General features: G+C 31.9%; 4 protein-coding genes and 1 non-coding gene across 6 annotated transcripts in view; 2 read left to right on the forward strand and 3 right to left on the reverse strand.

The window, feature by feature from the left end:
• The first annotated feature begins 29293 nt into the window (after positions 1-29293).
• On the forward strand, positions 29294-33099 carry LOC139867041 (glycerol-3-phosphate dehydrogenase [NAD(+)]). 2 transcript variants are annotated; one of them, XM_071855359.1, is made up of 12 exons: positions 29294-29535; positions 29653-29729; positions 29827-29899; positions 30430-30647; positions 30716-30823; positions 31448-31511; positions 31601-31638; positions 31733-31853; positions 31957-32011; positions 32083-32131; positions 32364-32516; positions 33034-33099. In XM_071855359.1, exons 1-12 carry the CDS (start codon positions 29376-29378, stop codon positions 33034-33036), a joined length of 1119 nt encoding a protein of 372 aa, XP_071711460.1. In that variant the 5' UTR covers positions 29294-29375; the 3' UTR covers positions 33037-33099. The 2 variants fall into 2 exon arrangements, with proteins under 2 accessions (XP_071711460.1, XP_071711459.1); XM_071855358.1 differs by lacking the exon at positions 33034-33099 and having other exon boundaries at positions 32364-32752.
• Positions 33100-33207: 108 nt separating this feature from the next.
• TRNAT-UGU (transfer RNA threonine (anticodon UGU)) lies at positions 33208-33279 on the reverse strand. The gene has a single exon. It is a non-coding gene; the product is annotated as a tRNA-Thr (tRNA).
• A 770-nt stretch (positions 33280-34049) lies between these two features.
• On the reverse strand, positions 34050-35034 carry LOC139867077 (uncharacterized). The gene has a single exon (XM_071855405.1). The coding sequence runs from the start codon at positions 34975-34977 to the stop codon at positions 34150-34152; it is 828 nt and encodes a 275-aa protein (XP_071711506.1). The 5' UTR covers positions 34978-35034; the 3' UTR covers positions 34050-34149.
• A 31263-nt stretch (positions 35035-66297) lies between these two features.
• LOC139866511 (ras-related protein RABB1b) lies at positions 66298-69158 on the forward strand. Its single transcript, XM_071854764.1, has 6 exons — positions 66298-66601; positions 66751-66890; positions 67919-68001; positions 68158-68362; positions 68620-68688; positions 68804-69158. The coding sequence occupies exons 1-6, from the start codon at positions 66556-66558 to the stop codon at positions 68891-68893; spliced, it is 633 nt and encodes a 210-aa protein (XP_071710865.1). The 5' UTR covers positions 66298-66555; the 3' UTR covers positions 68894-69158.
• A 925-nt stretch (positions 69159-70083) lies between these two features.
• Positions 70084-72089, reverse strand: part of LOC139866845 (pentatricopeptide repeat-containing protein At4g35850, mitochondrial) — an 8891-nt gene continuing 6885 nt past the window's right edge. The window contains exons 10-13 of the mRNA XM_071855137.1: positions 71411-71476; positions 71236-71313; positions 70521-70622; positions 70084-70316 (exon numbers count right to left, since the gene is read on the reverse strand). Coding sequence (XP_071711238.1) covers positions 70206-70316; positions 70521-70622; positions 71236-71313; positions 71411-71476 — 357 coding nt within the window. The 3' untranslated portion in view covers positions 70084-70205. The remainder of the gene's footprint in view (positions 70317-70520; positions 70623-71235; positions 71314-71410; positions 71477-72089) is intronic.

The following is a 72089-nucleotide window of genomic DNA, read 5'->3' on the forward strand; positions in this document are numbered from 1 at the left end:
CACATTGGTTTAGAAAAACCTGGTGGTTTAGAGGTTCCCGGGTTATTGTCACAACTTAAGAAATACGGGTGTTGACGATACATATAAAGTTCATCGGGTTTGGAATCAAATTTCTCTATTTTTATGCCCTTTCCCTTATTGTTCTCTTTTGCCTTATTAAATTGTGTTGGGGTAATTTCTATAACATCATCGGAATCCTTGTCGGGATCCGATTCATCGGAGAATTGGTAATCCTCCCAATACTTTGCTTCCTTGGCGGAAACACCATTGACCATAATTAACTTTGGTCGGTTGGTTGAGGATTTTCTTCTACTTAACCGTTTTATTATTTTCCCCACTGGTTCTATTTCTTCTTCCGGTTCCGATTCTTCTTCCGGTTCTGATTCTTCTTTCGGTTCCGACTCTTCTTCCGGTTCCTCTTCGGGAACTTGTGAATCAGTCCACGAATCATTCCAATTTACATTTGACTCTTCATTATTATTAGGTGAGTCAATGGGACTTGTTCTAGAGGTAGACATCTATCACATAATATCAAACACGTTAAGAGATTAATATATCACATAATATTCACATGTTAAAAATATATAGTTTCCAACAAAATTTGTTAAACAATCATTTTTCAAGTAAACACGGTCGAAGTCCAGACTCACTAATGCATCCTAATAAACTCGATAAGACACACTAATGCAAAATTCTGGTTCTCTAATACCAACGCTCGGATACCAACTGAAATGTCCCGTTCTTATTGATTAAAAACGTTCCATATTAATTGATTTCGTTGCGAGGTTTTGACCTCTATATGAGACGTTTTTCAAAGACTGCATTCATTTTAAAACAAACCATAACCTTTATTTCATCAATAAAGGTTTAAAAAGCTTTACGTAGATTATCAAATAATGATAATCTAAAATATCCTGTTTACACGCGACCATTACATAATGGTTTACAATACAAATATGTTACAACGAAATAAGTTTCTTGAATGCAGTTTTTACACAATATCATACAAGCATGGACTCCAAATCTCGTCCTTATTTAAGTATGCGACAGCGGAAGCTCTTAATAATCACCTGAGAATAAACATGCTTAAAACGTCAACAAAAATGTTGGTGAGTTATAGGTTTAACCTATATATTATCAAATCATAATAATAGACCACAAGATTTCATATTTCAATACACATCCCATACATAGAGATAAAAATCATTCATATGGTGAACACCTGGTAACCGACATTAACAAGATGCATATTTAAGAATATCCCCATCATTCCGGGACACCCTTCGGATATGATATAAATTTCGAAGTACTAAAGCATCCGGTACTTTGGATGGGATTTGTTAGGCCCAATAGATCTATCTTTAGGATTCGCGTCAATTAGGGTGTCTGTTCCCTAATTCTTAGATTACCAGACTTAATAAAAAGGGGCATATTCGATTTTGATAATTCAACCATAGAATGTAGTTTCACGTACTTGTGTCTATTTTGTAAATCATTTATAAAACCTGCATGTATTCTCATCCCAAAAATATTAGATATTAAAAGTGGGACTATAACTCACTTTCACAGATTTTTTACTTCGTCGGGAAGTAAGACTTGGCCACTGGTCGATTCACGAACCTATAACAAATATGTACATATATATCAAAGTATGTTCAAAATATATTTACAACACTTTTAATACATTTTGATGTTTTAAGTTTATTAAGTCAGCTGTCCTCGTTAGTAACCTACAACTAGTTGTCCACAGTTAGATGTACAGAAATAAATCGATATATATTATCTTGAATCAATCCACGACCCAGTGTATACATATCTCAGTATTGATCACAACTCAAACTATATATATTTTGGAATCAACCTCAACCCTGTATAGCTAACTCCAACATTCACATATAGAGTGTCTATGGTTGTTCCGAAATATATATAGATGTGTCAACATGATAGGTCGAAACATTGTATATGTGTCTATGGTATCTCAAGATTACATAATATACAATACAAGTTGATTAAGTTATGATTGGAATAGATTTGTTACCAATTTTCACGTAGCTAAAATGAGTAGTTTTTACCAATTTTGTTTTGCTCGCCATTTCTTCGTTTCTAATCCGTTTTGAGTGATTTAAGCGGCCACGGTTTCGTATTGAAATTTACTTTATGAAACTAAATATAAAAGGTATAGTTTTATAGTTGGAAATACAAGTTACAAGTCGTTTTTGAAAGAGGTAGTCATTTCCGTCGAAAGAACGACATCTTGATGACTGTTTTGAAAAACATACTTTCACTTTGAGTTTAACCATGATTTTTGGATATGGTTTCATGTTCATAAGAAAAATCATTTTCCCAGAAGTATAGCTTTTAAATCAAAGTTTTTCATAGTTTTTAATTATCCAAACCAAAACAGCCCCCGGTTGTAACTACGACGGCGTAAATCCGGTTTTATGGTGTTTATCGTGTTTCCGGGTTTTAAATCATTAAGTTAGCATATCATATAGATATAGATCATGGGTATAGTTGATTTTAAAAGTGTAGTTAGAAGGATTAACTTTATTTGCGAACAAGTTTAGAATTAACTAAACTATGTTCTAGTGATTACTAGTTTACCACTTCGAATAAGATAGCTTTTTATGTATGAATCGAATGATGTTATGAACATCATTACTACCTTAAGTTCCTTGGATAAAACTACTGGAAAAGAGAAAAATGGATCTAGCTTCAACGGATCCTTGGATGGCTCGAAGTTCTTGAAGCAGAATCATGACACGAAAACAAGTTCAAGTAAGATCATCATTTGAAATAAGATTGTTATGGTTATAGAAATTGAACCAAAGTTTGAATATGATTATTATCTTGTATTTGAATGATAACCTACTATAAGAAATAAAGATTTATTGAGGTTGGATGATCACCTTACAAGATTGGAAGTGAGCTAGCAAACTTGAAAGTATTCTTGATTTTATGTAACTAGAACTTGTAGAATTTATGAAGAACACTTAGAACTTGAAGTTAGAACTTAAGAGAGATCAATTAGATGAAGAAAATTGAAGAATGAAAGTGTTTGTAGGTGTTTTTGGTCGTTGGTGTATGGATTAGATATAAAGGATATGTAATTTTGTTTTCATGTAAATAAGTCATGAATGATTACTCATATTTTTGTAATTTTATGAGATATTTCATGCTAGTTGCCAAATGATGGTTCCCACATGTGTTAGGTGACTCACATGGGATGCTAAGAGCTGATAATTGGAGTGTATATACCAATAGTACATACATCTAAAAGTTGTGTATTGTACGAGTACGAATACGGGTGCATACGAGTAGAATTGTTGATGAAACTGAACGAGGATGTAATTTTAAGCATTTTTATTAAGTAGAAGTATTTTGATAAGTGTCTTGAAGTCTTTCAAAAGTGTATGAATAAATATTGAAACACTACATGTATATACATTTTAACTGAGTCGTTAAGTCATAGTTAGTCGTTACATGTAAGTGTTGTTTTGAGACTTTTAGGTTAACGATCTTGTTAAATGTTGTTAACCCAAAGTTTATAATATCAAATGAGATTTTAAATTATTATATTATCATGATATTATGATATATTAATATATCTTAATATGATATATACATTTAAATGTCGTTACAACGATAATCGTTACATATATGTCTCGTTTCGAAATCCTTAAGTTAGTAGTCTTGTTTTTACTTATCTAGTTCATTGTTAATACACTTAATGATATATTTAATTATCATATTATCATGTTATATATAATATAACAATGTATTAATATGCTTCATATATATTTAGTAAGACGTGGTTATAACGATAATCGTTATATGTATCGTTTCGAGTTTCATACGTCAATAGTCTCCTTTTTAAGTATATAACTTATTGTTACTATTTTTAATGAGATACTTGATGATCATTACATCATGTTAAACATATATATTTATTCATTTATGTATCATCATGTCATATACAACTTACAGCGTTCGTGAATCATTGGTTAAACTGGGTAATCAGACGTTTACAAAATTTCCGTTTCAATTAACCAAGTCTTAACAAGTTTGATTGCTTAACATGTTGGAAACATTTAATCATGTAAATATAGTTTTCATTAAACATATAATCATAGAAAGGTTCGGAAAAGTTCGGGTCACTACACTCTGTCCGTGTAACGCTACGCGATTATTCACCACTGTAAGCTATGTTCTTCCTTTTTAAATTAATGTCTCGTAACTAAGTTATTATTATGCTTATTTGAGCCGAAGTAATCATGAGGTTGGACTAAATATTAAAGATTGGGTTATTGGATTTTGTACCATAATTAGGGTATGGACAAAAGACCGACACTTGTGGACATTGGACCATGGACCATTAATAGATGGGGGGTATTATCTAATCGAATGACAACTCTTTGGAGTCTGTCGAACCTATATTCAAATTAGTTAATCTAATAATTATTAAATGATTATGCATGTCCTATTTAGTGACGTTTATACGACATCTTTTACAATCATTTAATTAATCAATTGGGTTGGGTAATTTATTATTCATTCTGGCCAAGTGGGTAAATTAATAATCATGGACTAATTAAAACAGGGGTGGATTACATACAAGGGTAATTAGTGTAATTGTTAACAAAGTATTAAGACCTTGGATTACACACAGTCGATAACCTGGTGTAATTATTAACAAAGTATTAAAACCTTGTTACAGTTCGAATCCCCAATTAGTTGGAATATTTGACTTCGGGTATAAGGTTAATTTGACGATCATTTTATAATTATGACCGATGAACTATTATGGGCAAAAACCAGATAGGTATCAAATAAATCCAGGACAAAGGACAATTAACTCAGCATAATAAATTAAAATCAAAACGTCAAACATCATGATTACGGAAGTTTAAATAAGCATAATTCTTTTATTGTATTTCTCATCGTACTTTCATTTACTCGCAATTTTATTTATTGTCATTTTAATATTGTTATTTATTTTACGCACTTTAATTATCGTCATTTATCTGTACGCTTAAAATATAAAATCGACAAACCGGTCATTAAACGGTGAATCCCCCCAAAGTTACCTATAATTACTATATCTAGTTTAACTACTTAATTAACTAATTTGACCTAGTAAGACACCCAATAATAGTGTCCACTGATCGACCTCCCAGACTTTACCTTAGCTATATTATTACACGATAGGTATACTTGGCTTTTATTTTTTAGTTTAATTTAGGTGATTTCCTGTAGTAAATAAATATAAAACTGATAGCCGTTTTATACACACCCTCTAGAACACATCAACCTCTATATGATACATTTTACAAACATTGCATTCGTTTTTAAAAGATAAACTTTCATTACATCGAAAGTTCACGGCATGCATACCATTTCATAATATATCCAACGGTAATTGACTTAATAATAATCTTGATGAACTCAACGACTCGAATGCAACGTCTTTTGAAATATGTCATGAATGACTCCAAATAATATCTCTAAGATGAGCAAATGCACAGCAGAAGATTTCTTTCGTACCTGAGAATAAACATGCTTTCAAGTGTCAACCAAAAGGTTGGTGAGTTCATTAGTTTATCATAAATAATCATTTCATAATTTTAATAGACCACAAGATTTTCATTACCATTTCTCATAAACATCATGCATAAAAATCATTCATATGGATTGAACACCTGGTAACCGACATTAACAAGATGCATATAAGAATATCCCCTATCATTCCGGGACATCCATCGGACATGATAAAACAACATCGAAGTACTAAAGCATCCGCTACAACGGATGGGGTTTGTTAGGCCCAATAGATCTATCTTTAGGATTCGCGTCAATTAGTAGACTGGTTTACTAATTCTTAGGTTACCAAGAAAAAGGGGCATATTCGGCTTCGATCATTCAATCATAGAGTGTAGTTTCGATTACTTGTGTCTATTTCGTAAAGCATTTATAAAACAGCGCATGTATTCTCAGTCCCAAAAATATATATTGCAAAAGCATTTAAAAAGGGAGTAATGAAACTCACATTACTGTATTTTGTAGTAAAAATACATATGATGATATTGAACAATGTAGGGTTGACCTCGGATTCACAAACCTATATCATTTATATATATATTAACACACATAATTGTAATCGAACAAAATTTTATATATATAAATTTATTAGTTATATCATTTTTATATTAATAACCTATATGTTTCATATATTCATTTTATATATTTAAAATATTAATTTTGTTATGTTATAAGTATTATATATATATATATATATATATATATATATATATATATATATATATATATATATATATATATATATATATATATATATATATATATATATATATATATATATATATATATCGTTGGTTTGTTAAAATTATAATAATACTAGAATAAATTAGTAATGAAATAATAATAATAATAATGATAATGATAATAGAGTTAAAAATGATACTTTCAATAAAAATGTTAATTTTAATGATAATGAATACTAATAATAATAACTTTAAAAATAATGATTTTACTAATAATAATGATACTAATATTTATATTATTAACTATAATGATAATAATACTACTAATTATAATACTAATACTTATGATAATAATAATAATAATAATAATAATAATAATAATAATAATAATAATAATAATAATAATAATAATAATAATAATAATAAAAATGATAGTAATATAAGTAATAAAAGTGTATACCCTTAGGATCTTTTTCTAAAAAGAAATGCCCGAGACAGGGCTCGAACCCAAGACCTCTCGCTCCCTTAACACCCTGCCTAACCATTCCTCCGTTTAAACCTTTCCGTTTTAAATCGTGGATTAAAATCATATAACCTTTATGATCATTTCACCTCTTCTCCAACATAAAAGTTAATCGGCCAATGCCCAAGGATCATATCAGGAACTCGGCCCAAGCATGCAACCAAACTTCACGGCCCAACTAGAAAAGAAAGAAGCTCGGCCCACTCAAACTTACTAATCCATTTCGTTTTTTTAAAAAAAAATTAGGGAAGTGTCGGCTGGAGAATTGAAGTCGATGTAGTGAATTAATAAATTAAGTCAAGTGGACTACTTGTCCATTCCTGGTCGGCTTAGGATTCCTTTTCCATTTGTTTAATTACTTTCATCATCCACTTGCATTGCCTTTCATTATTATTCTGTTAAATCACGACCCCATAATCATATTTAACCTTTATTTGCTTTTTATATACTTCCAGTAGTCCAATTGGGTTTCAAAGGAGCCCAGCCGATGGATAAATATAATGGGTGTCAGCCAAAATAATTCGTCCCACGTGCTCCACTAATGTCACGTAATTTAATATGCTTTTCCTAAAGTAAATTTGCTACACTCATATTGTCAACATTGAGATATAAATATAAGACCCATATTGTCTTTTTAAAAGATTCAATTCGAAACAGAAAAAATGTAGGTAAAGGGTGTGTAGTGGCGGCATACGATGGTTAAAAAGGTGATGTTTCAAGGGTGATCAAGGATGGTGGTTGTAGGGATATCACGATGGAGAAGAAAAGAAAGAAGAAAAGAATATATATATATATATATATATATATATATATATATATATATATATATATATATATACATATATATATATATATATGTATATGTACATATATATATGTATACATGTACATATATATATGTATACATGTACATATATATATGTATACATGTACATATATATATGTATATATGTATATATATGCAGCACGTCTGATGGTGTTTCAAATGGGTGGTTTTGAGTGGCTATTTGGAACGAAGAAAAGAAACGTAATAGCAGTGGTAAGCAATAAACTCCAGTCATAACAGAAACAATAGTAACGACTTATGTGGTGGTTTTTGGGTTTCGTACAGCAATACCAACACGAATGATTTTTGGTCTTATTATTATTCGAACAACATACAGAAGAGTTCGATGGTGATTTGATATGACGGTTGTGATGGGTTGTTAACGAGGAAGAAAATAAAAATATATGGTGATCGTGGTCGACTGTAATCAAAAGTAATAGCATCCATATAGCTGCAGTAATAGAAACAGGAGAGAACAAGTAACAAGATTCAATGGTGGTTGTTTTCGGTTTGTTGAGGTTCTCAGTTAGAAACAGAAAGAAATCGAATATTTGTTGGAGATGAGTCTCGATGGTGTTGGTTGTGGCTCGTCGAGTTGAAAACATCTGGAAAAAAAATGGTGGTTTGTAAGTGGTTCAAGTATGATGGTTGTTGTTGTAGTGGTTGCTAAATGATAATGTGAGTTTGTATGATATCATTCACAGCTAGTATCGTTTGTTTTACATCCCAATTTGGTGACAGTCAAACAAGAATAATAAATAAAAAAAATTAAATCAAACAATTGTTGTACTGAATTTTGTTTGATAATGTTAATGTGATATGGACTTGTAACAAACTCGTACTTCTTGTTTTCTATAAAAGTCTAATGAATCAGATGGAAATCAAAACAAAATCGTCCTTTAATAGATTTTGCATATATATAATTAATACTAATAATTAATAATTATATTAATAATAATAATAATAACAATAATAATAATAATAATAATAATAAATAATAATACTAATTGCCTAATATAAATATGTATATATATATATATATATATATATATATATATATATATATATATATATATATATATATATATATATATATATATATATATATATATATATATATATATATATATTTGTATTTTTATATGTATATCTCTTATATTTATATATCTATTTTTATAGATTATAATTAATATTATTAGTAAATATAACTATAATAATAAGAATGATTTTTAATGATAACGGTAATAATGATAATGCTAGAAATGATACTAGTAATAATATCTAATAATAATATAACAATTTACATGTATCTATATACAATTAATTGTTCGTGAATCGTCGGGGATTGTCGAAGGTCAATTGAATTTATGACAACAGTTCAAACTTTTGAGATTCAGTTTAACAGACTTTGCTTATTGTGTCAAAAACATATAAAGATTAAGTTTAAATTTGGTCAAAAATTTTTGGGTCGTCTCATAATGTCTTCTATCATTATGTTCTGTGATGTGTTGCCATGATTAGCGAGTAGTTATCTTTAGTGTATGCTATGATACAAGCAGTTATAATGCCAAAATAATTTTATGGTTTGTGTATGTTGTTGAAATGCTTTTCGATTATGCTTTAAACTCAATCGCTTTTCTAACTAATATAATGTAGTTATTGGCTCTGTTATTGGGAAGTCGTGAACCCCGATTCAGAGTACACTATCTGTGTCACCCCTTGGTAAGAGAAGTCTATTGGATACAACGTAAGATCGACTGAGGCACACCGGTTGTAGTAAGTCTATCAAGCTTTGGATTCCGACTGAGGACTTTTTTGTAGTAAAACATCTGACTAGACCCTTAGTACATTGTCGGTCCCAGACCATGCTAGTGTAGTCACCAAGCATATAAACTTCATACGTGCATGCTGAAGCACAGCAATTGTTATAAGCTGTACCTCTGCTAAGTAAGGCCATGGAACACGGTCAGTGTTGATTAGTACACTGCACCATAACACGGTCTCAAGCATTGCACCTCGCTTGAGGGATTCTTAGTTAAATAAAGAACTGTTTGTTTAAACACATAAAGGATTGGACCGTTAGGATAACCGAACGTGTTCATGGAAGTCAATCTGACTTGGCCATGGTGTTCTTTATGGTTGAACTCTTTTTAAGGGCCTAACTATCTTTTAAACCCAATCATTAATGAAAGCATTGAAACACATCACATCTCTCAGATATGGTAAACCCTGTATTCTATTATGCTTAAGAAAGTTTAGACCTTTGTGGAATGTTAATACATCACCCAACCGAGTCGCTCAATTGGATGAGCCGTCTGAACGTATATGCCTGTAGTCAGACTGCACGGGCGTCGGGGGTAAGGGATGTTGCTGTCTATTCAGAATCTTCAAGCCTATCGCATTACCTAGTGACATGTCTTACGATAGGGGCATTTAGGACCAGTGTAATGAATATAAGGTCTCTGCTTATTCATGAGCCAACATTCCATAATCTCGGCAGAATAACTGATGAAATCATAGTATGCACTTGTTTTAACATTATATGAATTACGAATTTTATCGCATTTACTTAATCTGTCTTATAAACTAGAAAAACCCAAAATTAGGTAACCACTACTCCTTCTTAACTATCTTAAGCTTTAATATAGGTTCGATTCTACTGATATCTTAAAAATACGACTCTAGGTCATACTTCCCTTACTCATAATAAGGAGTAGTACAATTTAGGCCCCGCTAAATATAAATTTAAAACAGTACCCCCTCTTGGTGGTTGATTCTGACGTGTTGCGACCTAACGACACCGCACAAATAAAACCGTCCGTTTCGGCCATATCACTAGCCGAAGTATCGTACCGTTTGTTTTTTTATTTATTAAGTTCTGAATCGGAATATTGTCTGTCTGGATATTTAACGTCTGTGATAAATAAGTCATCTTTAAATAATTATTATTTGTTTTATGTGCTGAACGTATTGGCTGAATAAATATAATTACTAATTTAACCTTATGAGAAAAATTTAAAAAGATATGCACATGTTATTAAAGACCTAATATTTATACAATATAAAATTAATGTCTCTTACAAAATCAATTTACTTAAAAAAATCTTTTTATACACATAAAAATGTACTACTAAATACTAAATTAAATTAGACTGAAATATAATTTTATGTAATGTAATATGTTAACATTACAAAAGTCACAATCGTTCTTAAATATTCATGCAAATATAATACTTAATAATCGCATAGAAACCTAATACAGTAATAGACAATTGCGAATAGAAAAACTAGATGAAGCATGATGTAGATAAGGAGGATAGCAGCAATACGATACAATTGTAAAAGAAAAAATAAATGAATTATTGACTTTAAATTAAACATGTCTACATGAGAAATGTCTACATGAGAAATAAGACGAAATCCATTTTTTCATTGGCGCCAAACATAAAAACGTGGGATGGTGGGGACATGGAGGGGTAAAGCTGGAAAAACTATTAACTATAACCTCCTGTATTAAGTGGTCTTATTTTATATGGTGAAAAAACAAACACTCACACATGACTTATTCTAGAACATTTATTCAGATTCAGTCCAATAAGCTCAAATCAAACAGGCCCATAGTGTGTGACTATTAGTCATATTAGTCATAGCTGATTAACATTATTGTATCATTGTTAACTATAGTATGTATATTGTATTATAGGATGTGACACACTAGCTTTGATTTGGTAGAATAATATTCATATTTCTCTCCATGTTAGTTACTATATGGGAGACTAGGTTTTGTATTAATATACGATCACAGAAGGAATGCAAATCACAATTGATATTACTTACATGGTATCAGAGCATATGATGGAAAATAATACTTGGGTACTTATACCTCGTACTAATGAGATGAAAATTATTCGTATTATGTGGATTTTTAGGCACAAATTCAAATCTGATGGGACGTTAGAGCGATACAAAGCACGTCTTGTTGGGGATGGGCGTTCTCAGACTGTTGGCATTGATTGTAACGAAACGTTTAGTCTGGTAGTAAAACCTGCTACAATTCGTTTGGTGTTATCTATTGCTTTATCGAAATCATGGTTAATAAATCAGCTTGATGTTAAAAATGCATTTTTACACGAAAGTTTAAATGAAACAGTTCATATGTATCAACCTTATGGTTTTTGTAACCCTTCTAAGCCAGAACATGTTTGTCTATTGAAACATTCACTCTATGGTTTAAAACAAGCAACGCGTGCTTGGTATCACAAATTTGCTACTTACGTATCCAGCATCGGTTTTGTTCACAGTCGATCCGATAACTCCTTGTTCATTTATAAATAAGGTAACGACATGGCTTATTTATTACTTTATGTCGATGACATAATTCTTATTACATTGTCTACATCTCTTCATACCTCTTTGATGGATTGTCTTTCCAAGGAAATTGCAATGAAAGATCTTAGTGCTCTTAGTTATTTTTTGGGTATTAAAGTGATACGCAACTCTCATGGATTGTTTTTAAGCCAACAACAATACGCAAACGAAATTATCCAACTAGCTGACTTAGCTAGTTGCAATCCAGTAAATACACCAGTCGACACCAACGAAAAACTAAGTACCTCGTCTAGAAAATCATACTCGAAACCCACGCTGTTTCGCAGTTTGGCAGGTGCTCTACAATACTTGACATTCACCCGACCAGACAACTCATACGCTGTTCAGCAGGTTTGCCTACATATGCATGATGGGAAAGAATGTCATATGAATGTCTTAAAGCGCATCATCTGATACATCCAGGGTACGTTATCTTACGGTATTCAACTGTCACCAACATCTCTTCATTCCTTAGTCTATTATACAGATGCCGAGTAGGGCGGTTGCCCCGACACGCGCCGATCCACTTCTGATTATTGTGTCTTTTTAGGTGACAACCTAATCTCTTGGTCCTCTAAACGACAACTAACTGTATCACGTTCTAGTGCGGAAGCAGAATATCAAGGGGTGGTGAATGTGGTTTCCGAATCTTGCTGTCTTCAAAATTTATTACTCGAGTTACATGTGCCTATTTCAAAAGCTACTTTAGTATTGTGTGACAATGTTAGTGCTATCTATTTACCAAGAAATCCGATACAACATCAACGTACTAAACACATTGAATTGGATATTCATATTGTACGAGAAAAAGCGGCTCGTGGTCAAGTTCGTATACTTCATGTTCCTACACATTTTTGGGTTGCTGACATCTTCACCAAAGGTCTACCAAGAATATTGTTTGAAGATTTTCGAGACAACCTAAGCATACGGCCTCCTCCCGCTTATACTGAGGGGGTATATTAGTCATATTAGTCACATCCGATTTTATTATTGTATCATTGTTAACTAGAGTATGTATATTGTATTATAGGATGTGATACAGTAGCTTTGATTTGGTAGAATAGTGAAACAACCCAACCCGTGTTTAAACCGGCCCATTTTTTTTTCTTTTACACATTAATATCGTTAACATTTAGGTCCCAACCATGTTTCCAAAAACATCTTTAATACAATAGTAAGTTTAATAAAGTTCAAAACATTTATTACATAAGTTGAAACACAAGCGGGCATACAACCCGAGACCCTTTGACATAACCAAAAGATACTAATAAGTTTTCCAACAAAAGACCGAGCATGGTGATTGGGAACGCTACCCAATCCTAATCAAAAGTCTAGAGCACAATCTTCTAAAGCAACCCGCAAAGCACTAATCTCCTTGCTTACCCATGCCGCCACCTTGTGAACCTATAAAAATGTAAACAACGAGAGGGTAAGCTAACGCTTAGTGAGTGAAAGTATACTACTTACATATATATGCATAAAATGAACACGCCACACGATAATAAACAAATAGCACATACCGGAGCATCCAAGTATAAAGGCAAGATATACTAAGCATACCGTACGATCGCTATACAACAATCCAAGGTCAACAATAAGTACACTAAAAACGATATGTACAACGCCATCAAGCTTTACCCGGAGGGTTAGCTACACCACAACAAGACGAAAATATATACAATAAAGTGTAAAACGCCTAAGGTTAACCCCTTAACCCAATACCAAAAGAAGATTGGCCAAACTACATGTTGGTGATTTGTGTCACCAATATGATTTAAGTGTAATGGGATTAATTTATTAACCAAAATAATCTTGATAAATATCGAACAAGTTTGGGAAAGTGTAGAATGCACACTTGTTTGAACTTATCTTGATTATGACGGGGGTTCGGGGGCAGCGCCCCCGATAGCGGGGTCCAAGGGGTGGCAACCCCTGGCGGGGTCCAAGGTTATGTCTTAAAATGTCTTAAGACATAAAATTCGATTTTGACCAGGTTTGACCCAAAATAAAAGCTTGGTTTTGAGCCCTTTTTAGCAGTTATAAAACTGCCTCAACAGTTATAGATTGAACTGCCATTCGGCAGTTATAAACCCCGTTTTTGGTTATTTAATTTCCTGGTACGTTTTTCAAATTTATATACACAAAAGACACAGATTCATTGTTCAATAATTCTGAGTTTTATCCGATTAGAGATTTCGATAGTACCATCGAAATACTTTGATCTGAAAGTGATTACACGACTCTCAGAAATCCGAATTCGAAACTCTAAATATACAACACTACACGAGCCTTAGTAAATCCGCATCCACATGAGACTACTATCTTCAATACCACAACAACATCGAGGTTGACCGAACTACACGAGCGTTAGTGAATCCGAATTACACGAGACCACTACCTCAATAAGATGACCGAAACTACACGCATCATCGTGAATCCGCATCCACACGTGATTCACTTCTCAAATCAAAACCCACATCATCGGGGTTACTCAACCGCAACTCAATACCAATTCCACGTCATCGAGATTATATAACTCCACATCACAAGTCCATGTGATAACGTACACACGAAGTGTGCACCTCGCCAAAGGCGGTCAACCAAAATGCACAACCGTGCCCATTAGACCTATACACAAGTCCATCAAATCCACCTATGTGTGAATTGAGCTCTATAGCCAAGAATCACTTCACTCGACCCGCACCCATCCTATACATACATATGCACATATTATATTAACACTCACCTTGAAATCTTGATGGATGCCAAACCAAAATCCGCAATCGCCAATGGAACGTACATATTCCCTTATCACATAACAAACAACACAATTAGGGTGGATTACAAACTAACCCATATTGACAACTAGTGCAAATTCGACCCAAAAGCACTTCCAAGCACAAACCGCGCCCAAACTAACCAATAATTACTAACACAAGTGAGAATGGTCCTAATATTCCAATTAAACCAAATCATAAGTGTTAGACACTTATCTTGCCCAAATTGACACCTAAACCCTAATTTTAACCCATTTCAAGATTAGTCAACCCAAATACACCCAAAGTGGTTCCAACACTTCTATAATCACTAACACTAGTGATTATACACCACTTCCAAGCCTTAAACATGGTTAAATCATCAACCAACCAAAAACCCGCCAAGTATCAAAAATAACAAGTTTTCATAAACCCTCTTCATCATCTAAATGGGTTTTACAACTAAAAATCTCAAAACCCTAACTTGAATATCAAATCACAAAGATGAAATTCGGAGTTGAGACTTACCAATACCACCAAAATGATGCCGTTGACGAGATGAACAACTTTAACACTAGAGTTTTAACCCGAAACACTCTTCTTCTCCTCCAAATGGAGCTCTCTCTCTAAACTCTCCCCTCTCTCTCTAGGGTTGAAGATGAGAGTGTTTGTGTGTGAAAATGAAGATAAGATAATGTTTGGAATTGATTTGGAGTATAAGACCCGTCTACAATGCAAAATTACCAAAACACCCCCAAAAAGACCCCATTAAAACGGGTTAAAAATATCAGTTCTGCGTAATTGTCGCATTTCGCGACGTCCAAGACGCGACACCACTCACCTAAACGCGATAACTTGATCAGGAGAGGGGTTTAGCCCATCACGTTTCGAGCCCTTCCATCGCGTATCGCGACCATCCAAAACGCGACAGAACCTCTTAAAACGCAGTAGCTGACCTGAAGCACCCAATTCCACTTTTAAGAACACCCAAAGTCAAACGTGGTCAAGTAAATACGCCCAAACGATGAAGTACATATTCTTGGACTCCGTATGACGCCCCTGTGACGACCCAGAAATTTTTGACCAAATTTAAATCTGAATCTTATATAGTTTCGACACGATAAGCAAAGTCTATAATGTTGAGTCTTGAAAATGTTGGCACTGTTTCATATATTCATTTGACCTTCGACCATTCCCGACGATTCACGAACAATTGTTTCAAATAAATATAAATATATATATATATATATAAATGTAGGTATTGGAAACAATAGAATTTAACCATTTGAATTAAAAATTACTATTATTAAGTATGGTCATTAAGAATTATTACTATCATTAATATTATTATTATATATATCATATAATAAATAACATGTAATATTAATATCTAATATAATAAAATTTAATTATAAGATAAATTATAATTGTTATAGTGATATTATTATTACTTTCAATATTAATATCTATATTAGAATTATTAATATTATTATGAAAATGGATATAAATATAAATTGTTATATTGTTATTACTAATATTGTCGTAAGTAGTATTATTATTAGTACCATTAATAATATTATTATTATCAACATTATTATTATAGTTATCAACATTATTATAATAAAAATAATACAATTTAATATAGTTATCATTAATAATATTATTATTATCATTCTTGTAATTACTTATATTAATATAATTTTGATAAGGTAATAGTAATATTATTTTTATTATTAATTCTATTATTATTATTATTATTATTAGTATCCTTATTAAAAATTAAAAATACTAACAGATTATATTAATAGATTTATATTATTAACTAATATTACAGAAATTAATATAATATATATATAAATAAATACAAATATAGATACAAAGATATATAAATACAGATATAAAGACATATACAGATATATATACGTACAGATATATACGTAAACATAAATATAGTGATATAAAGATATATATATATATATATATATATATATATATATATATATATATATATATATATACTTATACAATTATATATACGGTAAATTATATGTATATAAATACAGGAAATTAGTATTCTGTTTTCCATCGTTTTCAAAATTGTAGGTGAATTGATCTTTGTTTAATTGGTCGTACGAATCTGTGTTTAAACACAAGTGTAATTCCAAAATCTGTTAGCTATTGTTGTCACTTTTAATTTTTTTTTAAAAAGCCTGTACGATCGATTTATCTTGTTGATTTCCTTTTTGCTATAAACAGCTAAATTAACTCGTGTTATTGGGGAGAAGTCATTGAGTGTTTTCATTATCATTATCACATATCAATTAAAACCCTTTTTAACGATTAAATTTTAAACAGAAGAGGCAAGAACACCAGTCGTCCCCTGTTCTTGATTTCATTTTCAAAAGGATCGATTTCTAAATCAACTTCAAAATGTGTTAATGTTATGTTGTTAGGAATCATATAGGTAAACTTCCTGTAAAATATCAAGGTCCAATTCTTCTTAACAAAGTTTAATTTTTAGGTCAAAATTTCTTTCCAAAAAGTCAAATAATTTGTTCATCGTTAAATTCGAGTTTGTTGTGATGTTATAAGTCCAATTGGTGATCCAGATAGTTTCTAACAAAGATTTAGAACTTATTTCATTTAGAAATCTTGATCTAAAACATTCGAAAGTTTGAGTTTGATGTTTGAGTTTGTGTGTTCTTTGCAAGCCTGTTTCAATAAATTTTAAAAATTCGTTTCTGGTCTGTTAATCTGAATAAATCACTATTGGTTAGTTCCATCTCAGTTAAGGAAACTAAATAGTATAATTAATTAGAGGATATAAGAGATTTTGCTGTGATCGAATGTTTAATGAAGAAGAAGAAACAGAAACAGAAAAAGAAACGGGTTTTAGATAATTAAAAACGGTTATTAATCAGATAACGAGTGACAGAGGAATGGTTGGAAGTTTGGTCGAGGTGCGAGAGGTCGCGGGTTCGAGTCCCGGCAGTGGCATATTTTTGTATCCAATTATTTGAGGTAGTTTTTCATTTTATTTTTATTATTATTATTACTATTATTATTATTATTATTATTATTATTATTATTATTATTATTATTATTATTATTATTATTATTATAATATTATTGTTATTAGTATTATTATTGTTGTTATTGTTATGATTATTATTAGTAATTATAATTGTTATTAAATACACTGAGATTAATACTATAATTGTTATTATTATCACTAATATTATTATTATTATCATTACTAGTATTATCATTAATACTTTAATTATTATCATTATTATTAATTTTTATAAAAAAACTATTAATAATATAAGTATTACTATTATTATTATTATGATTAAGATTACGAATCAACGTTACAGAAACTTTAATTATTAGCTTAGAAATTAAACACGAAAATTATGATTATCATTATTATTAGTATATGTATTATAAATACAATTAGGATTATTGTTATTGTTATTATTAATATTATTATCTTTATCACTAATATCATTAAGTAGTATTATTATTGTATTATCACAAATATTATCATTATGTAATTACACAAAAATATGTATCATAACTATCATTAACAGTAAAATTAATATTTTTACAAATATAATTATTAATATCATTATTATTATCATTAATAGAATTATTAACATTATTATTTTATTAGTAATATTAAGTATTATAATTATTATTATTTTTACCACTATTAATATTATTTTAACTACTAATATTATTAATATACAAATGATATATATATATATATATATATATATATATATATATATATATATATATATATATATATATATATATATATATATATATATATATATATATATATATATATATATATATATATATATATATATATATATATATATATTTACACTAAAAATATATTTATTACATATAACCTAATGAAAATTAATATTTTTATATAACAAAAGGAACATAAGAAACATACACATATTATTAATATAAAAATGACATAATTAATAAATTTATATATATTTGTTCGATTACAATTATGTATATTAATAAATATACAAATGATATAGGTTCGTGAATCCAAGGCCAACCCTGCATTGTTCAATATCGTCATATGTATTTTTACTACAAAATACATTATAGTGAGTTTCATTTGCTCCCTTTTTAAATGCTTTTGCGATATATATTTTTGGGACTGAGAATACATGCGCTGCTTTATAAATGTTTGACGAAATAGACACAAGTACTTAAAACTACATTCTATGGCTGGATTATTAAACCGAATATGCCCCTTTTTAGTCTGGTAATCTAAGAATTAGGGAACAGACACCCTAATTGACGCGAATCCTAAAGATAGATCTGTTGGGCCCAACAAGCCCCATCTAAAGTACCGGATGCTTTAGTACTTCGAATTTATCATGTCCGAAGGGAGTCTCAGAATGACGGGGATATTCTATATGCATCTTGTTAAGGTCGGTTACTAGGTGTTCACCATATGAATGATTTTTATCTCTATGAAGTTTGCGAAATGCCTGATATGAGATGTATGTTTATGGAAAAATGAAATCTTGTGGTCTATTAAAATTATGGAAATGATTGATTACAATAAACTAATGAACTCACCAACCTTTTGGTTGACACTTGAAAGCATGTTTATTCTCAGGTATGAAAGAAATCTTCCGTTGTGCATTTGCTCATTTTAGAGATATTACTTGGAGTCATTCATGACATATTTCAAAAGATGTTGCATTCGAGTCGTTGAGTTCATCAAGATTATTATTAAGTCAATTATAGTTGGATATATTATGAAACGGTATGCATGTCATCAACTTTTGATGTAATGAAAGTTTGTCTTTTAAAAACGAATGCAATGTTTGTAAAATGTATCATATAGAGGTCAAGTACCTCGCAATGTAACCAAATGTAATGTATTCGTCCAGATAGATTAGGACGGGTCGTTAAAGCCCCGAGCATCATGTTTAGAAAAACGGGGTGTTACAACTCTCCCCCACTTAAATTCGATCACGTCCTCGTGATCCTAGTCACTTAACCATTCGAACCCACCCTCTATGGTCCTCAAACAAGCGTTACAATCCGACTTCCACCACATTACACATTAACCCAAAGATTATTCCATTAACTAAATGCACACTTGCACGTCTTATGTGACATGCAATGCACACAACATCCGAAGTCTATAACGATCACTTTGAATACGTGGAATCACCATGTATTTTTCTAACTCCTCTAGGAAATTCTTCTCAAAGAATCACCTTCAACCACAAAATCGTCACCGGCTATATATCGAATCCACAAACCTGAGCACTAAATCTTGCTCAATCCCTCGCATCGGGATAGCTCAACCAATTCTCGTACCGAGATATCAACTCCTAGCGTACCCATACCAAGTACATTGCTAGTAACAATCACATATCAAAATAAGGTCAACCATCTAACCGATGAAGACCGAATAAAAGCGAATCCTTACGGATAACACTCACCACTTAACATCCCTTGTAGTGCGCAACACGGCTAATACGCAACTACCGCAACACGTGAGCAAAATACGACTATTGCATCACTAATCTCATAACATGGTCCTCACGACCTTACCATCAACCAATGGTTCCCAAATCAACATGAAGGCTGGCTGAACTACACGCGCCTTAGTGAATCCGCACCACACACGACTCACCACCTCCACCGCACAACAATCGAGATTGGCCAAACTACACGCGCCCTAGTGAATCCGAACTACACGTGACCGCATCCACACGTGTCATTGTGAATCCGAACTACACGCGACTCACTTCCCAAATCACAACACAGGAATGGTACTCCCATTCCCCATCGGTACTCGCATTTCCCGATAACGTTATACCATACCGATATAACACTACTCCCAAGGTGAAGTTAGCGGACCGAGTCAATGGCCATAACCCACCAATCACACACGCTCTTTTGGCCTCAATCAACGAGTAGTGCAACATCGCACCCTGCTACGCCATAGTGAATTCTAACGGAATACACTAACCATCAACACACCCTCTTTTGGCCTCGATCACAACGAGTAGTGTAACATCGCGCTCTGCTACACCATAGTGAATCCTAACGAAATACACTAACCATCCACCTCAAACAACAAGTATATGCACATACTTAGAAACATTCCATTCGCTTGGAATCTTTGCACCCACATCATACGTACGCGTACACAACTCCATCACAATCGAGCAAGAACCACCTATATCGCACATAGACAGAAACAAAAATTCTCTAGAAGAGGATCTGACACGCACATCCCTTAGTCGAGGGATTTCACCTTGCTCGTCAAACACGTCTATTTATCTCCCAAAGAGATTTACCACATCACCACCTCGGTGATAATTTAAATCCAAAATCACAAGTACAATTTATTCCAAATCGTACTTTTACCACAATCGACCAACGTAGGTCTCAACGCTAGCTTCAAATCTATACGAGCATCGTCCTATCTCTACACACTAGAACATCTTCGTGCGAGAGTACAAAATCCCCCACTTAGAACTCTGTTTCGTAACCACATCATCGAGATAAAAGTATCTCACAACCACACACATCACAATACCTTGCTCCAACCTTGAGCATACGAAGGATTTCGGATTATCCTTCGCTACTTCAATCGAAGTACTTTCTAAACCATACAAGTATCACTCTAGCAATCACTGAGTTGCTATCACTTGTAACTTCCAGACTGTCACTCAAGCACATAAGGGTTTCTTACCGACACCCTAAGTACAAAGTTACCGCAATACCATCGGAGTCGAATACCACGCTAGTAGGTATGAAAGAGGCACCTAACATCGTGTCATGTAGACTCCATTACCAACATGTCTCGAGATCAAACACTCGATCTCTAGGGTTCCATTCACCCGATGAACCTCATGGTTCACCATCCCCAACACAAAAGCGAACACGCTCTTAACAATTGAACACCAAAGCCCATTCCCAGGGCTTGGTAGAAACATTTCCCAACACTAAGGAATGCTTGGTTGCACCAAGTCTTACGCCCTTCGTCCGTCAATCCAAACGTCACCGTAGGGTAATCCAATTAGGAATGTCACCCATAACAATAATATGCACAACACAATGCAATTAACAAACCCGAATGCATCGGCACATAAATAAATAATCAAATGACATATTTAATAAAACGAAAAGTACCTTGACATCTTCTCGCCACACCCGTCCCCGCTAACTCGGGACACTCCGACTTACGATGTCCTTCTTCTTGGCAATTGAAGCACATCGTGCCATCGCCCTTTGGCACCGAACATTCCCAAGACTTGTGACCCCTCACGCCACAATTTTAACATCTAGACGCACTAGAATCCGATATACTCGTCCGTATACCACCTGTGCTCACACCTGCACCCTTAGTTCTCTTACTTGGAGCACCATACGAAACAACCCTTCTCTTACCTGAAGGTTCACCCACTATCGATTACGAATGCGACTCGAAACCTCTAGCCACGGTGAATAACTCTGCGAACGAGTTTACTTGACCAAGGCTAATCTTGCTCCGCAAGTCATCATTCAAAGTTCGATAGAAATCTCCCATCAACAATTTATCTCTTCCGTTATACTCCGGGAAAAATGAGCCTTCGCCATAATGGTCGTCTTGAGAGTATTCAAATCCATAGAACCTTGTTGCAAATTTCGCAACTCATCACGCAAATCTGACAAATCGGCTGGCGTCCGAAACTCCTCGAAGAATTCCTTCTTAAAATCGTCCCATGATAACCCCATAAACGCTTCACCACCAACAATATCAATTTTACCATCCAACCAATCCTTCGCCCTACCCCGCAACAAGCTAGTAGCGAGTCTTGTCCTCTTCTCGGGAGGGCATTCAATAGTGCGAAAACACCCTTTGACATCCGAGATCCATGTTGTGCTTACCAAAGGATCCGGTTTCCCGTCATACATCGTAGGCTTAGTCCTCATGAAACTCTTAAGACAACACTCCATTTCACTACCACTTCGAAATTTAGAATACTTCCTATCCATTTCTTGTCGTAACGCATCCATTTGCTCCGCCACGGTGGCCGCAACTCTAGTGTTAAACTCTTCGTCGCTCGCCTCGATCCCGTTTCTCATCGTCATTCTAAAGAATGCAAAACGATTAGTCTACGAACGTAATAAAACCACACGCACAACACCGCACCATCTTGCTCAACACTCATCGTACATCACTTGTAGACACGATTTGCACCCGTAATAAGGTTTGCAAGTCCTTAGTACGCACACACTTCATACCAACTCATTAGTACAACGACCATCTTGCTCGATGATATAACTAACACAAACAAAAATTCTACGCGATAAAAACACACGCAAGAAGTAATATCATACACAAGTCATAATCCTAGTTAGTTTACCTACACGCTAAGGCACTAACCAAGTCCCCGTCCGACCCGTTCACCTACAAGTCCTCAACAAATAAGCAACACAAAAAGTCTAAGTCTAGGCACCTATCTCAAGTCGCCTAAATCCCTTAGACCATGCTTTGATACCACTTGAAACAACTCAACCCGTATTTAAACCGGCCCATTTTTTTTCTTTTATACATTAATATCGTTAACATTTAGGTCCCAACTATGTTTCCAAAAACATCTTTAATACAATAGTAAGTTTAATAAACTTCAAAACATTTATTACATAAGTTGAAACACAAGCGGGCATATAACCCGAGACCCGTTGACATAACCAAAAGATACTAATAAGTTTTCCAACAAAAGACCGAGCATGGTGATTGGGAACGCTACCCAATCCTAATCAAAAGTTTAGAGCACAATCTTTTAAAGCAACCAGCAAAGCACTAATCCCCTTGCTTACCCATGTCGCCACCTTGCGAACCTATAAAAATGTAAACAACGAGAGGGTAAACTAACGCTTAGTGAGTGAAAGTATACTACATACATATATATGCATAAAATAGACACACCACACGATAATAAACAAATAGTACATACCGGAGCATCCAAGTATAAAGGCAAGCTAAACTAAGCATACCGTATGACCGCTATACAACAATCCAAGGTCAACAATAAGTACACCAACAACGATATGTACAACGCCATCAAGATTTACTCGGAGGGTTAGCTACATCAAACAATACGACAATATATACAATAAAGCGTAAAATGCTCAAGGTTAACCCCTTAACCCAATACCAAAAGAAGATTGACCGAACTACACGAGCCTTAGTAAATCCGCATCCACACGAGACTACTATCTTTAATACCACAACAACATCGAGGTTGGCCGAACTACACGATCCTTAGTGAATCCGAACTACACGAGACCACTACCTCAATAAGATGAGTGAAACTACACGCGTCATCGTGAATCCGCATCCACACGTGATTCACTTCTCAAATCAAAACCCACATCATCGGGGTTACTCAACCGCAACTCAATACCAATTCCACGTCATCGGGATTATATAACTCCACATCACAAGTCCATGTGATAACGTACACACGAAGTGTGCACCTCGCCAAAGGTGGTCAACCAAAACGTACAACCGTGCCCATTGGACCTATACACAAGTCCATCAAATCCACCTATGTGTGAAGTGAGCTCTATAGTCGAGAATCACTTCACTCGACCGGCACCCATCCTATACATACATATGCACATAGTATATTAACACTCACCTTGAAATCTTGATGGATGCCAAACCAAAATCCGCAATCGCCAATGGAACGTACCTATTCCATTATCACATAACAAACAACACAATTAGGGTGGATTACAAACTAACCCATATTGACAACTAGTGCAAATTCGACCCAAAAGCACTTCCAAGCACAAACTGCGCCCAAACTAACCAATAATCACTAACACAAGTGAGAATGGTCCTAATATTACAATTAAACCAAATCATAAGTGTTAGACACTTATCTTGCCCAAATTGACACCTAAACCCTAATTTTGACCCATTTCAAGATTAGTCAATCCAAATACACCCAAAGTGGTTCCAAAACTTCTATAATCACTAACACTAGTGATTATACACCACTTACAAGCCTTAAACATGGTTAAATCATCAACCAACCCAAAATCCGCCAAGTATCAAAAATAACAAGTCTCCATAAACTCTCTTCATCATCTAAATGAGTTTTACAACTAAAAATCTCACAACCCTAACTTGAATACCAAATCACAAAGATGAAATTCGGAGTTGAGACTTTCCAATACCACCAAAATGATGTCGTTGATGAGATGAACAACATTAACTCTTGAGCTTTAACCCGAAACACTCTTCTTCTCCTCCAAATGGAGCTCTTTCTCTCTAAACTCTCCCCTCTCTCTCTAGGATTGAAGATGAGAGTGTTTGTGTGTGAAAATGAAGATAAGATAATGTTTGGAACTGATTTGGGGTTTAAAACCCGTCCACAATGCGAAATTACCAAAACACCCCCAAAAGACCTCATTAAAATGGGTTAAAAATGTCAGTTCTGCGTAATTGTCGCGTTTCGCGACTCCCCGTCGCGTTTCTCGACGTCCAAGACGCGACACCACTCACCTAAACGCGATAACTTGATCAGGAGAGGGGGTTTTAGCCCATCGCGTTTTGAGCCCTTCCATTGCGTATCGCGACCATCCAGAACGCGACAGAACCTCTTAAAACGCGGTAGCTGGCCTGAAGCACCCAATTCCACTTTTAAGAACACCCAAAGTCAAACGTGGTCAAGTAAATACGTCCAAATGATCAATTACCTATTCTTGGACTCCGTATGACGCCCCGAGCGTCATGTTTAGAAAAACAGGGTGTTACAAATAGTTTCCATATTTCTCTCAATGTTAGTTACGATATTGGAGACTAGGTTTTGTATAAATATACGATCACAGAAGGAATACAAATCACAATTGATATTACTTACAGTGACCAGCAAGTCTTGATAGTGGATGCTCTTTAGCCACACATTATCATGGGAGAACTGAAACGTCAACTCAATATCACATGAGCACAAAAACTGAATGAATGAACAAGGACTAAACTCTACGTATCATGACTAAAGAAATAAACTTTTTTTTGGATACAACTTATCATTGTAAGTTTTTCCTTTCTTTTGAATAAAACATATACATTTGTATTTTTAAAACATATTCTCAATGTCACATGTGAAAGAAAGTATTTTACTTACATGTGTGCAGTTTCATCGAATTATTTCATGATCATTTTCACCGCTTTTTCGTCCACCAGAAATGTGTTTTTAAGTATTGAACCTAAGACATCTTTGTAATGATATGAATCCCCCCCCCCCCCCCCCCCCCCCCTTTCATATTTATTATCTAGTATTTCTTTTGATTTGTTCCAAATTAATTGTTAATTTTTATAAATTGATAATGATAACAAGGTAAAATTATTTTGTGTCCTGGCTTAGCTGCTTTATAACAAAAAAGTGAATAAGAATAAGAAGTAGAAGTGTACAAGCGAAAAAGTAATAAAAAGTAAAGTTCTAGTGATTTCGATTAGAGGCGAAAATGTCACCAATTGATATCGATTATCTTGGTTACATCTTTCAAAGCTACAACAAATACAAGAGACATAAGAGACAGAACATCGTTTATGTAGTTTTGTGGTAGGTATGACAAACTTTTCTATTATGGCATATATAAGTACATTTAATCTCAAGTTATTAGTTATTATCAGAGTCACGTGCAAGTTTAAGGTTGTCTACGTTTAAATTTTATTTAATATTGACGATTTGATTAATCCAAGCATCTAATCTAACAAGTATATATCTATGTATCTATCTATCTATCTTCTTACATTTTATAAAACAAGAATTAAATTGCTTATGTGGCAAAATTTTAGCAATATAATGCCACTTGTCATCTTTAGAATTGAAGATATATTAGAGAAAAAATAGATTTCCTTATTTAAATTTATATTATAAAATATTCAATATGGAGTATTAAGTTCCAAATCTCACGTATTTCTATTTTGCTTTTAACTTAATTTATTCATAATTTTTAAAGAACTGCATACGGAGTATATGATTTTTTAACCAATGCCACTTTATCTCCACGTCCTTACTTAATGGACTACATGTATGTAAATTAAAAAAGTAAAACAAGAATTAAATTGCTTATGTGGCAAAATTTTAGCAATATAATGCCACTTGTCATCTTTAGAATTGAAGATATATTAGAGAAAAAATAGATTTCCTTATTTAAATTTATATTATAAAATATTCAATATGGAGTATTAAGTTCCAAATCTCACGTATTTCTATTTTGCTTTTAACTTAATTTATTCATAATTTTTAAAGAACTGCATACGGAGTATATGATTTTTTAACCAATGCCACTTTATCTCCACGTCCTTACTTAATGGACTACATGTATGTAAATTAAAAAAGTTAAATATGATAAGCATAATATAACAGAATTAAAAAAATCTAATTTATTTTTTCAATTATGTCCCCTCATAAACTTAACATTTTCTTTAAATACTACACTAACTATGAATTTTTGTTATAAGACAATACAAGTCTAAAGTCCTAAACCCATTTAATGAATACTCTAGGTAGTTGTCACATATATCTTACATGCATGTCAACTGCCATGCTTATATCTCCAAATATATAACTAAACACAAAATCAGTAATCATGTTACGTTAATTAAAATTGAAGCAACGACAAATAAAGATAAATCTCTACTACACTTAAAATAAAACCCTAAATGAATGACAAATCATCTTAAAACTAAATCATAGCCATCCATCTAATAATAAGCACTTAATCGAGGTCATCCAATTAGCTAAATCACCTAAATCACATGATTAAGTAGAGATTAGGATTTAAGTACCTAAGAGAGTAAACGAATCGAGAGGTGAACTTGAGGATGTTAACTTGAGTACGAATCGTACGCGCTTAATGATATAACAAATGCGATTTATTATAACTAATCTTTCAATTAGTTTTTAACAGTCATGCATCGCACGGGCTAAAAATCTAGTAGTAATATAATTATACTCTGTGATACACATAAGTTTACTAACAACTCATGTTATTTTGTCAAAACTTGTATACTTATCCTATAGGGGGTTGGTTACGGTATCTGTCACGTGGTTTTTTTGTCTGGTCCCAAAAAATATTTAAGCACGTGAAAGTCACATGACTGAAATTTAACGACTTGTTAAGTATCGTTAGGTCAAGGGATAAATTTGGGATTAAAATGTAAAGTCAGTGACTAATCATGCAGTAAATAACCGACAATGAATATTTAAACAAAAATATAAAAACACGTACTATTTTAGCAATTTTGTCAAAAGAAGATGATCTAAATGGGGACATAATTACGCCACAAGTCCTTGTAGTTTATATGAAATTTCACCTTAAACTTTAATGTTTATTTTTTTGCATTCTAGCCCCTAATATTTTTTATATGTTTCAATCAAGTCCCCAACTCTAACTGTCGTTAACTTTTATTCATTAAAGGACTTGTGCTGTAAACTTTAGGGACTTGTGGTGCCAACTTAACCTCTTATTGTGAATTTACTCTCACTAAATATATGATTATGGCACCACAAGTCCCTAAAGTTTACATCGCAAGTCCCTTAACGAAAAAAGTTAACGACAGTTAGAGTTGGGGACTTGGTTGAAACTGATAGAAAATATTAAAGGCTAGCATGTAGAAAATAAACATTAAGATTCAGGGTGAAATTACTTTAGGGGGTTAAAATGTATATTCTCCAAATTAAAATAAAAAACTCCACCCAAATCTTTCGAGAGCCCGTATCTTCCGCCTCGCTCCGAGTTAAATTTCACCGAGCACTCCGTTAAACTCGAAATATTTTTACGAACAAAACGAAAATAACTAAGTACGAAACAGACACTTTTTAAAAAACGAACACAACGACAACCTGTATCTTTCCGCTCACCACGAGTTAAATTTTTCCGACAACACCTTCATACTCGAAATAATTTTATGAACAAAACGATACTAACTACGTTCGAAACAGACACTTTTTAAAAAACGCTAAACACAACGACAACCGTATCTTCCTGCTCGCCGCGAGTTAAATTTTTTCGCCAGTACCATTAGGCTTGAACTAATTTTATCAACAAAACGAAACTAAGTACGTTCGAACCGGACAGATTTTAAAAAACACTAAAGACGGCGAGACCAAAAACGACGCATAACACATGAGCCGTTTTCCTATCTGTAAATAAAACTGCGTTAAATATGAATACGCCGGCCGAAAGCCCCCGCCGCATCGCGCGGGCCGGACCCGTACTAGTTATGTCTAAATGGGGATAGGGGAAAAAATTGAGTTGTTCCAAATAACGTTTTTTAGCGTATAGAAGTCATCGGCCCTCTAATTTTCACTTTTTATGAAAACAATAAAAGTTGAATTTTAGCAAACATTGAAAACACCGACGTTAAACATTTTGATTTTACATCAAACTTAGAATTCATCGGCCCCCTAATTTTCACTTTTTACGTGTCTGTCTGTCTTCTCCGCCCAAGCCCAACCTTTTTTCTTCTACTCATTATTATTATAATATCATCATCTTCAATCTTCCATTTCAATTTCAATTCTCTTTCTACATTCATTATCATCATGTCTCCTGTTAACAACAACAATAACATTGTAGATGAAATCAACCCAACAACAACAACAATACCTAAATATAAGGTTACAGTTGTTGGAAGTGGCAATTGGGGCAGTGTTGCTTCTAAACTCATTGCTTCTAACACCCTAAAGCTTTCATCTTTTCATGGTTTCTTTCTTTTTCTTCTTTTCTCATTCAAAGTTTCAATCTTTTTTATTTTTTTTTATTTGGCGATTGATTTTTAAGATAATTAATGATGTTTGATCTTGGATTCATTGTTAATAGATGAAGTGAAGATGTGGGTGTTTGAGGAGACACTGCCAAGTGGTGAAAAACTCACTGATGTCATCAATACTACCAATGTAATCAATCATTCATATCACTTTTATTTTCAGTGTTTTTTTTTTTTTTTTTTATTTATGAAAATCTTGAAAATTAAAATTGGGGATTAATTTACAGGAAAATGTGAAATATTTACCTGGGATTAAGCTTGGGTGTAATGTTGTTGCTGACCCAGATCTTGAAAATGCAGGTACCTTCATTTAATTTTATATTATAATTATAATCATCATCATCATGTTCATCATTCTTATAAAAGAAATTATTAAAATAAAATGTTGTTGTAGTCACGTGCATAACATGAAATTCCTGCTTTTACCCCAGAAAAAAGATGATATATTTGGTTGTTATGTACAGTAGATATTTATATTTATATATATTTATGCTGAATATTCATTGTTTATCCTGGCTACAGTGCATAGACTGTTCAAAAATCTATTTGAAATGTATCTTTTTAGTAGTGGGAAAATTTTATTATTTTTTATTAGGTTGTTAATAGATCAGTTGTACATAGTTTATTCTACCTTTAACCTTTCAGTATGATAATGATGCTACCTCAAACCTGGTATGTTATGAAATTTGTTTTAAAAAGGATAGATTTTTATTTTCTTTTATTTTAGTGCATACCCTGTTTTGTAATTTTGTATCAAAAACCTTTATTGTATGAGAATTTGGGTGAGTATATGCATGTAACTATTTATATTTATGTGATTAATCTTGCAGTGAGGGATGCAAACATGTTGGTTTTTGTGACCCCACATCAGTTTATGGAGGGAATATGCAAGAGATTAATCGGAAAAATTAGGAGCGATGCCCAAGCCATTTCTTTGATTAAAGGAATGGAGGTGAAGAAGGAAGGTCCATGTATGATATCCACACTAATTTCACAACAATTAGGTGTCAATTGTTGTGTTCTTATGGGTGCTAACATCGCTAACGAGGTGATGTTCGGTTAAATTATTTTAAAATTAATGTTCGAAATGACACGTAGCTAATAATATATGTGCAGATTGCAGTGGAGAAATTTAGTGAAGCGACGGTAGGGTATAGAGGAAACAGAGAGATTGCAGAGAATTGGGTGCAGTTGTTCAGTACTCCTTACTTTATGGTTTCAGCTGTAAGTACAACTTACTGAGTATCGATATTTTTAGGGGTTATTGGACTTAGATTTGGATTGAAAGTGACTATTCGACACGAAATAATCGGAATCTGATAATTAGTTGTAATCAAAAGTTTCTTTGGAGTTATAAATATCACTTTTACTGCTTTCGTGGAAGTATAGACAGATTTTGATCATAAAATTAAGTACTCTCTCCGTCTCAACCTATTAGTCCCCAGACAAAAAGCACACAGTGTAAAAAATGTCACTAGAACACCGTACTTTTTTTGTTCACTTTACAGTTTTATCCCTTACTTTTTACATACCTCTTTGTTTTACGTGCATACAATACTTTAATCATTATTCTTATTTATTTTTGGGAAATGGACTATTAATTTGGTACAACCTATAAAGATATATTGGACTATTAAGTTAGGACGGAGGGAGTATCAGTCAAGAGAAAAGGGAAAAGGCAAAAGAAATTGGTCAGGAGTTAATTAGGTGATAAAAGCATAAGTAGTTTATACAAACGCTAGATAATTACTTTTAAATTGTACTTAAGACGCCCTTTAATCTTAGTTTTTTTGGTTATTAGATACGAGATTATAGAAAAAGAAAGCTAACTTATCTGTTTAAATACAGTGTCAAGATGTGGAGGGAGTTGAATTATGTGGAACATTGAAAAATGTTGTTGCCATAGCAGCAGGTTCATTTTGCTGCTGTTTTTTTGTTCAATTTTCATTAGCACTATTTATAAGTTAAAGCCTTTTGATGGGTTTGATTCGTTTTGTTCAGGCTTTGTAGATGGATTAGACATGGGAAATAATACGAAGGTAAATAGCAGAAGCCCTTATAAAAATCTTCAAAAAAATCAAAAATTAAGTTGCCATCTAAATACTCTTTTTTACAAATATGATATAATCTCAGGCTGCGATAATGAGAATCGGGTTGAGAGAGATGAAAGCTCTTTCAAAGCTCTTGTTTTCCTCGGTTAAAGACAACACCTTTTTTGAAAGCTGTGGTGTTGCCGATCTTATAACAACGTGCTGTAAGGCTACACGAATTTAATTTTTTTTATATCCTCTGCTTATTGTTTATTTTTCTCGAATAGAAAAACAAAAAATCAGAGTGATTTGAATATTTTATGACAGTGGGAGGACGAAACAGGAAATGTGCGGAGGCTTTTGCTAAGAATGGTGGCAAAAGGTTTGTTTTTTGCCTTCAAATTTTACTTTAAGACCGTTTTGATCATTTTTAGTTTCCGTTGTGATGTGCAGATCTTTTGATGATCTTGAAGCTGAGATGCTGCAGGGACAAAAGTTACAGGTACGGTTTATATTTCTCGCAAAATTATGAACTTTGCAGATTTCAAAAGAGGCCACCAAAACATGCAATCAGATTCATTTACACCAAATTTTGTAAAAATTTTCACCATTTTGCAACCTAATTTTTGCCAAATCAAGTTCGTATAGTTGGAACACTAGGTAAACATTCTCCACAAATTGATAATGATATATATGAATGATGACTAAAACACTTGTACACATTGATTTTGAAGGGTGTTTCGACAGCCAAAGAAGTGTACGAGGTTTTAAAACACAAGGGATGGCTGGAGATGTTTCCATTGTTCACAACGGTTCATGAAATTTGTACTGGCCGTCTTCCACCAACTGCCATTGTCGAGTACAGCGAACACACCCCAAAATTACTCGTGGGTGGTCCAACTTTGTTCTGATAACTTACAGAGATTTCAACAAGTAACTCATACTTTAATTTGGAAATGTAATCTTGATATCATTTTGATTAGCTGTTCTCTTCGGTTTTTTATAGCATTTGGTGGACAAAAGTAGAAAAATGTTTCTACACAGGAAATATTGCCAAAATGCACTATATGTGGAAAGCTTATATTGTTCTTTCCCCTGTTTCAATATCAATCATATATGAAAAACAAAGCATTTTCATTTTTGTCGAAGTTTATACTCTATAGCATCTTGTGTGTCTATTGTGATTATAAAGCAGCGATTTACATGTACATCCAGTTCTAAAAGGTGGTAAGAATTTGCCATCAATCATTATTTTATGTAACTGCTATGCTAAAAAAAAGTAGCAGATTATCATGTGAAAAAAAGAATCATTCAAATGTGGATTAAAGTACTTATCAAGAACTATAGCAAATTCATAACAATCATCTCAAGATTGTCTACTGATTGTGGCACTTATTTTCTCAGTGAACGTCTCAAGTTCGACCAATCAAACTTCACTAGCAGTCCTTGAGTTGCCAGAGAAAAGGGTCGAAAACAGTCACTGGTCACCGAATAAACCGGTTAGGTCTTTTCATAATGATTAACTCCATAAACTCAAAAAGTATAGCTTAAAAAAAATTAAGCTGTTCACAATCAAATTGCCCCCATGCAGGATCGAACTACAGACCTCCAGTTTACAAGACTGGCGCTCTACCACTGAGCTATAGGGGCTTTCTTGCTACATTGATGGTTTAGAATTAATTAAATATTTATTACCTCACCAATCATATTATTCTTCTATAGGAACAAGTAAATGGCCATTTTAAAAGCTTTTGTGGTATTTAATATTTAATGGTAGCTATTAGATATTACCCATTTCTCTACAGGTGAACTGTGAAAAAAAAAATGGAAACAACTGTTCAAATACAAAGACATGAATGAGCCGAAGTGTAATAACTAATAAGCATATGATACTAGAAAAACACTGCATCTAGTTGTTGAATCAGACCAAATTAGTATCGTCAAATCGCTGTAAACATCTACTTAGTCTCATAGTGATTGTTATCTTTAGCGGCATTAACTGTGTTGCCAATCTGCCATGTTCTTTAACACTGGTGTCAAACAAAAGGAACATCAACTGCTGCTATTTATGTAAAACTTTCAACCTCATCTTTGTGTGAAATTTTTGGATACAATTCTTTTTAGCATCTTGAGTTTCACAACTAAATTTGAAGTTTGAATTTGGAATAGTATCCAAGTTGCATTAAATATCTTATATCTAATTGCATTATTATAAATTCGGTAACCGAATAAGGTTTTTCTGAACAGGCTACCCGGAGAACGAGAGTATTTTTTACTCAAATATACGCAACATAAATGGGTTATCCTGTGACCGTATTCTGACCCATTTTTGAAGGAGTTTCTTATATATAGCTCAGAATTCAGATATTCAACAAACTAGATAACTAATACCTACCAAAAAAGAAGGGAAAAAATAAATGTAGCTAGCAATAATCAACAAGATCAACAATCTTGCCATGGTACTTCAGCACCTCAAATTCTTATTTTGTTTCAACACTAAAAGAAAGATTCATTCTTTAATCATTCATAAATGGGTTTGAAATTCTTGTAAGCTATAACAGCATAAAAAGGGTCTGAACCAGACAACAATCCCAAAAACCCTTTAACCACACCCAAAGGCGAACGGTCCTCTTTCGTAGCATCACCTAGTTTTCTCACAACTTCAGGCTCAGTGAACCCTTCAACACATTGAAAATACTGAACCACCAACTGCACCCTACCAAACCCAGTCCCTTCCCTCCACGCACCAATCGCCTTTTCATAAAACATTCGGTTACTAAAACTCACTATAAACACCCCACCGGGCCTCAACAACCTAAACACCTCTGCAAAAACCTTTTCGGGCTCTTGAAGATATTGAACACTAACTGTGCACAACACTGCATCAAAACTAGCATTATCAAACTCAAAGTTTTGATCTTGGTTAAGATCTTTAACCACAAAATAATCGAGCCTTGGGTTCTTGGCTAGCTCTTGTGCATTGAGTCCATGTCCAACTACCTTTTTGTACTTGACCTCTTTAGGCAAATGGCTAACCCATGAGCTCATGAGGTCTAGAACTTCAAAGTTTGGGCTTAACCGGTTTCTATAAACGCTTGTTAACGTGTCGATGAAGTTGTTATCGACATGGGTTACGAATCTTGGATATGCATAGAAGTCTCTGTCTGGAGTAATGTTGAATTTGGTTCTACCTTCTTTTGTTAAGACTAACCGTTTAATTTTGCCTGCTGTTGATGATGATGACTGTAGTTTTGTTGGGTCATTTTGGTTCATGATTTTCATTATTTTTGTGGGTTTGGAAGTTGAGTTCCATTTGAATGGTTTGAGGGTTGGTTGAATGGTGTTCATATGGAAATAGGTGAGTTGGTTTCTTGTTGAGGAGCTTTGGTTCTGTCCAATGAAACAAGATGATAAGCTGATAATTTAATTTATTATTTATTTATTTATTTTATTTGAATTTACAAGATATTAGTAGTTTGGAAGGAAGTGGATGTATGAATAAGTAAGATGTTTTTAGTGGGCTTAATTATATTACAAGTATCTTTTTTCTACTAGTTTTATTTTTGATAAAATTTAGTACTTTTATTAAAAAATTTGTTCTTACTAAAAAAATAAATGGATTTTGATATAATGATATCCTTCTGTTAAGGCTAATTTTAACGTGCATAAATGAGTTATACATGGCAATTACGTGTTGATTATATGGTGACAGTTATTGAATGTTATAATACTTTATTGCACGTTAACGATACCTCTAAAAGTTGCAATTAACAAAATCCTAAATAATATTACTAAGGAGATAACTAAAGAAAGAAGACTATGCGTATTGATATTTCAATAAAATGTCAAATGAAGGTTACAAAGATTCCTTTAAATTGCAATAGAATTAACATAACCACTACCTCATGACTCGACTAGCACACGAGCCATGATACAACTTTAAAGGTTGTCCTTAAAAAATTTAGACAAGCTAATCTTATTTATATATTCAAAGTAGTTGCCAATTTTCAAAAAATAACCACCATCAAATCAACAAATGTACCGCTAATTCATGCATTAATCTTTTTCTTTAATACAACCCTAGTTGTGAATACCCTCCCGTACAGTCTCATTAATTTCAAGTTCCTATTCAAATATAAAAAGTGAACTCTTATATAGACATAGACATTATATTTTATAATAGACATGAAAAGATAATACAAAGGAAAGTTCTCAAAACAAACGTAGCAAATTGTTCTATCTTCAAATAGTAACTACTCTCATGTCATTTTTAAGCTATTGGTCAACTCTTTATAGTCAATACATACCTCTTAATATATCATTCTCAATAGCTATTAACATCAATTCATTCAGTCTTTCTAGTGACACGGTAGACCGCAAAAAATGACTTCGAACAACTTTACTTATGTCATTTTGGTTCATGATTTTCAAGATTTTTGTGAGTTTAGAAGTTGAGTTCCATTTGATGGTTTGAGGGTTAAGTTGGTTGAATGGTGTTCATGTGGAAATAGGTGAGTTGGTTTCTTGTTGAGGAACTTTGGTTCTGTCCAATGAAAACAAGATGGATAAGTTGATGATTCTTTTTTTATTTCTATAATTGTTTACAAGATATTAGTAGTGTGCAAGGAAGTGGATGTATGATGTTTTAATGGGCATAAGAATTTTGCTAACTACAGCTTTTAAGGTTGTCGTTAACATACATTATATAATTGTACATAGCAGTTACAAGTCACTTTGTAACCAACAGTTATGAATACGTTCAATAAAATCCATAAAAGAAATGTATAAGTGTGACAACCCGAAAATTTCCGACCAAATTTAAACTTAATCTTTATATTATTTCGACACGATAAGCAAAGTCTGTAATGTTGAGTTTCAAAAAGTTTTGGAATTATATTCAAGTAATCAATTACCCTTTGACTGTGCTCGACGATTCACGAACATTTATGTGTTTATAGATATGTATATATAATATATAGTTATATTAATTGAAAATGTTAACAAAGTATTAGATGTATAATACTTTACATGAACGTATTTGTTTCAATATATGTTTAATATATTTATCGACGGAATTAAAAGATAATATAAAATTATTGAATTATCAGATACATTGTGATATGATTACGGGTCTATGTTATGAGGTCCACTGTGATTTAAGAAATCTATTCTTTTTGATAACATTCGGAAAATGGTAAAGTGATTTATAAGTAAGAACAAATATGTAAATTAACAGATCCTAGACAAAGGTTAGTAGAGATTGCTGTTTAATTTCCAATTCATGTTTTATAATATTTTTCTAGTGACTTTGATAAGATAACTATGTTAACTTTCATTTTATTTAATATGGAAGTAAGAACGCGGAGTGTAAATAACTTAAATGTTGGATATCGACAAGTTAAGTAACTCGACATTTTTCATTAAGATGATTTCATACGTTTATTTAACCTTTGGACTTTATCACATGCTTCACCAACAGACTATAATTTAAAAACTTAAAACCTATTATGAATATATATAATTCTACTTTTCTAAAACGTTTTATGATATAACGATTTCCATTATTTTAACCTTTTAACAAAATGATTCTTAAATATATTTAGTTTTGGAAAACAAAATTATCGTATTTATTTGATTTATTTTCAGACGTACAAAAACGTTTTCAGTTTAAAAAGAACTTATTTATTATTAAAACGTATATAACTTTTATACATATCTAGAATCACTTTTGACAACTTATTACTTAACCAGTATGATAAAGATAACGATATTTATATTTTATTTTATTAAATATATATATAACGAATTAAATTAATATTATATATATTTATACGCGTATTATACGTACATAGTTTTATACTTTTACTATACTTTAACTTTACCTTTACTTTACTTTTACTTTACTTTAACTTTAATAATTCATACTTTAATAATTCACTTTAATAATTAATACATTAATAATTCACTTTAATAATTCATACTTTAATAATTCACTTTAATAATTCCTACTTTAATAATTTACTTTAATAATTTAAAAATCTATTATAAATAGAATTCAATAGGTTTCATTATTTCATAGAAACTTGAAAATATATTTCTCTAAACTCTCTCAATCGATTTACATATATATATATATATATATATATATATATATATATATATATATATATATATATATACTCTGTATTATTTCAAGATATTATTTGTATACATAAAATACTACGACGAGGTTCTGCTCGCATGTTTTCAAAATGGGTTTTGCGAGCGGGATAGGGCTAAGAAAATTATGGGTTATAGCTATGGAGGTTATGGATAATTTTCGGGAGTATGCTCATGAGGTCAAACTAGTGTTTATCATCTCCGTTGCGTCTACATACTTTTCTGCAATATTGAATCACAATATTGATACGTGAGCACTCATAACTTAACTTTTATATATTAGTAATGTATCCCTGACTAGTGCTCGAGTATATATGATTATGCATGCTTGTATGTTTAATTTCGTCGTTAAATAGTTTATGATAGATCATGAGTTTAATACACATACTACTGAGATAAGGTATATGATATGCATGTCGTTGGAAAGCTGGTGAAAAATCAATAACTTTTCATTTAGATATCGAATAGTTTCGATGAACGGATTAAAAGATGTAGTCAATTGAATTATCTATAATTTTAAGTATTATTGTTAAAATAATTATTATTATTACTATCGTCATTATTATCGTCGTTATTATTATTAACTAATAAAAATTATTATTATTATTATCATTATCGTTATAAATGGTATCATTAAAAATTGTCATTTATATTAGTATTACTATCGTTATTATCATCAAGATTATTAATAACACTAGGTGCATTGCCCGTGCGTTGCACGGATATGGTAAGCGTTGTTGTATCGCACTTGTAATGTTGGTATGTGAAGCGATTAATGTCGACGGTTAACAATACGAATCTGGAATATTTGAATATAAATATACGTAAATCAATTTGTGTCGTTCATTTGAAAACTGTCATTATTTCATTTGAAAAGTGTAGTGCGGTGAAAAATGAAAAATAGTATTTGAGGACAACAATGACTATCAATTTAATTAGGTACTATATATAAGGTAAGTGAAAAGATTAAAACTATTGTTATTATTTATGACATAACATAAAGTTATTATGAATGTTTAGGGAAAATGAAAAGTTTAAAACTATTGTTATTATGCATAATATGCATCAATTTTAGTTATGATTAAAAATATTTAGGATCAAATGTATGATAATAACTTAATATCAATAATCAAACTGAAAGACTTTATACGCAACATTTTATTATTAATTTTTTAGTTTTAAATTGTCTTATCCTGATTAATTAATCAACTATTTTTACCATCTTTATATTTTTTATTTTCTTAAACACATCTATTATGAGTAATAATTAAGTAATTATAGTTACATGAAAACTCAAATATTTGATACGTAGTAAGTATTCACTTAATATTTAATAATAAGCTGGTTAATATTAAACTTGATGTAGTAAAAGTAACAATTATATGCTAATTAGACTACTCCGTAATAGCTACTCAATCAAACATAACGTATAATATGGTTGACTTATTCAATACATGTTAAATTATCTTTGTTATTCAAGAATCAATTTTTTTTACCATCGTTAATTACATTAATAATCATTTTACTATAATTTATCATAATAATAATGTTATATTGCTATTCATCATCATATGAAGTAAGTATTATCCATGTATAGAAGGCATAATTTTTTTTATCATATTATCTATCAAAGAACTCTATGATGTAAATGATTGCTGAAAGATTACGTTTAATAATAAAACATAAAAAAATATTAAGAATCAAGAAAAAAGTTAAATCAAACAAAACGTACATACATTTTAATAGAATAGTAAAAAAATATTCATTCTTTAATATTTGTAACCTACATCCATAACAAATATGATACAAAAAGAAGGCATAATTTCTTTATCCATTATCAAAGAACTATATGATGCAAATAATTGCTAAAGAAAATATTTAATAATACAACATTAAAAGGAAATATTGAACATCAAGTGAAAAGCTAAATTAAATAAATCATACTTACAATCCAATACAAAAATGAAACAATTTGTGTTCTCTAATATATGTACATATTTGCAATAGGAAATACTCCACAATGCTTTGTCCCTTAATGTTGTAATATCTGAAACTTGTCCGAGTAAAATGTTGACATCACTACATATTAACAATAAAAGAAACCTAAACAATAATAATAATAATAATAATAATAATAATAATAATAATAATAATAATAATAATAATAATAATAAATAATTAAAAACACAACAAATACATTATTGACGAAGATCTATAATCGACGTAAAAGTATATATATATATATATATATATATATATATATATATATATATATATATATATATATATATATATATATATATATATATATATATATATGAACTCTAAACAACTATCAAAACGGATAAATTTCACATGATAATAGAAAAATACTCAGATACACCAATAATTTGTTAATAAAGTCATACCGTAGCATAAGTCTAACGTTCGTGTGATAGATGAATATACAACATTACATGAGGAAATAATCTTACTAAATTGATGATGATGATGATGATGATTAAGAACTAACATATATAAAACTCTATCAATTATTAATTAGTATTTGCAATGTATGTGGTGAAATTTAAAATGTGTATTGTGAAAATGAATAATGAGTATTTATAGGCAATATTATAATAACTTATTTAATATAAGAAAAATGAAAAGGTTAAAACTTATTTATTTATTATAAGAATAATAATGAAAGGATTGAAATTAATCAATTTAATACATGGAAAATGAAAGGATTAAAACTTAAATATTATTATTAATGAATTTTCTAATTCTTTTATTTTTATAATTATTACCTTATTATAAAATTAAGTAAGAAATAAGGAAAAATGTTTTTTTTTGTTGTAAATGATTAAATAAGATAGAATTTATAAGGGCTAATTTATGACACAGGGTGTCACTTTTTAGGTAGTAATAGATTATTATTATTATTATTATTATTATTATTATTATTATTATTATTATTATTATTTTATTTATTATTATTAAAATAGTTTTTAGTATTATCATTAATGTTATTATAATATTTATTATTATTAGCACTGTTGTAAACGGCGTTCGTTGCGTCCGTTGCGACTCCCGTTGAGACGTTTTGGTGACTAAACCATTTCGACCCCGTCCCGTTTTCTTATAAGCCAGTCAACGGTCAAAAGTCAGGTCAATTGCATGAAAAATTGAGTCAACGCGGGTCAAAAGTCAGAAATTTTATTAAAATCGGTCATAAATCGGTCAAATCAATCAAAATTGATTTAGTTTAGTATTCTATTTTGTATTATATTAACGCTAATAGCAATTTTAGCTACAAATTTGTCAACGAAGGTTTTTTAGCTCTAAAATATGTGTAAATATATATTTATATATATAAGTCAACATTAGTCAACATCCGTTTCGACCCGTCTCGGCCCCGTGTTTTCCGTTGCGACGTTTTGAGGTCGCTACCTTTTCGACCCTGTCTCGCGTCTTTTTCAACCTTGATTATTAGTATCATTATCATTAAAAATTAATATTAGTAACATCTAATTATTATGACTAATATTGTTATCATTATTATGAATGCGATTTAAAAGATGACTAAAAGCTATTAAAAAAATCGATTAGGAAATAACGAGTATAAGTATCATGATGAAATTAAAATATTGTATGATATTGATTTAAGAGAAAAATATCCTTTTTTCATTATTTTTATCATCATTATTATTATTATTATTATTAAAAGTATCATTTATATTAAAACTATCATTTTTATTAAAATTATCATTTTAATAGAAATATCATTGTTATTATAAAATATCATTTTTATTATCATTTTAGTATATTAAAAATTATCATTTTGAATAGAATTATTACTATTATATAAGATATTATTATTATTACAGTTAATATTAAAAAGTATCGTTATAATTATCATGATTATAATTATCATTTTATCATAATTAATATCATCATTTGTAAATATAAATATTGTTATTATTATTAGTAGAATAATAATAATTATTATTATTATTACAAAATAATACAACTGTTACTTATTATTATTATTATCAATATTATTTTATCAAACAAATATGTGATACAAAGATATTTTTACCACACGTAATATAATTACATTAATAATACATACCACCATGTTTTTATAATATTGAGTGAACTATATAAATTTTATTACTTAAAATATATAAAAGTATATTTTTATATATATATTTTAATATAAATTTTTATTTATTAATAAATGAATTGTATTATTATTTACTCTAATAAAATTTGATAAATATATTTAAATATATATAACAACTATATTTAAGCTATATAATAAACACGTATGAATTTTTGGAAGTTATTTTGGGTCAAATTGATTTTTGTTGACTTTTGCATGATAATCTCGAGCATTAGGATTGTGATACACTACGACTTGACCTGAATTTGTTAGATAGATATTGACCAATATATAAATATATATACTTAATATAGGTTCGTGAATCCGAGGCCAACCCTGCACTTGTTCAGTGCCGTCATATGCAAAATTGCTACAGTATAGTGAGTTTCATTTGCTCCCTTTTTAAATGTTTTTGCAATATATATTTTTGAGACTGAGAATACATGCACTTTTATAAATGTTTGACGAAATAGACACAAGTAATCAAAACTACATTCTATGGTTGAATTGTTATACCAGATATCGCCCTTGTTGAACTTGGTAGCCTAAGAATTGGTGTTTATTATAATTGCCACCAATTGACGCAAATCCTAAAGATAGATCTATGGGCTTTGACACGCCCCAGTCAGTGAATTTGAACTGCTTTAGTACTTCGATGTTTATATGTTTGGGGATATTCTAGATGCATTTTGTTAATGTCGGTTACCAGGTGTTCAATCCATATGAATGAATTTTAAACACTTGCGAGTGTATGATTATTGAATAAATGAAATCTTGTGGTCTATTAAAATTATGGAAATGATTGAATACGATAAACTAATGAACTCACCAACCTTTTGATTGACACTTTAAAGCATGTTTATTCTCAGGTATTAAAGAAATCTTCCGCTGTGCATTAGCTCATTTTAAGGATATTACTTGGAGTCATTCATGCCATATTTTGAAAGACGTTGCATTCGAGTCGTTGAGTTCATCAAGATTATTATTAAGTCAATTATAGTTGGATGTATTATGAAATGGTATGCATGCTGTCAACTTTCGATGTAAAGAAAGTTTGTCTTTTAAAAATGAATTCAATATTTGTAAAATGTATCATATAGAGGTCAAATACCTCGCGATGTAATCAACTATTGTGAATCGTTTATAATGTATATGAACTGGGCATTTCAGTTGGTATCAGAGCGGTGGTCTTAGTGAACCAGGTCTGCATTAGTGTGTCTAACTGATAGTCGTTAGGATGCAATAGTGAGTCTGGACTTCGACCGTGTCTGCATGTCAAAAGTTTTGCTTATCATTTTTGTCGGAAATTGCCTACTTATCACTCTTAGTCTAGACACATCTTATTGCATTGATTGCATAAATAGTGTATAGACAAAATTCATATCTTAGCGTATCTGCTAATTTATATCTTAGCGTATCTGTTACTGTAAACTTTGCCTGACATATTCCGTAAATTCCTCCATAATCTACGAAATCTTTTGCTATATATATATATATATATATATATATATATATATATATATATATATATATATATATATATATATATATATATATATATATAGATATCCTATGTAATTAGAATACCACCCGATAGCCAGAAAATCATTTCATATCGAAAAAAAATCCTTTATTCAATCGTACAAAATGGAATTCATCATTAGTTCAAGTCCCTTGGATTCTGAAATGGAATCCCACTCAAGCTCCGAAAGCAGTGTGACTGGAATGGATCAACCAATCAGCCATCATCTATTCTGGATGAATTGGGGATGGGTTCGTAGCCTCCTTAATCATTGGAGACAAGAAGAAGGCGATCCTTTCCATCCACCACATTGTCCTCTTGGCGAAGAACCTGAAGCACTTACCGGCGAACCTGTTCGAAACACTATTTTCTCTCTCATTTCCAGAGTATCTCGTCACGATTATATAATACATCAAATTCTAGATCTTATTTATCCGCTTGTCTTAACCGACAATCATCCCGGAGTAATAGAAGAAGTCAACGAACTTCGCGCTCGGGTAGTGGCCTTAGAGAATATGGTGCAAAGATTACAAGCACCAGCAGCAGCACGAGCAGCATAACCAGTACCACCATCATCAATGCCAACAGTACCACCCCCAACCACAACCGCGTCGTAAACCTCAACTTTACAATCTGTCCCACGAGCACCAATGTCATACGCTCTGTAGATACCAAGGAGTACCAACAACAATAACCGATGAAGTATTAATCTATAACTTCATTGGAGAAACATTCTGTGGCGATTGTGTAATCTCCAAAGTCTCAGAGATTATCTAGTCTAGCCTTAATCATAAATCAGATATGTGGACCGAGATGATAAAAGGAAGAGTAAAACCCTGACAAGGATGGTGCACGAATTACAAGCTAGACTTGTTTTACCAGCAGCATCAATAGTACTGTCAGTATCACCAACACCATCAGTGCCGGCAGCATCATCAGAATCAGCAGCATCTACAACATCACAAGCTCCGCCAAATCCATAATCACCGCAAACATCATCACGAATCAACAACGAGTATATTGTATCAACGAGTTATGAAGTATTAACTTATTCCCCCTGAAGAAATTATATGTATATTTTATAGATATATGAATGTTGAGATCAAAATAAATCTTCTCGTACTAAGCTATTATGTATGAATTGAAAAAGGATAGATACTACTCGGATAAATTCATATTACTAATATGCTATGATGTACATCCCTCGTTAACAACTTAACCATCGTTAACTACAATTTCTGTTTCAATTCAATGAATTCCATTTCATAATAAACCAAGTGTATTATTCAATTATATGTTTGATTTTACACTTTCATCTTCGATGTACTCGAAGCTTTCTAAGAAAATATCCTCCACATCTTGCGAAGTTCACAAGAATTCCACGAACACCAACATCATGCATCAACAAATAACAAAGTATTGATTCATAATTCCAATTTCATTGAATAAATACTCCGTAAAAGTATGTAATTTCTAAAGTCTTTAGGGATTATTCAATTCTAGTTTCAACCGTAAATCAAATGAGTTTAATTTAATATTAACTCATTAAATCTATGTTACATCTGAAGAAAATATGCACATATATATTTTCATAAAGACTGTAACAAAATTCTGTTGTACAAAAGATTAATTGTGAAAAAAAAAAATTTAACGGGTAGGTAATACCCGAGAGAGATATAAATTCACAATTAATATGTTACATTCTTCTAATTTGATTCAACAATCATCAACTATACTCACTGTTTTCTCAACAATATACATTCTTTTATAATAATCAAAACAACCATACTCATTCAAATTCAATTACATATGCTGATCTTGAAATCGCAGAATTTAATTCGAAATATAACCGGTATCATCACTCTTAGATTCCTATATCTTTCAAAGTTATACTTTGACTTCAAAACTGTGCTAGAACATCATATGTATATTAACGATTACAATCTGTGTTCAAACCCTCCAAAATTTTTGAAGACACTTCAAACAATGAACAATCGAGCTGATGATCCAACCACATGTTAATCACAATTATACACCTGAAAAACTTTCGAAACCAAAGTCATAGTTTAATACGTATCTATGTCAGACCCTTTGGCATTTATTAGCTAAAATAACTTTCCAATTCCGTTTCAAAGTAGACAGTTTTGTCACAGCTCCAGCAAGTCAACTTCGACTTCTCAATCAAGACAGTCTTATTATAACCTCGTTAGATACGTTGCCCTTTTGCCAACGTTACCGGGGAACCATTTATATTCCATCACATTAGCAATAAACTTACCAACAATTTCACTCATCTTTGATTTTCCGAAAAATCATTATAATTATCAAAACACCATCATTTACTTATCTGCATATTGTAACAAGAATTGTCATACGAATCATTGGGAATTAGCAATCAGTATTTTGAAATCTCACAGCATGTCAACGCCAACAGTTATACATATAACGTCTATCTCCTGGACTTACATATTGCGAATGTGAAGTTTCTGAAAAACACCCTAAACTGCGAAACTAGTTCTCGAAATTTTGAAAAATGCTGATGAAGCAGCAAAAACTGTAAATGACCTTAACAGTAAAAAGTTGATGATAAAGAATAGTGTATTGGCAAAGCTCAGAAAAAGAGAAGTTTTGGAATTGGAAAACGGATTGAGCAAAGTATGAAGGAGGCTGTAGACAAATCACAAAGGCTGAACCTGCCTTCAAAGAATCCAAATGATTCAGTATCTGCTAAAGTCATTAACGAATATCTTGCTCCTGACCCTAAACCCCTGCGGACAATATCTTTCATCATCCTCCGATATTAGAAATTCTAAAATATCATCGTATCTTTCATTATAAATATCCTCCATATTTCTGAAGATATTTCCATAATTATTCTTATCTGAAATCATTTACTTCTTCGCGCTATCTGTGTTATATCATAAAAGAAACTATTTTAGTTTCTAAATTCTGAAACCTTCGAGTTCAAAATAGGAATGTTTTTGAAGAAGTGTTGGGAACTGAAGCATGAATTAGTATAATATAATGACACTTGATCAACGTGATTATATTACAGTAAGTCATGCTGAGTTTATAAATGGAACGTGATGATTCACATATCATAACGTCATCATGTGCTATATTACACGACTCTTGTATTCTATTTAACCTCTAAAAATATCAAGAAAATATTTTCTTGATGATTCGGTCTTTTCCGAGGTATTCTGATAATTAGACAAATCAAGATCGTGCCATTACAATTTCCTTCTTAGAACATTAGCCATGTTCATTCGAAACTCCATAACTACGAATTCTGGACCATTACTTGCTGTGTTTAATAAATAGAAGAGAAACCAGAGCATGAAGATCCAAAATAGAAATTGGAGTATAAATCACAGCAAATAGAAGAGAGCATTAACTGGAGATGACAATGATTATAGAAGACAGAAGCAGGGACTTCGAAATATAAAGGAGGATATAAAGCCCAACGACAACTCAGAAATTATAAACCATATATATCGATGCATATAGCAATATAAAGACACGGGAGAATTAAAAACACTATAAAACCAAGAGTATAGTAGAAGTAAATAGATTCTTCCGGCGATAGATGAAAAAGAAGAATGATAGATATGAAAGTAAGAAATATATCAAGAAGCAGAACTGGATGAAGCATATTGAAGAATGCTTTAAAGTATGAATTGAGAGAGAAAGAATAGAAGGTGTGAGTTGTGGAAATAAGGAAACGAATGGGGTGGATATATAGTAAAATATCCGACAGAGCAATCAAAACAGATTATCACATTTAATCAAAGCGGATCCTAATTTCCTTAATTACCGAAGAATCAAATCTTATTACGAAGATTTTCTTCTAAATTCCTTGAATTTTGGAAATCAACCGTGACTACGTCACCGATTAAGTCAAACATGCATTTATTTATTTTCATTTTTTTACGATAGCTTCACTCGTAATCTTCACATAAACGAATTGTTTATTCCATACTACTCACTGATGATAAAACTCTAATTTTCAACTCGTATGGGTCATGAAAACATACTTATTGTCATCCATGACCATTTCACTCAAATTTCGGGACGAAATTTCTTTAACGGGTAGGTACTGTGACAACACAAAAATTTCCGACCAAATTTAAACTTAATCTTTATATTATTTTGACATGATAAGCAAAGTCTGTAATGTTGAGTCTCAAAAAGTTTTGGAACTATATTCATGTAATCAATTACCCTTTGACTGTGCTCGACGATTCACGAACATTTATGTGTTTATAGATATGTATATATAATATATAGTTATATTAATTGAAAATGTTAACAAAGTATTAGATGTATAATACTTTACATGAACGTATTTGTTTCAATATATGTTTAATATATTTATCGACAGAATTAAAAGATAATATCAAATTATTGAATTATCAGATACATTATGATATGATTACGGGTCTATGTTATGAGGTCTACTGTGATTTAAGAAATCTATTCTTTTTGATAACATTCAAAAAATGGTAAAGTGATTTATAAGTAAGAATAAATATGTCAATTAACGGAAACTAGACAAGGGTTAGTAGAGATTCCTGTTTAATTTCCAATTCATGTTTTATAATATTTTCCTCGTGACTTTGATAAGATAACTATGTTAACTTTCATTTTATTTAATATGAAAGTAAGAACGTGGAGTGCAAATAACTTAGATGTTGGATATCGACAAGTTAAGTAACTCGACATTTTTCATTAAGATGATTTCATACGTTTATTTAACCTTTGGACTTTATCCCATGCTTCACAAACAGACTATAATTTAAAAACTTGAAATCTATTATGAATATATATAATTCTACTTTTCTAAAACGTTTTATGATACACCGATTTCCATTATTTTATCCTTTTAACAAAATGATTCTTAAATATATTTAGTTTTGGAAAAAAATTTATCATATTTATTTGATTTAGTTTCAGACGTACAAAAACATTTTCAGTTTAAAAAGAACTTATTTATTATTAAAACATATATAACTTTTATACATATCTAGAACCACTTTTGACAACTCATTACTTAACCAGTATGATAAAGATAATGATATTTATATTTTATTTTATTAAATATATATATATAACAAATTAAATTAATATTATATATATTTATACGTGTATTATACGTACATAGTTTTATACTTTTACTATACTTTAACTTTACCTTTACTTTACTTTTACTTTACTTTAACTTTAATAATTCATACTTTAATAATTCACTTTAATAATTAATACTTTAATAATTCACTTTAATAATTCATACTTTAATAATTCACTTTAATAATTCAAAAATCTATTATAAATAGAATTCAATAAGTTTCATTATTTCATAGAAACTTGAAAATATATTTCTCTAAACTCTCTCAATCGATTATATATATATATATATATATATATATATATATAATCTGTATTATTTCAAGATATTATTAGTATACATAAAATACTACGACGAGGTTCTGCTCGCATGTTTTCAAAATGGGTTTTGCGAGCGGGATAGGGCTAAGGAAATTATGGGTTATAGCTATGGAGGTTATGGATAATGTTTGGGAGTATGCTCATGAGGTCAAACTAGTGTTTATCATCTCCGTTGCGTCTACATACTTTTCTGCAATATTGAATCACAATATTGATACGTGAGCACTCATAATTTAACTTTTATATATTAGTAATGTATCCCTGACTAGTGCTCGAGTATATATGATTATGCATTCTTGTATGTTTAATTTCGTCGTTAAATAGTTTATGATAGATCATGAGTTTAATACACATGCTACTGAGATAAGGTATACGATATGCATGTCGTTGGAAAGCTGAAGAAAAATCAATAACTTTTCATTTAGATATCCAATAGTTTCGATGAACGGATTAAAAGATGTAGTCAATTGAATTATCTATAATTTTAAGTATTATTGTTAAAATAATAATTATTATTATTACTATCGTCATTATTATCGTCGTTATTATTATTAACTAATAATAATTATTATTATTATTATCATTATCGTTATAAATGGTATCATTAAAAATTGTCATTTATATTAGTATTACTATCGTTATTATCATCAAGATTATTAATAACATTATCATCATTATTATTATTATTATTATTTTATTTATTATCATTAAAATAGTTATTAGTATTATCATTAATGTTATTATAATATTTATTATTATTAGTATCATTATCATTAAAAATTAATATTAGTATCATCTAATTATTATGACTAATATTATTATCATTATTATGAATGCGATTTAAAAGATGACTAAAAGCTATTAAACAAATCGATCAGGAAATAACGAGTATAAGTATCATGATGAAATTAAAATATTGTATGATATTGATTTAAGAGAAAAATATCCTTTTTCATTATTTTTATCATTATTATTATTATTATTATTATTATTATTATTATTATTAGAAGTATCATTTATATTAAAACTATCATTTTTATTAAAATTATCATTTTTAATAGAAATGTCATTGTTATTATAAAATATCATTTTTATTATCATTTTAGTATATTAAAAATTATCATTTTGAATAGAATTATTACTATTATATAAGATATTATTATTATTACAGTTAATATAAAAAAGTATCGTTATAATTATCATGATTAGAATTATCATTTTATCATAATTAATATCATCATTTGTAAATATAAATATTGTTATTATTATTAGTAGAATAATAATAATAATAATTATTATTATTATTACAAAATAATACAACTGTTACTTATTATTATTATTATCAATATTATTTTATCTAACAAATATGTGATACAAAGATATTTTTACTACACGTAATATAATTACATTAATAATACATACCACCATGTTTTTATAATATTGAGTGAACTGTATAAATTTTATTACTTAAAATATATAAAAGTATATTTTTATATATAAATTTTAATATAAATTTTTATTTATTAATAAATGAATTGTATTATTATTTACTCTAATAAAATTTGATAAATATATTTAAATATATATAACAACTATATTTAAGCTATATAATAAACACGTATGAATTTTTGGAAGTCATTTTGGGTCAAATTGATTTTTGTTGACTTTTGCATGATAATCTCGAGCATTAAGATTGTGATACACTACGACTTGACCTGAATTTGTTAGACAGATATTGACCAATATATAAATATATATACTTAATATAGGTTCGTGAAACCGAGGCCAACCCTGCACTTGTTCAGTGCCGTCATATGCATAATTGCTACAGTATAGTGAGTTTCATTTGCTCCCTTTTTAAATGCTTTTGCAATATATATTTTTGAGAATGAGAATACATGCACTTTTATAAATGTTTGACGAAATAGACACAAGTAATCAAAACTACATTCTATGGTTGAATTGTTATACCAGATATCGCCCTTGTTGAACTTGGTAGCCTAAGAATTGGTGTTTATTATAATTGCCACCAATTGACGCAAATCCTAAAGATAGATCTATGGGCTTTGACACGCCCCAGTCAGAGAATTTGAACTGCTTTAGTACTTCGATGTTTATATGTTTGGGGATATTCTAGATGCATTTTGTTAATGTCGGTTACCAGGTGTTCAATCCATATGAATGAATTTTAAACACTTGCGAGTGTATGATTATTGAATAAATGAAATCTTGTGATCTATTAAAATTATGGAAATGATTGAGTACGATAAACTAATGAACTCACCAACCTTTTGGTTGACACTTTAAAGCATGTTTATTCTCAGGTATTAAAGAAATCTTCCGCTGTGCATTAGCTCATTTGAAGGATATTACTTGGAGTCATTCATGCATATTTCGAAAGACGTTGCATTCGAGTCGTTGAGTTCATCAAGATTATTCTTAAGTCAATTATAGTTGGATGTATTATGAAATGGTATGCATGCTGTCAACGTTCGATGTAAAAAAAGTTTGTCTTTTAAAAACGAATGCAATATTTGTAAAATGTATCATATAGAGGTCAAATACCTCGCGATGTAATCAACTATTGTGAATCGTTTATAATGTATATGAACGGTGCATTTCAATAAGTTTTACAATATTAAGGAGATAACTAAATAAAAAGAATTGTATGCGTATTGATACTTCGTACTTCGCTCATTTTAACTGATTGTAATGATAAGCATGTTATTTTGGTTTGTTTGTTGGGTGGGGTGACGTAGTTGACGCTGACGTGGTATGCGTGTTGAAAACATTAAGATCAACTTTATCTATGGCAGAAAATTAATCAACCTGTAAAATAATACAATAGTGTGAACACAAGAATTTTTTTCATGGAAAGAGTGTAGTGACCCGAACTTTTTCATGTTTATATATATTAAATTAAATTGATATTTATATGATTAAGTTTTTCCAACATGTTAAGCAATCAAACTTGTTAAGACTTGATTAATTGAAATAGGTTTTATATAGATAATTGACCACCCAAGTTGACCGGTGATTCACGAACGTTAAAACTTGTAAAAACTATATGATGTCATATATATGGATATATATATATATATATATATAGTTAACATGGTATTATGATAAGTAAATATATCATTAAGTATATTAACAATGAACTACATATGTAAAAACAAGACTACTAACTTAATGATTTCGAAACGAGACATATATGTAATGATTATCGTTGTAACGATATTTAATTGTATATATATCATATTAAGATATATTAATATATCATAATATCATGATAATGTAATAATTTAACATCTCATTTGATATAACAAACAATGGGTTAACAACACTTAACAGGATCGTTAACCTAAAGGCTTCAAAACAACATTTACATGTAACGACTATTGATGACTTAACGACTCAGTTAAGATGTATATACATGTAGTGTTTTAATATGTATTTATACACTTTTGAAAGACTTCAATACACTTATCAAAATACTTCTACTTAACAAAAATGCTTACAATTACATCCTCATTCAGTTTCATCAACAATTCTACTCGTATGCACCCGTATTCGTACTCGTACAATATACAGCTTTTAGATGTATATACTATTGGTATATACACTCCAATGATCAGCTCTTAGTAGCCCATGTGAGTCACCTAAAACATGTGGGAACCATCATTTGGCAACTAGCATGAAATATCTCATAAAATTACAAAAATATTAGTAATCATTCATGACTTATTTACATGTAAACAAAATTACACATCCTTTATATCTAATCCATATACCAACAACCAAAAACACCTACAAACACTTTTATTCATCAATTTTCTTCATAAAATTGATCTCTCTCAAGTTCTATCTTCAAGTTCTAAGTGTTCTTCATAAATTCTATAAGTTCTAGTTTCATAAAATTAAGAATACTTTCAAGTTTGCTAGCTTACTTCCAATCTTGTAAAGTGATCATCCAACCTCAAAAAATCTTTCTTATTTACAGTAAGATATCTTTCTAATACAAGGTAATACTCATATTCAAACTTTGATTCAATTTCTATAACTATAACAATCTTATTTCGAGTGAAAATCTTACTTGAACTTGTTTTCGTGTCATGATTCTGCTTCAAGAACTTTCAAGCCATCCAAGGATCCTTTGAAGCTAGATCCATTTTTCTCTTTTTCAGTAGGTTTATCCACAAAAAATGAGGTAGTAATGATGTTCATAACATCATTCGATTCATACATATAAAGCTATCTTACTCTTAAGGTTTAAACTTGTAATCACTAGAACATAGTTTAGTTAATTCTAAACTTGTTCGCAAACAGAAGTTAATACTTATAACTTGAATTTTAAAATCAACTAAACACATGTTCTATATCTATATGATATGCTAACTTAATGATTTAAAACCTGAAAACACAAAAAACACCGTAAAACTGGATATACGCCGTCGTAGTAACACCGCTGGCTATTTTGGGTTAGTTAATTAAAAACTATGATAAACTTTGATTTAAAAGTTGTTCTTATGGGAAAATTATTTTTCTTATGAACATGAAACTATATCCAAAAATCATGATTAAACTCAAAGTGGAAGTATGTTTTCCAAAACGGTCATTTAGACGTCGTTCTTTCGACTGAAATGACTACCTTTACAAAAACGACTTGTAACCTGTATTTTCGAATATAATCTTATACTTTTTCTGTATATATTCATAAACTTAAGTTCAATATGAAACCATAGCAATTGGATTCACTCAAAACGGATTTAAAACGAAGAAGTTATGGGTAAAACAAGATTGGATATTTTTACTTGTTGTAGCTACGTGAAAATTGGTAACAAATCTATACAAATCATATCCTAGCTAACTTATATTGTATTATACACGTATTCTAATATATTATGTAATCTTGGGATACCATAGACACGTATGCAAATGTTTTGACATATCATATCGACCCATCTATATATATTATTTGGAACAACCATAGACACTCTATATACAGTAATGTTGGAGTTAGCTATACAGGGTTGAGGTTGATTCCAAAAATATATATACTTTGAGTTGTGATCTAGCCTGAGACGTGTATACACTGGGTTGTGGATTAAGTCAAGATAATATATATCAATTTATTTCTGTACATCTAACTATGGACAACTAGTTGTAGGTTACTAACGAGGATAGCTGACTGAAAATATTTAAAACATTAAAACGTATTAAAAAATATTGTAAATATATTTTGAACATACTTTGATATATATGTACATATTTGTTATAGGTTCGTGAATCGACCAGTGGCCAAGCCTTACTTCCCGACGAAGTAAAAATCTGTGAAAGTGAGTTATAGTCCCATTTTTAAAATCTAATATTTTTGGGATGAGAATACATGCAGTTTTATAAATGTTTTACAAAATAGACACAAGTATGTGAAACTACATTCTATGGTTGGATTATTAAACCGAATATCTCCCTTAAAGTCTGGTAGCCTAAGAATCAGGGAAATGGCCCCTAATTGACGTGAATCCTAAAGATAGATCTATTGGGCTTAACAACCCCCATTCAGGTTATGGATGGTTTAGTACTTCGAGATTATTATACAGACGAGAGGTTCTGTTTTGGGGATATTCTATGCATTAAGTTAACGTCGGTTACCAGGTGTTCAATATATGAATGATTTTTATCTCTATGCAGTTTGCGAAATGCCTGATAAGAGATGTGTTATAAAAATGAAATCTTGTGGTCTTTTATTATAATTTAATAATATGTAGGTTAAACCTACAACTCACCAACAATTTTGTTGACGTTTTAAGCATGTTTATTCTCAGGTGATTATTAAGAGCTTCCGCTGTTACATACTAAATTAAGGATAAGATTTCGAGTCCATGCTTGTATAATATTGTTTAAAAACTGCATTCGAAGACTTATGTTGATGTGTAATATTATTGTAAACCATTATGTAATGGTCGTGTGAAAAACGCTATATTTTAGATTATCGTTATTTGATAATCGTCATAATATTTTAAAGGTTATGGTTTGCTTTAAAATCGAATGCAGTCTTGGAAAAACGTCTCATATAGAGGTCAAAACCTCGCGATGAAATCAATTAATATGGAACGTTTATAATCAATATAAATGGGACATTTTAGTTGGTATCCGAGCGTTGGTCTTAGAGAACCAGAAAATTTGCATTAGTGTGTCTTATCGAGTTTGTTAGGATGCATTAGTGAGTCTGGACTTCGACCGCGTTTTCTTTAAAAATGATTGCTTAACATTTTTGTTGGAAACTATATATTATTAACATGTAAATATTATGTGATATATTAATCTCTTAACGTGTTTTATATTGTGTGATAGATGTCTACCTCTAGCACGAATCCCATTGACTCACCTAATAATAATGAAGAGTTAAATATATATTGGGAAGATTCACAAATTCTCGAAGAACCGGAAGAAGAAGAACCGGAAGAAGAGGAACCAGAAGAAGAGGAACCGGAAGAAGAAGAGGTTCCGGAGGGGGAAGTATTAGGAACCACAGAAAAACGGTCAAATAAAAGAAAATCCTCAACCAATGGACCAAAGTTAATAATGGTCAATAGTGTTTTCGTTAAGGAAGCAAAATATTGGGAAGATTACCAATTCTCTGATGAATCGGATCTCGATGAGGATTTCGATGATGTTATAGAAATTACCTCGACCCAATTTAATAAAGCGAAAGAAAATAATAAGGGAAAGGGTATAAAAATAGAGAAACCCGATTCCAACTCCGATGAACTTTATATGTATCGGCAACATATGTATTTTCTAAAATGTAACAACGACCCGGAAACCTCTAAACCACCAGGTTTTTCTAAACCATTGTGGAAAACGACAGCTCATATTAGGGGAGCATCATATATCCCTAGGAAATTAGCAAAACGAACCAAGTCCGAAGAAGAAGAAACGAGTGAGTCGGATTAAAGAGTTGCAATCATGTTGTGTAATATAGTGTGCTTGTACTTTTATGTTCTATGTAAAAATTGCTTGTATTGTTTGTTAATTATCTTTTACGAATCTAATCCATGTCTATTTTACAGTATAAAAACAAAATGGACATTAAGGGTAGACAACCGAATATTTTAGAAGACCTACCAGAGGATATGATTGAGGAAATCTTGTCTAGAGTCGGTCAGAATTCATCAGCATATTTAGTTATGGCGAAATTAACTTGTCAAACATTTGAAAGACTTTCCAGAAATGCTTTAGTTTATAAAAGGCTTTCCTTTGATAGGTGGGGTATATCACATTGGGGAGACCGTAAGTTACGCCGTGTTTTCTTTAAAGCGTTAAATGCGGGGAACCCAAATGCAATTTTACGCTACGGGTTAAGAACCTATTTTGACTCAACATATCCCAACATAGGATTTCGTGAGTTAGAAAGAGCTTCTAACATGCAACATAAAGAAGCATGTTATGCTTACGGGTTAATAATGTTCGCTTCTCATCAAATTGAGAAAAAGAACATTGAGTTGCAACTTTTAAATAAAACATTCCCACAAGTGATGGACTCGGTAGTTGAGATGAGAAACAAGGTTTTTAGATTATTACGGGGCTGTTGGACATTACGAAACCCTCGTCCTTTTGACGAAATTACAACATGCTGTCTTGTCAACGGTCACAACGGTTATGTTCCACAAGACCAAGGATGGGAAGTAGTCATAGTAAAATCAGAATGCATGACTTGTTTCTGAACGTATGAATTACGTGTCTTTATTGCCTTTGTTGAACGACTTGCGTATTAACTAGAATTGTCTTCGCAACTGTTTTGTATCGGAGTTTTTATGTGCTATATTTCATGCTATATGTAAAATAGCGGTATTGTAAGTTTGTAAAATATTGTATAAAAGTTTGAATGTGAAATATTATATAATCAGTTTTCATATAGAATTGTAGTAGTTGAATTGTATGTTAGCTACTAAGTATGAACTTAACGGGTATGTATTACCCGAATTAAAACTTATAAAACGCTAATATGAAGAAAAAGCTTTTATAAATGAGTTCATATTATGCTACGGAATACTATTGACTACTCTTAATATTCTATATGATTAACTTAATTCTTTTGGCTATTTTTGAAGGAAATGGCACCGACTACTCGTCAGAACTTGAACATGAGTGAGGAAGACTTCCGTGTTTTCCTTGCAGCAAATATAGCTGTAGTACATGCTGCAATGCAAAACAACAATAACTCAGGGTCTAGCAGTGGAGTTAACTCCACAGGAAACCATGTAGGATGCTCCTACAAGGCTTTCACTGCCTGTAAACCTCTGGAATTCGATGGAACTGAAGGACCAGTCGGACTGAAACGATGGACCGAAAAGGTCAAATCTGTGTTTCCTATAAGCAAATGTGGTGAGGAAGATAAGGTAAAGTACGCCACACATACCTTCACAGGTACTGCGTTAACATGGTGGAATACCTATCTCGAACAAGTGGGACAAGATGCTGCTTATGCACTACCGTGGTCAGCATTCAAACAATTAATGAACGAGCAGTACCATCCCAGAAACGAGGTCAATAAGCTCAAGGTAGAGCTTAGAGGGTTACGAACACAAGGTTTTGATATTACCACGTACGAACGACGATTCACAGAGTTGTGCCTATTGTGTCCGGGAGCGTTCGAAGATGAAGAAGAGAAAATCGACGCATTTGTAAAAGGGTTACCGGAAAGGATCCAAGAGGATATAAGTTCACACAAGTCCGCCTCCATACAAAAGGCAAGTCGAATGGCTCATAAACTTATAAATCAAATTGAGGAAAGGATTAAAGAACAGGCGACCGAAGAAGCCAATACGAAACAAGTCAAGAGGAAATGGGAAGAAACTAGTGACAAGGGTCACAATTTCAATAATCAACCCAACAATCATAACTACAATCGCACCAATTTTCGCAACAACAAACGCAACAACAACAACCACCCCAGCAACAACTACAACAACCGTTTCAACAACAATAACAACTGCAATAACAACAATCCCAACAATAACAACAAGAGGCAGAAATTCTGCCAGAGATGTGAAGGATACCATCCAATTGGGCTTTTTACAGCAGTGTGTACTAAGTGTAATAGAAAGGGCCATGGTGCGACAAAGTGCGAAATCTACGGATCAATGGCTAAGGGAACAAATAATGCCGGAACAAGTTATGCAGACATTACCTGTTTCGGATGCGGGAAGAAGGGCCATTACAAAAATATGTGTCCAAATTAGGGGGATAATAATGGGCAAGGCCGAGGAAGAGTCTTTAACATTAATGCGGTTGAAGCGCAGGAAGACCCAGAGCTTGTTACGGGTATGTTTCTTATTGACACTACATCTGCTTATGTTTTATTTGATTCGGGTGCGAATAGAAGCTATATGAGTAAGGATTTCTGTGCTAAATTAAGTTGTCCATTGACGCCTTTGGATAATAAGTTTATACTAGAATTAGCAAACGGTAAATTAATTGCAGCAGATAATATATGTCAGAATCGAGAAATTAAACTGGTTAGCGAAACATTTAAGATTGATTTGATACCAGTAGAGTTAGGGAGTTTTGATGTGATAATCGGCATGAACTGGTTGAAAGAGGTGAAAGCAGAGATCGTATGTTACAAAAATGCAATTCGCATTGTACGAGAAGAAGGAAAACCCTTAATGGTGTACGGAGAAAAGAGCAACGCGAAGCTAAATCTTATTAGTAATTTGAATGCACAAAAGCTAATAAGAAAGGGTTGCTATGCTGTTCTAGCATACGTCGAGAAAGTACAAACTGAAGAAAAGAGCATCAATGATGTTCCCGTCGCAAAAGAATTTCCCGATGTATTTCCGAAAGAATTACCGGGATTACCTCTACACCGATCCATTGAATTTCAAATAGATCTTATACCGGGAGCTGCACCAATAGCTCGTGCTCCATACAGACTCGCACCCAGCGAAATGAAGGAACTTCAAAGCCAATTACAAGAACTTCTAGAGCGTGGTTTCATACGACCAAGTACATCACCATGGGGAGCTCCTGTTTTATTTGTCAAAAAGAAGGATGGTACATTCAGGTTGTGTATCGACTAACGAAAGTTGAACAAACTTACTATCAAGAACCGTTACCCACTACCGAGAATCGACGACTTATTTGATCAATTACAAGGCTCGTCAGTTTATTCGAAGATTGATTTACATTCTGGGTATCATCAAATGCGGGTGAAGGAGGACGATATTCCGAAGACTGCTTTCAGAACGCGTTACAGTCATTACGAGTTTATGGTTATGCCGTTTGGATGGACTAACGCACCAGCTATGTTCATGGACCTCATGAACAGAGTGTGTGGACCATATCTCGACAAGTTTGTCATTGTTTTCATCGATGACATACTTATTTACTCAAAGAATGATCAATAGCATGAAGAACATTTGAGGAAAGTACTGAAATTGTTGAGGAAAGAAAAACTGTACTCTAAGTTTTTTAAGTGTGCAATTTGGTTGAAAGAAGTTCAATTCCTTGGGCGTGTTGTGAGCAAAGAAGGTATTCAGGTTGATCCGGCAAAGATTGAAACCGTTGTAAACTGGGAAACCCCAAAAACTCCGAAGCGTATACGTCAATTTTTAGGATTGGCTGGTTACTACAGAAGATTCATCCAAGATTTTTACAAAATAGCAAAACCCTTGACTGCGTTAACGCATAAAGGAAAGAAATTTGAATGGAAGGATGAACAGGAGGAAGCGTTCCAATTGTTGAAGAAAAAGTTAACTACGGCACCTATATTGTCATTGCCTGAAGGGAATGATGATTTTGTGATATATTGTGACACCTCAAAGCAAGGTCTCGGTTGTGTATTAATGCAACAAACGAAAGTAATTGCTTATGCGTCTAGACAATTGAAGATTCACGAGTAAAATTATACGACTCACGATTTGGAATTGGGCGCTGTTGTTTTCGCATTAAAGACTTGGAGGCATTACTTATATGGGGTCAAAAGTATTATATATACCGACCACAAAAGTCTCCAACATATATTTGATCAGAAACAACTAAACATGAGGCAGCGTAGGTGGATTGAATTGTTAAATGACTACGACATTGAGATTCGTTACCACCCGGGAAAGGCGAATGTGGTAGCCGACGCTTTGAGTAGAAAGGACAGAGAACCTATACGGGTAAAAGCTATGAACATAATTATTCGTACTAACCTTACTACTCAAATAAAGGAGGCGCAACAGGGGGTTGTAAAAGAAGGAAAGTTGAAGAATGAGATACCCAAAGGATCAGAGAAACATCTTAAAATTCGGGAAGACGGAACCCGATATAGGGCTGATAGAATTTGGGTACCAAAGTTTGGAGATGTGGGAGAAATGGTACTTAAGAAAGCACATAAAACCAGATACTCAATACATCCCGGAGCAGGAAAAATGTACAAAGATCTCAAGAAGCACTTTTGGTGTCCGGGTATGAAAGCCGATATTGCAAAATATGTAGGAGAATGTTTGACGTGTTCAAAGGTCAAAGCTGAACATCAAAAACCATCAGGTCTACTCCAACAACCTAAAATCCCAGAATGGAAATGGGAAAACATTACCATGGATTTCATTACTAAATTGCCAAGGACTGCAAGTGGTTATGATACTATTTGGGTAATAGTCGATCGTCTCACCAAGTCAGCACACTTCCTGCCAATGAGAGAAGATGACAAAATGGAGAAGTTAGCACGTCTATACTTGAAGGAAGTTGTCTCCAGACATGGAATACCAGTCTCTATAATCTCTGATAGGGATGGCAGATTTGTTTCAAGGTTTTGACAGACACTTCAACAAGCATTGGGGACTCGTCTAGACATGAGTACTGCTTATCATCCACAAACTGATGGGCAGAGTGAAAGAATGATACAGACACTTGAAGACATGCTACGAGCATGTGTTATCGATTTCGGAAACAGTTGAGATCGACACCTACCGTTAGCAGAATTTTCCTACAACAACAGTTATCATTCGAGTATTGAGATGGCGCCGTTTGAGGCACTTTATGGTAGAAAGTGCAGGTCTCCAATTTGTTGGAGTGAAGTGGGGGATAGACAGATTACGGGTCCGGAGATAATACAAGAAACTACCGAGAAAATCATCCAAATTCAACAACGATTGAAAACCGCCCAGAGTCGACAAAAGAGCTATGCGGACAGTAAAAGAAAAGATATAGAATTTGAGATTGGAGAGATGGTCATGCTTAAGGTTTCACCTTGGAAAGACGTTATTCGATTTGGTAAACGGGGGAAACTAAATCCAAGGTACATTAGACCATTCAAGATTATAGATCGTGTCGGACCAGTAGCTTACCAACTGGAGTTACCTCAACAACTTGCAGCTGTACATAACACTTTTCATGTCTCGAATCTGAAGAAGTGTTTTGCTAAAGAAGATCTCACTATTCCGTTAGACGAAATCCAAATCAACGAAAAACTTCAATTTATTGAAGAACCCGTCGAGATAATGGATCGTGAGGTTAAAAGGCTCAAGCAAAACAAGAAACCAATTGTTAAGATTCGATGGAATGCTCGTAGAGGACCCGAGTTCACCTGGGAACGAGAAGATCAGATGAAGAAGAAATACCCGCACTTATTTCCAGAAGATACGTCAACACCTCCAACTGCTTAAAATTTCGGGACGAAATTTATTTAAAGGGTAGGTACTGTAGTGACCCGAACTTTTCCATGTTTATATATATTAAATGAAATTGATATTTATATGATTAATTTTTTCCAACATGTTAAGCAATCAAACTTGTTAAGACTTGATTAATTGAAATAGGTTTTATATAGACAATTGACCACCCAAGTTGACCGGTGATTCACGAACGTTAAAACTTGTAAAAACTATATGATGTCATATATATGGATATATATATAGTTAACATGGTATTATGATAAGTAAACATATCATTAAGTATATTAACAATGAACTACATATGTAAAAACAAGACTACTAACTTATTGATTTCGAAACGAGACATATATGTAACGATTATCGTTGCAACGACATTTAATTGTATATATATCATATTAAGATATATTAATATATCATAATATCATGATAATGTAATAATTTAACATCTCATTTGATATAATAAACAATGGGTTAACAACACTTAACAGGATCGTTAACCTAAAGGCTTCAAAACAACATTTACATGTAACGACTAACGATGACTTAACGACTCAGTTAAGATGTATATACATGTAGTGTTTTAATATGTATTTATACACTTTTGAAAGACTTCAAGGCACTTATCAAAATACTTATACTTAACAAAAATGCTTACAATTACATCCTTGTTCAGTTTCATCAACAATTCTACTCGTATGTACCCGTATTCATACTCGTACAATACACAGCTTTTAGATGTATGTACTATTGGTATATACACTCCAATGATCAGCTCTTAGCAGCCCATATGAGTCACTTAACACATGTGGGAACCATCATTTGTCAACTAGCATGAAATATATCACAAAATTACAAAAAAATATTATAAATCATTCATGAATTATTTACATGAAAACAAACTTACACATCCTTTATATCTAATCCATATACCAACGACCAAAAATACCTACAAACACTTTCATTCATCAATATTCTTCATCAAATTGATCTCTCTCAAGTTCTATCTTCAAGTTCTAAGTGTTCTTCATAAATTCTATAAGTTCTAGTTTCATAAAATCAAGAATACTTCTAAGTTTGCTAGCTTACTTCCAATCTTGTAAAGTGATCATCCAACCTCAAGAAATCTTTCTTATTTACAGTAAGATATCTTTCTAATACAAGGTAATACTCATATTCAAACTTTGATTCAATTTCTATAACTATAACAATCAGTGTTGCAAAAGTCGGCCGAGTCGGCCGACGCATCGGCCGACGCATCGTTTTTTAGGCATGACCGACGCGTCGTTGCTAAAAAGTCGGTCAAAGGTAGAAAGTCGGTCAAAGTCGGAAAAAGTCGGTTTAATTCGGAAAAAGTCGGTCAAATTTTTTTTTTTTTTTTTTTTTTGTAATATTGGTAATTGTTCATGTTTATTGTAAATATAGTTTATATTTAAAGATTTGATCTATATAATATTATATATAAATATATATTTAATTAAACTATTTTAAAAAGTCAACGGTAGTCAACGCCCGTTGCGTCACCGTTGCGTCCGATGCGTCGTTTTTTAGGCATGGCCGATGCGTCCCCGACTCGCGTCTTTTACAACCTTGATAACAATCTTATTTCGAGTGGAAATCTTACTTGAACTTGTTTTCGTGTCATGATTCTGCTTCAAGAACTTTCAAGCCATCCAAGGATCCTTTGAAGCTAGATTCATTTTTCTCTTTTCCAGTAGGTTTATCCACAAAACTTGAGGTAGTAATGATGTTCATAACATCATTCGATTCATACATATAAAGCTATCTTATTCGAAGGTTTAAACTTGTAATCACTAGAACATAGTTTAGTTAATTCTAAACTTGTTCGCAAACAGAAGTTAATCCTTCTAACTTGACTTTTAAAATCAACTAAACACATGTTTTATATCTATATGATATGCTAACTTAATGATTTAAAACCTGAAAACACGAAAAACACCGTAAAACTGGATATACGCCGTCGTAGTAACACCGCGGGCTGTTTTGGGTTAGTTAATTAAAAACTATGATAAACTTTGATTTAAAAGTTGTTCTTATGGTAAAATGATTTTTATTATGAACATGAAACTATATCCAAAAATCATGATTAAACTCAAAGTGGAAGTATGTTTTCCAAAATGGTCATCTAGACGTCGTTCTTTCGACTGAAATGACTACCTTTACAAAAACGACTTGTAACCTGTATTTCCGACTATAAACTTATACTTTTTCTATATAGATTCATAAACTTAAGTTCAATATGAAACCATAGCAATTGGATTCACTCAAAACGGATTTAAAACGAAGAAGTTATGGGTAAAACAAGATTGGATATTTTTACTTGTTGTAGCTACGTGAAAATTGGTAACAAATCTATACAAATCATATCCTAGCTAACTTATATTGTATTATACATGTATTCTAATATATTATGTAATCTTGGGATACCATAGACACGTATGCAAATGTTTTGACATATCATATCGACCCATCTATATATATTATTTGGAACAACCATAGACACTCTATATGCAGTAATGTTGGAGTTAGCTATACAGAGTTGAGGTTGATTCCAAAAATATATATACTTTGAGTTGTGATCTAGCCTGAGACGTGTATACACTGGGTTGTGGATTAAGTCAAGATAATATATATCAATTTATTTATGTACATCTAACTATGGACAACTAGTTGTAGGTTACTAACGAGGACAGCTGACTGAAAATATTTAAAACATTAAAACGTATTAAAAAATATTGTAAATATATTTTGAACATACTTTGATATATATGTACATATTTGTTATAGGTTCGTGAATCGACCAGTGGCCAAGTCTTACTTCTCGACGAAGTAAAAATCTGTGAAAGTGAGTTATAGTCCCATTTTTAAAATCTAATATTTTTGGGATGAGAATACATGCAGTTTTATAAATGTTTTACAAAATAGACACAAGTATGCGAAACTACATTCTATGGTTGGATTATTAAACCGAATATCTCCCTTAAAGTCTGGTAGCCTAAGAATCAGGGAAATGGCCCCTAATTGACGTGAATCCTAAAGATAGATCTATTGGGCTTAACAACCCCCATTCAGGTTATGGATGGTTTAGTACTTCGAGATTATTATACAGACGAGAGGTTCTGTTTTGGGGATATTCTATGCATTAAGTTAACGTCGGTTACCAGGTGTTCAACATATGAATGATTTTTATCTCTATGCAGTTTGCGAAATGCCTGATAAGAGATGTGTTATAAAAATGAAATCTTGTGGTCTATTATTATGATTTAATAATATGTAGGTTAAACCTATAACTCACCAACAATTTTGTTGACGTTTTAAGCATGTTTATTCTCAGGTGATTATTAAGAGCTTTCGCTGTTGCATACTAAATTAAGGACAAGATTTGGAGTCCATGCTTGTATAATATTGTTTAAAAACTGCATTCGAAGACTTATGTTGATGTTTAATATTATTGTAAACCATTATGTAATGGTCGTGTGTAAAACGCTATATTTTAGATTATCGTTATTTGATAATCGTCGTAATATTTTAAAGGTTATGGTTTGCTTTAAAATCGAATGCAGTCTTGGAAAAACGTCTCATATAGAGGTCAAAACCTCGCGACAAAATCAATTAATATGGAACGTTTATAATCAATATGAACGGGACATTTCAAAGAGTATATGTATAAAGATATAGATGAGAATATATGCATATAGATATAGATATATTAGTAAAAATATAGATGATTGAATGCATATATGATTGAATATAGGTATACCTTACGAAATAAGAGTCCTAAGTTAACATAAATGGATGACTAGAGTATAGCTGTATTGCTTGTAATTTGCTTAATTTAATTGTTGAAAATTAATCATACATTAAATAATTGCTAATGTCTTTCTCAAATCTATTGTTCCAGATAAAAAAATACACCTAATAAAAAATACACCTAATACATGTATTTTTTTTGTTAACTTTTTAGTCTTACCTTACTTTTACATATCCTTTTGTCTTGCACATATAAACTAGGGTATAAAAAAACTGTCATTATTCTTTTTCATTTATAAAAATGGATAATTAATTTGGTGCATTTAAAAAGGAATAATGGAGAATAGATATGGGACGAATGGAGTATATTAAAATTTTTTTTTAATATACAGTAGAAAAGTAAGAAAAGTAGAGATTATTAATTTTTTTTTTTTAACAGCGATATCAACATCGAATGCTCTCATTTGTCAGTCAAACACGCGTTATAAGGAAACCCAATTCATGGGTTACAGACCAACTTGATGAGGTTTCGCATCTTCATTCAGTGAAAGACTACGCAAAAGTTCAATATGTGGATTCTATTTCTCTACTTATCGGAAACTATTTCATTAGGAGCTACATCCTCACGAGCGGATCGGGGGCGATTCCGTCTCGTCCATACAAAGACCGGATTGAATGGGTCACACTTGACATCCGTAGGAAAAACACATCAACCACAGTTGGGATTACTCAGGAATTCGCGACGATGTTGGCAATACTATCGAAGGTAAGAAAAATCCTTCAGAGACCTTTCCAAATCGTATTGATGTTGAGAGTATTGTAAAAGGTTACTCCCTACTTTTGAGTGAGAATGGAACGTTGACGGTACCCAAATTAGATCCGAATACATACCACTCAAGCAAACCTTATGTTGTAAAATTAGAAATTATTAATTATTGATTGAATGATTGATTTAATTTAATGATGACTGTTATGTTATGAGGATTCTAAACTTTGATGATATCAATTGAAATTCAATCAAAGATACGCATCGACGTTTCTGTCAAGTCAAGTTTCCTTTCTACCAAACCATAAACCTCAAAAATACACACACACAATTCCCATTTTCACTTTGTATTTTTATTTTTATTTTTATTTTTATTTTTATCAATCATCATCGTCATCGTCATCATCATCATCATCCGCTGTGTTAGGGCTAAACAAATACTACTGCAATGTCTTACGATTACCTTTTCAAGTACATAATCATCGGCGATACAGGTAATCTATCTCTCTATTCTGTTCTATATGATCAATCATTTCTCCAATCATCTTAATCCTAACCATTATTTATTTCATCAGAAATTATATCATACATATATATTATATATGTTATATATAATAAAAGCAAGTGTTAATTAATGTACTAGGTGTGGGGAAATCGTGTTTATTGCTGCAATTCACTGATAAAAGGTTTCAACCTGTTCATGATTTGACTATTGGAGTTGAATTTGGTGCTCGTATGGTCACCGTTGATGCCAGGCCTCTTAAACTTCAGATTTGGGATACTGTATGTATTTTTTTTTTTTTTTATTAATAATTGTTTCTAGTTTTTCTATTGTTTACATTTCTTAATGTTATATGATTTCAGTCTTTTTTTCGATAATTTTTTATGACGTTTGATAGATTTGATGCTAAATGATTTCGGTGACTGTTTTTCACTTTTGTTGATTTTTAGGAATTTAATCAGTTTATTTCTTTGTTAATATCAGTTGATGCTAAATGTTTTTTTTTTTTTTTACTGTTTTTTACTTTTGTTAATAATTTTTTAAAAAAGTATCAACTTTTTTGGACAAAATATGGAGGCTTCGGGGCAAAATATGGAGGTTTTTTTGGCAAAATACGAAGGATTTCGGGCAAAATCTGGAGGCTTTGGGGGGCAAAATATGAAGATTTTTGGGAAAAAAACAAAAAATCCAGCTGGGGCAAAATGAAAATCCACTGGGAGCAGGTACCCCTGCCCCACCTGTTTCCGCCACTGTATACTGTCCTTTAGTTTTGTTTGTACCGAGGCCTGTCATTTTGCATCATTTATACATTTTGTTCTGGAATTGTAGTGATTTCTTGAAAAAATGCGTAGAGTTTATATGCTGCAGTTGGAATTGTAATGTTTTGGGGTGTGTGGGTACTTGGCTTTCTAATTTTGGAAGATGGCTTATTTTTTCGGTGACATTTTGATCGATACTGCTAAACGGCAGCACAAAGATCTTTAGAGTTTTGAATGTAATTACGTGTAAAGTGGTGACTGTCAGACTGATACTTTGCATTTTAAGAGCCGTAAAGTGGCGATTGACACCCTACTATGTTCATCGAAATCTGTAATTAAACGGTGCCTTTAGTAGTTATTTGGTAAATTGTGTATCCATTATTTTTTCTGATTTGTGATATATCTTGACTTTTAGGCTGATATGTATCATACGTTTCATCCTATCTCCTCTGTAATATGATCTTTGTGTATTATCGTTTTGTATTGTTTGAGTTTCATCTTATCTATCCTGACGGTCCGATTCTGACCGAGGATTTTATATTTCATTTCAGGCTGGACAAGAATCGTTCAGATCAATCACCAGATCATATTACAGAGGAGCAGCTGGTGCACTTCTGGTATATGACATTACTAGGTACATACAATTATTTGAATATATCATCATATATACATACATATGTTTTCTGCATGTATACACGAGTTGTGTTTATGATCTATGAACATTTGCATACTGATTAACCGCTCAAAAATTTACTTACTAGTGTATTTATTACGAGTTTAACTTGTTTAGGAGAGAAACGTTCAATCATTTAGCTGGGTGGCTCGAAGATGCACGTCAGCATGCAAACCCGAACATGACGATCATGCTTGTCGGAAATAAAAGTGATCTTTCGCACAGACGGGCTGTCAGTAAAGAAGAAGGACAGCAATTTGCAAAGGAAAATAACCTTTTGTTCTTGGAGGCATCTGCTAGAACTTCACAACTTGTTGAGGAGGTATCTTCGCTTATTCATCTACATTCTTTGAGGTGGCATTGTTAACCCATTTTCTTTTTAACGGGTCGATTCGGGTTGAGCTTTGTCTTTAGTGTGTTAAATGGAGAACCACTTGAAATTTAGTTTAATGGTCAAATGGGCGATTGGGTTTAAAATCACCCATTTCATAATGTCAACAATCTTTTAAATCAAATTATATTCAACATTATTATCTTAGTATATTAATCCTGTTTTTATGAATTTATATTTGATTACAGGCTTTTTTGAGGACTGCTGAAAAGATACTCGAGAAGATTAAGGAAGGTGTATTTGACGTGTCTAATGAGGTATTATAACTTGTGTTCTGTTTCATTATTTTCTTGTTTAATGTTAGAATCTTCGAATTATGTTGCATCGAGACTTTTGGCTGACGAATTGTTATATTTTTTTGGAAATTATTAGTCATCCGGTATCAAGATTGGGTATGGTCGTCCTCAAGGCACAGGAGCTAGAGATGGAACAGTTGCACAGACTGGTGGATGTTGTAGTTAATCTGAAGAGCATATATAATAATAATATTGAAATATGAATCTTGAAACATGTAGTATACAAGTAACTGGTTCCTGGTCTTCTGAATCATTGATGGTCATCATGCCATGTATGACATGAAAAATGTTATCATCATCATCATCATCATCATCATCATCATCATCATCATGTGAATATATAAGGGTTTTTTTTTTTAATCCTGCTAAAGTACTAATCATGCTGCTTGCGAATATATGCAAAAGAGGTTCAAAAATACCATTTTATTTTACTTGATATACCATGTTTGCATCATGAAATAACATGAAAACTTATGTGTCTTTTAAACTCTCAAGTGGAGCAATTATGTCCTTGATGTCGTAAAGCAAACGCTCATAGTAATCGGTCATTACTAAATACTAATGAATGGTATGTTTGGTATTTACCAAGTTTAATCAAAATAAAAGAAGTTAGATACGGTTGAATTGGTTAAATGGGTCGACAGTACACTTTTTGCGCGTAAAACCTCTTTTAAAAATAAAAATGAAGATATTGGACAAGGATCAAATAGGATAGATATCAAGTGTTTGCTTGTGAACTCTTGTTTGGCATCAAGGTCATCATGGTGAATACTGAATATTCAGTGACTTCCTGAAAATGGTTGATGAATCCGCCCCCACCAATATGGGCATTATGGTATAGACAACGGCGTATGATCATTCTTCAAACTCAAGGAAACTGTTCACTATTGCCTTAACCCCCAAGTTGTCTCAACTAATTAAGTTTAATGCTATAAAAATCGGCATCCCCAAACCGATCGTTCCCATGGCTAACATGTAAGAGAAAAATCGTGTAATACAAGCTTAAAGGGTCATAAGGCTCTGATTGAACTTATGACCTCCACTTTATGCTAAATGTCCTCCAACCACTAGACTACCATCGCAGGGACGCGATCTTATATACATGGTAAGATGTCATTACAATAAAATTATTCTTCCTATTTTGAACAATAAGCACAAAAAGCTGATTTTGATTTTTATGTGATTCCATATATACCCTATTCCTCCTAATTCTGTCTCCGCTCGAACCTGGTCCATTATTATTCCTGAGGACAAGCCTCGAAACTAGCTTTGTACATGTCGAGCCACCAAAAGTCGCAAAGTAAAACCTTTATTTGCAACGTGTAAGTTTTTGTAAAAACCAAAACTTTGTCAGCATTGATACACTGCAAAATTATATATCTTAGGAACAAAAAGTAATAATCAGAAACAAAAAAGCAGAACTTTTGCCTAGAATACAACAAAACACAATACTTAATAAATAAAAAAACATTATATGTTTATCTTCTGTCTCCAAATTGTCCAAGATTCCTTCCAACTCTTCCAAGCAAATTTTGAAGAGTACTTGACACCTTCAACAGTCTTGGGTCGTCTTCAGGTATATCTCGATCCTGATATTTCATGCAAAAAACATTAACGTAAGAACAATCACAGGCACACAAAAACCAGTCTCAAGTAGTAGGCTTGAAAGGGTCTACTCGAGCCTCACCTGCCCCACCCATTTTGCCAAGTAATATACACCCTGCCCCACCCATTTTGCCACCAATAGTTTCAAAAGAACCATCACTAATAAGATTAAATAAAACGAGCCTCACCTTTAAGCCATCGTGATACGCTTGAACAGCAGGAAGAGATGGAAAAATATTGCGAGATTGCATCAAGTCCCATACCATATTAGCAAGTGTATATCCTCCGGTCTGCAAACAATGGATACATATATAAACTTCCTTAACACATAAAAAAAAAAAAAAATAAATAAAAAAAAAAAAAAAAAAACAACTACTTCAAAAACGTTGTTACGAAAGCAGACCACTGAAAAGCCAAAATAAAATAAGAGTAAATTATACTGATAGTTCTTGTGGTTTACCTGAAATTACACTAATCGTCCTTTATCTTTTGAAAATTACATCAATAGTCTCTCTGGTTTTCATTGAAATTGTACCGATCGTCCTTATCTTTTAAAAAATTACACCAATCATCCCGACTTAACCAAAATAATAAGTTGATGGACCCTGATATACTTAAAATATGTGTTGATCGTCCCTTCTATTAACGCACTATTTGAATAGTTAGGGACCGTCAACGTATATTATTAAGTAAGTCATGGACGATCAATGTAATTTTATAAGATAAAAGACGTTTGGTGTAATTTTTATTAAAACCACAAGGACAACCACCATTCACTACCTTATAAGTCAGGACAATCGGTGTATTTGCTTGAGATAAGGATGGTTTATGTAATTTCATGTAAACCACAAGGACTATCCGTATAATTTACTCTAGAAATGATAACACTAAAAGATTGCTTACCTTTTCACCAGATGCTGCAAGAAGAAGAGCATTACCCGTTGTTGGAACCAAGTTAAATCCCCTAGCATTCATCTCTGTCTGAACGAACAAAACAAAACAAAACAAACAACAGTTAGCAAAACATTAGAAAAAAGTGTTAGCAAGTACATATGAGAACATAACATCAACCGTTTACCAGTTTATCTAGTGCTGCTTGCATACCCTTGGGTGTATAACCGGTCATGGCTCCCTCTATAAACGTCTGAAGGAATAACAATAACAATTTATTGAAATCAATAAGTCTGAAGAAGACACAGTAAAGTTATATGAACACAACACAGTTTACTATTTTGAATAACTATATATGAATCAAGAGAGGGATGACTATTAAATTTCATGCAGGATTTAAAATCCATGAAAATTTGATTCTACCATTTTCATGGCGTCTATTATTATTTTTATTTTATTTTATTTTTTTAAAAAAACTTTTTCCTACTTAAAGGCCAGGCCGGAGGTCCTCTCGGAAGCAATCTCTTTATCCGTTGAATAAAGAGAGGGATGACTTTCTCTACTCTTGAGAGTGTTTCACTATGGGTGGAGAAATGACTTGTCTTTATTCTCGGATAGGGGAAGGATTGTCTACATCTCACCTCCCCATACACCACTCATGTGGTATTGGGTTTTGTTGTTGTTGTTGTTGAATCATGTTCATGGATCATTAGTGTAGCCAATAAGCACTAATAAAACGCAAGTTCAGAGAGATTTTCTAAAAAAATTATTAGTGGATTGCAACATCAGCTGGACATATGCTTAAAATCCTCAATTAGTTAAAACAACGACATCAGACGTATATATCATATGTAAACAAGCACATA

Source organism: Rutidosis leptorrhynchoides, chromosome 9 (assembly GCF_046630445.1).
Source record: "Rutidosis leptorrhynchoides isolate AG116_Rl617_1_P2 chromosome 9, CSIRO_AGI_Rlap_v1, whole genome shotgun sequence".
Classification (NCBI taxonomy): Eukaryota; Viridiplantae; Streptophyta; class Magnoliopsida; order Asterales; family Asteraceae; genus Rutidosis; species Rutidosis leptorrhynchoides.

What these genes read in the sequence shown, in the direction of transcription:
- LOC139867041 (XM_071855358.1), top strand. Translation starts at nt 29,376, where the DNA reads ATGTCTCCTGTTAACAACAACAATAACATTGTAGATGAAATCAACCCA. An exon ending in AAAGCTTTCATCTTTTCATG is followed by an intron (nt 29,536 to 29,652) that starts GTTTCTTTCTTT and finishes CATTGTTAATAG; the next exon opens with ATGAAGTGAAGATGTGGGTG. An exon ending in CCCAGATCTTGAAAATGCAG is followed by an intron (nt 29,900 to 30,429) that starts GTACCTTCATTT and finishes TTAATCTTGCAG; the next exon opens with TGAGGGATGCAAACATGTTG.
- LOC139866511 (XM_071854764.1), top strand. Translation starts at nt 66,556, where the DNA reads ATGTCTTACGATTACCTTTTCAAGTACATAATCATCGGCGATACAG. An exon ending in CATAATCATCGGCGATACAG is followed by an intron (nt 66,602 to 66,750) that starts GTAATCTATCTC and finishes TTAATGTACTAG; the next exon opens with GTGTGGGGAAATCGTGTTTA. An exon ending in TATTTGACGTGTCTAATGAG is followed by an intron (nt 68,689 to 68,803) that starts GTATTATAACTT and finishes GGAAATTATTAG; the next exon opens with TCATCCGGTATCAAGATTGG.
- LOC139867077 (XM_071855405.1), bottom strand. Translation starts at nt 34,977, where the DNA reads ATGAACACCATTCAACCAACCCTCAAACCATTCAAATGGAACTCAACT.